We start from the raw sequence: 72089 nt of genomic DNA, 5'->3' as shown, positions 1-72089 counted from the left end.
AGGGTCTCCAACTCTATTAAGGCCAGAGATCCTGTCCCAGACTCAGCCAAGAGGAGGCACTCTCAGGGGTCTAAGAACGATGAGGTACTTGGGGACTTCTCAGTGAAAGGCACGATGGGCTACCCGAGACCGTTGGTGCAAGCAATGTGTGATATACGAGATTCTTGGTGTGACATACTTGTGAGATATCCAAATCCTCTGCTTTCAAGAAGTTCATTTTTAGCTTGGATGACAAGACAGAAAAAAAAATTTAACAATACCAAGTTGCACAAATTTAGTGCTAAATGAGTATTTTAGACAACAGGCGTTCCAGAAGTCCAGAGTGACCAGAGGGGGTCAGTGGTTAAATTTGAATGTGTAAACAAGAATTTACTTTTGATTCTGTCATGTGCTGCCTCTGTGCAGGACTGGGATGAGAAACACTTGGAAAGGGACTTTGTGGAAGGCAGTGTGGGAGGCTCTCAAATGCCACACAGATGCATTAGGGTGTTATTCTGCAGAGATCAGTTATCTATTAACAGATCTCGAGCAAGGCAGCAAGATGTCAGAAACAGTGTCTGGGGGAGGAGATTAACCCGACCACAGTATAAAGAATGGATTGGAAAAGGGAAGATTTAGTGGCAGGTGAATCAGTAAGCCTTTATCTAATGAGAAATCCCAAATACAAGGTGAGAAAGGCCCCACCGGGTTTTCTCCAGGGGTGGCCCGAGGAGTGGCCACATCAGGACCAGCATGAGGCTATAAATGTAGATCCCCGGGTCACACAAGAGACCTCTGTTGAACCAGAATCTTCAAACTTACATTTTAAACATGCTCTCCAGGTAATTCTTATGCACATTAAATGATTTCGATAATTACAATATAAAAAAAGAAGATCACCTAAATCAGGAATCAGCAAACTTTTGCTATAAAGAGCCAGACAGTATTTTTGGCTTTTCAGGCCACATAGTCTCTGTCACCTGGACCAGCTGCGTGATTTGTGGGGCCCCATGAAAGATGAAAATGCAGGGTCCCTTGTTTAAACATTATTAGTAACTTCAAGCTGGCTTCAGCAGAATATTACACCAAGAACCGGACTCTTCTAAACCTGGGACTTTCTACACCTGCTCACATCACACGCGCATGAAGCTAGTCCTGTCTGCCGCAACTATTCAGCTCAGCAAACACACTTGACCCTTGAACAGCATGGGTTTGAAATGCATGGTCCACTTACTCATGGATTTTTTTTGCCAATAAATATGCACTACAGTATATATGATCTTCAGCTGGTTGAATCTGAGGACATAGCACCCAAGATATTGAGAACCAATTATGAGACTTGAGCATCTGTGGATTTTGATATCATGATGGGTCCTGGAAACAATCCTTGCAGATACCAAGGGACGACTGTATTTGTCTCTGCCTTTGTAACACAGAAGCGGCCATAGACAACAAGTCAACAAATGGACAGGGGGTGGCAGGATTTGTCCAAGGGCTGTAATCTGCCAATCGGTGAGCTTGATCACCTTTTTTGCACGTCAGCATGCTTACTAATGTTCACAAAGCTAATGAAAAGCTAATTAAAATAGAAAAAAATGAAATGAAATTACGCATTTATTGAATAAGCACAGTTTCGTCTTGGGGTTAGTTTAGCTAGGTAAATCATCATGTGAATTTTATTTGTATTGATATTCTTACTTAATGCAAAAGAATGAACAGGTTGCATTGAATGGAGTAAGAAACAGGGGTGCTTAGACATCAAAAGAACATCCTGCAGTTTTGAACTTCTCTGACACAAGCCTTGTTCCTGGTTTATCATCTCTACATCATAATTCAGCTAAAATCTACTCCAAAGAAATCTGTTAAATTATACAAGATTATCCAAAAAGTAAAGACAGTTCTTGTATTTGTGTCAGAAATCAGACTACAGATTACAGCAATAGGGGCTTTTCTATCAAAGTAACCTGAGAACAATTTAGAACTCAGTTGAAACTGGGAAAAGAAATAGCAACTTTCAACCGGCAACATCTAATCAGCTTTTTCCTGGATGTAAGAGTCCAAGGACCTATTGTATAGCGCAGAGAACAATATTCAATTCCTTATAATGAACTGTAATGGAAAAGAATCTGAAGAAAAAATATATATGTGTGTGTGTGTGTGTGTGTGTGTGTGTGTATAACTGAATCATGTTGCTGTACACCTGAAACTAACATTGTAAATCAACTATACTTTAATGAAAAATAAGAATTAAAAGAAAAAACAGTCCAACTGTAGCATTTTACGTGTCCTACTTGTCTGGCTTCATGTTACTGGCTCCTACCATGCAGCATTTCAGAACTTAGCCTCTCTCTATACTAATAAAATTAGAACCAATCTTAAAAACCAACATGGTATATCTAGGTGGGATAACATTTATGAAAAGCAACTAGCTCAGGTACATAGTAGATGCTCACAAAATGTTGGCTGTCCTTTAATGATAAAACCATACAAAACCAAGAAACAAATGAAAAACATTACCAGTTCATCAGAAGAGGGGGAAAGAAGTGCTGGCATTTTTTCCTGTCTTAATTGTTCCGGTGCCTGTAGCCATGACTGTTTTAGGAAAACATATGCTGCACAGCTGCAGATGCAAACCTGATTACCTCTAAATTAATAACATGTAGGAGGCAACATTTGCAGCTGTGACAGAGAGCGAGCCAAAGAGAACCCCAGTGCAACACAATCCCGCTCACATTTGTAACTGTTCATTTTATCATAAATATCTTTAAGTAATCATAATGAAAATCCAATCCCTGGAGGGGAGGGAAGCACAACAAAGGCAATCAAGCTCACCACTGCAGGGGCGGGGGCGGGCGGTAAAGCGTGTGCTTAGTATGCATGAGGTCCTGAGTTCAGTCCCCAGCACCTCTATTTAAATAAATAAATGCTTAATTACCTCCCCCTGCCAAAAAAAGTTTTTAAATAAAGTAAAAAAATTAAAAACTTTGAACAAACTCACCGCTGCCATTTCTCTGCTCTCGACCTGCCACTTGGGGTCATTGGCATCTGAGTCCCAGCTGGTTTTCTGTCTTGAGCCTCTGGTTCTGAGGACATGGAATCTTCCAGCCGCTAAAGGGATCACAAAGGAGACTGCAAGCACCTTTCGGTGGTCAAGGAGCTGGCATTTCCAGTGTACACACCTCACGTCAAACACGGGAAGTTGAGAAGAAAAAAATCACAGCTGGGATTTTCTGCTTCAAGTTAATTTTTCAAGAGCAACACTCATGTAGCATGTGATGGGAGGACTGGGGAAGAAGGGCTGGGAAAGCTTTGGGTAAAGTACACATCCCCTTCATCAAGACACAGCATTTCTCTCACGTGAACCAAGCAGAAGAAAAAGGAGAAAGTTTCTAGGTAATTTAGGGTCTGAATAATCGTGGGTTTGGTCTGAGTAAAGGCTAACACCTAAGCTATAAAGATCAATCAGTAAATTCATCAATAAGAGTTTTGTAATCCTGACTTTCCCCACTCTGTGTAAGAACCATCAAGAGTCTGAAAAACACAGAATCCCCATGCTTGACCTGGAAGCTTTAACTCTGTTTTTACTGGGGAAGCAAGATGTGTTCTTAATCAGGGAGGACTGAGGACTAACTGATTTGGTAAATAATCTAAATGCTGCAGGATTGGAAGAAAGAGGACAGTAGTGGGCAAGTTATGACTTCATCTTTCTGAGTTCAGATTCTTCATCCATAAAATGGATATAGTAATGTTCGCTGCATAGGGTTGTAAGTGTGACTGTAGAAACGCCTGGCACACAGTAGACCCATGAGCATCATTTGAATCTGAATCTGAAGCCAACGTATGGAGAGTCTGGTAGGGAAGAACCTGAATCTGTGAACATGACACATGTAGCAAGGAAACTGGGCCAAAAAAACAGCAAATGATCTGTGTTGGGCTGTACCCTCAGGGTCCAAGGCAGTAGTGATTGTGGAGCCAGGTGGAGGGCTCTTTAGATGATCATGAGGGCTGTAGAACTCCTCTTGGTGTCTGAGCTGGTGTGGGAGAGGCTGCCAGGTCTTCTCCCAACTTCACGATCTCCTCGTCTCCCTGGGCACAGGTAGACCACCTTTCCAGACTCCCTTGAAGCTGTGTGACCATGCAGTGGAGCACCAACCAACAAAACGTGGGTGGAAATAACGTGTCCCACTTCAAGAGCTAGCCCATAAAGAGCTTTTACAGCTATTCTTCCTTGCACTTTTCCTCTTCCAGCTGACTTGGACAGCACCCCCAGGGGAACCTTGAAAGTTCTGTGTCAGAGATGCCAGATCTCTCAGTGACTTTGTGAAGCAGAGCTCCACCTCCAATCTGCAAGCATCCTGGACTGTTACCAAAAATAAAGCTCTTTTTCATTGTCCTGATATGTTTAGCTCTTTGTGTTACTATGAAGTAACGATCCTAGCTGGTCTAGCTAGAGAGCTGCAGGATGAAAGCTGTGCTTTAACAAAACGGAATACTGGGATTAAGGGGGGAATAATCAAATAAGAACTACCATTTATTGAGTACCTAGTGAATGCTTTGTATGATAACAATGATGATGATAACAACCTATAATGTTTAATCTGTGCCAGTAACTGTTCTAAGCACTTTATGCATATTATGTACATTAATTAGTTTTAATTCTCTGAACTCTCTTGGACACCACTACTATCCACATTATCCACTTTCCACAGATGGATAAGCTGAGGCATACAGTACTTAAATAAATCGCCCAAGATCAGACAGGTGTAAATGAGATCTCATTTGGTTCTTCTGACAACTAACCCTCTAAGGTAAGTATTATCATCCCCACTTTGCAGATGAGAAAACTGAGACTGAGGAAACCAAAGTACATTCGAGAACACACTGCCAGACAGTTGGAGATGCTATGCTTGGCACCCACGAACTGCCCGAGCCCATGTTTTTTCACCCCGCCACTCTCCCCCAGAGTCTAGAACTCAGAAAACAGCTTGGCATCTTCTTGGGGACCGAAGAGGCTGGAGGGAAGACTTTATTTACATTTTATTGTCAGACCTAATTATTCAGTGGGTTAATCTACCGCTCAGTCTTTCATTAGACTCAGTACTGCTTTTCAGTAAAATAAATAACAAGCTTGAATTTCTCCAATCAGTGCAAATCCCATACGTGTTACATTTCCTGAGGGGAGCCGAGGGTTCTCTTAGCTTTCTTGTCTGAGAATGGCTGTGACTAAGGCTGAGAGGAGGGGTGGGGGGAGGAGAGGGGGACTCCTCAGGCAAAGAATTAATAGAGTGATGGGTTGATTAACAAATCCTTTACATTGTAAAATGATTATAAATCAATAAAAAATGTTAAAAAAAAAAACCAAATCCTTTAGAAGCTACTTTATAGTAAATTGCACTTGTTTTAATTTGAAAGGAAATCTATGTCAGCACCAAAAAAGGATATTGCAACCAAGCAGGATAAAAACATTCCCCAGCAGCCGCCCTTCCAAGGGTGAACAGAGTCAGTACAGGGCCCCGGGAGCTTTGTCCTCCACTCCAGCCTCCTTTCTGTTCCTGCAGCTGCCCTCCCCTCCCCTCCCCTCCCCTCCCATCCCCTCCCCTCCCCTCCGGCAGTCATCACTCTCCACCTGTATCCCTGCCCCAGGTACTGTATTTACATTTCAGTCACGCTGATTGAGTACACAGGAACCTGAGTGCATTTCAACCCTTTACTTCAACAACATCTGTATTTCATAGAGGGTTCATCTATTTCTAAGTTAGGGTCAAAATCCATGGTTTGCGATAAACTGAATTCTCGTCTTCAGACAGGTAGAGAGCTGGTGATCTGAAAAGTCTCCATCAGACCCTTCAAGTGGCATTTATCTGCTAGTGAGTTCATTCAGTTTATACTCACTCAAGTTTTTATCACAAACCTTATCAAAGTTCCTGACAAACAGGAAATATTCAATAAACGTTTGTTGAATACACAGAACAATGAAATATTGAATAATATTTATTCAATATGCATTGAATGAATATGTGAAAAATGAATAAATGAAAGGAGAGAGAGATGATGGACTAGAAACACACAACAGTTGTTTTCTGACCCTCACGTACTCGCAAACATACACACACACACACACACACACACACACACACAAACACTCCACCACCATCAACACCCACACACATAGTTTCCTCAGGACTCGGGATTGGCTCAGGATAGCTGCAGGAGACCACTGCTTGGGGTAACTGTGACAAGAGCCACTAGTTTTTGTCACTAAATTTTTTCAGAGGCAGCCAGATTAGGAATCCTCTCATCTTCGCCTCTCCCTGATTGGGGCAGAGGAGGGCTTTTTCCGGCATCTCCCTGAGCCTCAAGTCAGCTCCAGCTCTCCTGTCCCTCAAGATTCTCAGGCATAGATTTTGTGTTTTTACTGCATTTAAATTCCCTCCAGTTAGTACAGAAAGTCTGGCTAGTCCTTACTTCTGTCATCCTAAATTAGCATCCTAAATGCTACCTTCTCTCCTCCTCACTTCTGGTAACGTAGTCTCTAACAAGATGTTGTGGAAAACCACAGTGTAATTAACAGAAGAATGGTGGTAACCTTTACAATGAAACTAATGACATCCCACATAAATTACAGTAGTGAGAGCACAGGTGGTTTGCTTTAAGCCATTACTAGCTGCTAAGGTTTTATGTGCACCTCCTTGTTCAACCCTCCCAACAACCATTTGACGTAGGTATTATTAATTATTGTTATCCTTTTTTAATAGATGAGAAACTGAATCTTAGAGGCACTGAATTGCCCACAGTCACACGACGGGGAAGCGGGGACTAAAATCCATGAAATCTGACAACAAAGTAAATGTTTTTACTATTGATAAACCAGTTATTCTGTATATGCCATCATCTGAGATAGCAGAGTGAATATTGGGGAAAAAACCTGGTTAGAATCCTGATTGTGCCGCTGCGTGCTTCAGGCAAGTTCCTTGACCTCTCTGTTTCTTTAACTTTAAAGTTCAGATAACAACAACTAATTACGTGGGAAGTAGAAGAGGGAAAACACATGAAGCCTCTTACCATAGGAATAAAAATCTTCATTTTTTCCCACCCCACTGTTTGTAGCCCCTACCCAATGACTAGAAGTCAAAGATGCGTTAAATTCTGTCATATCCCAAGAAAAGATCACCTCAACCTGCGAGCCAGATTGAATGATTTAAAAACAAAAACAAATGTTTCTATTGCAGGGGAAGCACAGTGTCTTTACCAGACACCCTGCAGAAAAGCAGGATGAGAGCTGTGGTGTCTGCCCTGCACAGACCACCCCCCATGCTGGTGAGCGACACCCTACTTAAAGGTTTTATTCAGCTGGGCCCTCTCACCCTTCTCAGTGGTTGAGGCACTCTGTGTGGCAATCATCAAAGCTACTGATTCCCCCAAGGAAATGTCTTGGCGCACGATGTAGCAAAAGATAATGATTTTAGACTCCTTACAGATATGGTCTGGAACACAGTCTGTTTCTTTCGTTTATCAAAGAGCCCAGAAATTTTGGTTAATAAGGTGCCATAAAAGAGTGGCATCTGTGTAGAAGCAGAGTCGAGAAAGATTATGTAAGATAGTAAAATAATTTAAACAGCTGACACCCAATACTTGGGTTTCAATTACTTGACTAGTTTACATAAAAGTATGGTTTGTTCTGTTTTGTTTACCTTTTTTTTTTAATAATTTTTTCTTTCTTTTTTAAGCCCAGTATTTTATCCTTGTGTGTGTGTGTGTTTTGTGGTGGGGGGGACTGTAATTAGATTTATTTCTTTACTTACTTAGTATTATTACTTTTTAATGGCAGTATTGGGGGTTGAACCCAGGATGTGGTTCATGCTACGCACACACTCCACCACCGAGATATACCCTCCTCCGTGTTTATCTCTTGACCCCTAGGTTTTTAATCTAGTCCCCAGAACCAACTGTCCCAACTCTTAATATCCATATAGAAGTTAAGCAACAGTCAAGATTAACACTTGCCGAAATACAATATTGTTTCCTGGCTCGAGTACAGATTGCTTGTGAAATATGAGTAAATTTCAGGTGAGCAAATGCAAACAGAAATGTCAGTCTAGTCAAACCTCCCTTCCTTGGCTGATATTCTTATTTAACTAAATTGATAAATAGCAGAGCAGACTCCACTGTATTAAAAATTATCCGGATTTTTTAAAAAGTTTTATGATAGAAGTGGTGACCACAAAATGTATGTATTCACAGTATTTAACCCGATACCCAGTATAGTAAGCACTCACTAACGAATCACGACTTTATGAAACCTGCAGAAGTCCTGGAAGCAGCAGTAATAATGGTATTACCTATCTCCTATGTGCCAGGAGCTGAAATATATTTGTTTCTGTACATTTATAGTTTCAAAATAAGGCCTGTCCATGAATCAGGAATCTTCATTCCCATTTTACAGATGAGAAAACAGTTTCAGTAAAGGATCAAGTCTACTGAGTGGGTAGATTTGAGTTTGGGCTCTGGGATTGTCTGATTCCAAAGCCCACGCATGCCTTGCTCTGCGGGGCCAGACTGCGCTGAGCAGGATTTGCTGGGAAATCAGCAAACAAGATCGTGACCAGCAGAAGTCCACCGTGGGTGGACATCAGAAGGCATCCAGTAACCCAGCCATCTAGGCCCCGTCCCCTCTCTTCCTTCCTCTTCCTTCCAACCTCAGGGAAATCTGGCGGAGAGATGGAACGCAGGAGGGAGGGGTGTTTTGGAGGCTGGAGGTGGGGTTCAGACATGGACCTGGGCAGCAGAACAGAGACATTTTCTTGGTTAAAGTCGAAATGCCCCGGCGTGAGGGGTGCTTCAAGGTGCTGTCTGTAGACTGCTATTCTTTGATGCTCTTCTGCTTTGTTTACAGTTGTGCCCTAATCATTAGCCAACAGGGACTTTGGGAGGAGAGTGTTCTGGGAATACTTCCTGTCAGGTTTTTCCCAGCCTCTCTTTGGAATGCCTCTGCAATCCACTTTGTAACTCTGGGGGTGGTCCAATGTGCCCAGAGGGACTCTGCCTTGTGTTGCTCAAAAGGGTTCCCAGCGCTCAGCCTCAAAAATAGCTCAGGGCCTGCGCAGACCTCGACAAAATGTTTTTGCTGAAAAACACAGTCTGGCCTAGTCTCTCCACGTCGCTCATAAAGAAATATTTTGCTACTTTCAAAATCGTGTGTCACTTTAAGGTATTAATCTGTGTGCTTATTTTGGAGATTCTGAGGAATGGGACAGGCTACTGGGATTCCTCTGTCTGTGTGAAGAGCCCCGAGGCCTCCCAGAAGCAGCAAAGGGACTTTGATCTTGATAGTCAGACATCTGGGAAACTGGGATTAACCCTCCTGAGCAAAGAGGGGAAGCCAATGCTGCTCCAGTTTCTGGGGAGAGCAGAGGACAAGGAAAGAAAGATGGACTGATTGTCAGGGGGGAAGGCAGCTCAGGGCAGGTCCTGTGTGGGGACCTCTACTGACGGACACCTCAATATCACACCTCTGTCAAACGCCATCTCTCCTCGCCCGGGGAGCCTTTCTAAGTCCCTCAATGGATGACTCAACTCCAGGGATCTCAAAAGGCCCTGGTGGCCACTAGAGGGACAAACCAATATGGAGGTGACAGAGGACATGGCAGCAGACGTGCTGATAATGGCTTTGACTGAAGGGTCAATACCAAGCATCCAATGAGCCGTCCAGAACGTCTAGGAAAGGAGACGAGGAGGCAGAGGTAAGTGGTTGGGTGGGTGGGGGTCAAACCAAATGCCACCATTGCCCAAGCCAAAGTTCCCTCTGTGGTGGGGGGATCTGGGGATATTCGGAATTCTGAACAATATCATGACATGAATGAGGACTAGAGCAGCTCCTTTCCCTTTCCTGCCACCTGTGCTGACTCTCCCCTGCAGTTTCCCATCAGGCCCCAGTCTTTTCTCAGCCATTTGTGACTCAGATTCTCCACGGAACCTCATTTCCACCCCCCACTTCTTTCCTTTGCTGGTACTGGGCTATGACACACTCTGTCTATCCATGCTCACTGCCCAGGAAACCGGAGCTGCTCTGTTCCCGGAATCCTGACCCTCTCAAGCCCCAGGCATTCTATGAGAGAAGCCTCCTTCTGGAAAGTGCCGTGAGCACCCTCATGTCAAGTAGTCAGACATGCGCTAAGAGTTGACGGGCACAGACGGTGAGCAGGAGTCAGAGACAAAGGTCCTCATCCACACAGGAGGCAGATGGTCCAGACGTCAAGGGTGAGGGCCCTGGAGAGATGAGGTTGCAGGTAGACCAACACTGGGGTGGAGCAAGGAGCACAGAAAAAGCTCTGGGACAGATGCTCGCCGCTGGGCAATAACATCCCCTACTCAGGAAGGCACAGGTAGAACCAGGCACAAATGTGAACATCTCCCCACAATCCTGCTAGGCTATTCCTTAATCTCTTTGTGAGAGCTGCGTTTGCATCTGCACTCAAAAAGCTCTCCCCTTTCTGCTTCCTGGCAAAGCCTACCTTGCTTTTCACATCTCTGACCTTTCTATAACTTCTACATTACTAAGAAAATTCATCCTCCCAGGAAAATGCCTTCCTCATCCCCAGCCTCTTCCCAGTGGGAGACAGAGGGTCCCTATGAGAAGGAGGGGCTTCTCGCATTTTAGGAGCAACCTGGATTCCAAAGTCTTTCCTACGCCTCCAGCCCGCAGATGGAGGAGCAGCTCCATTCCAGGGCTCCACAGAGTCTCTAAAGACAAATGAGACACAGAGCTGCGAGGAGACGGTCTGTGCTCCCACACAGAGTCTCCACAACCCTCCTGGCCGGGGTGAGGGGGCAGCACTGCCTTCGCTTCCTCGGGCCCTGAGGATTAGGCCTGAACCCAGTCATGGTCCAGGAATGATGAAGGAGCTGGAGGAAACCACGTGGGGGGTCTCATAGTGACATCACTGCGGCCAGAGCACCCACACTCGAGTGGGCTGCTGCCAGATGAGAGCCAGGGTAGGAGGCGCTGCAGGCGAGTGTCAGGACAGTGTCACCTCTGTGATGCCACAAAGACCCTCAAAATGCTTATTTATTTTTAAGGGGAGAAGTTAGAGGACCAGAGTGGGGTTTGATAAGTTACTAAAAAAAAGGCTAATAAGGGGTGGTGAGAAGTGGGTGAAGGCTGAATGCTGAGTGGACCAGCTCCTGAGTCCGCATCCCCCTGCTTCAATTTCAGCTCCTTTCTGCTTGGGTCCCGTGCAGGTGCCTCACCCTACTGGCTGGGCAGGCCTCCGCTCAGCCTTCCCATTCACCGTGACTCATGTGTTTTCTTCAGAAAAGGCCCACGGTTGAGCCTTGGCAAGGTGGGCGGTCTCTGGGATGACAAGATGTTCTCATTAATTCCCCAGGAAGGGACACATGTCGTGGCAGTTGGAAGACAAGGCTTCCATTCCATTCCTTATAAAGGCATGTATTTCTCTTGAATAAATGCTAAATGAAACTAGTCTTTATGTGTTTTCCCCCTTGGTCCATAACCCTATCACTCCATAAATAAAATGAGGTCTTCAGAGCACACAGACTGCTTTGCAGGGTGGTCTGGGGAGGGACTCTGCAAACCACGGGATGGCCAAAGACAAGGCACTGTTCTCTGCGAAGTCACACTGGCCATGTGGCTGCCCTCTGCCAGGCCGTGTTCCCCCCAGAGAAACGTGAACCCAGCAGTGCTGGGATCCCCCCATTTCCCAACTCTGCCGGGCTGGAGGTCAGCCTCCAGAGTCTCCCAGGGCTGCATAACTGCCTTCTGATCTTGCAGACTTACTGAACTTCTGTCAGCTTCTGTTCCCTTATCAGTAAAAGGGCGATAACAATACCTACCTCACAGCACTGTTTTGATAGAGGACCTGCCATAAAGTAAATGCTCAGAAATTAGTAACTATTACTCTTCCCTTTGGATTATTTCCTCAATCTTTATTCTCCCTGATGACATTATTGAAGAAAAACACAGCTCATTAGCATGTTCAAGGTAACAGAGGATTCATCTTAACTACATTTTCTGCCTAAATCAAGTCTTACAGAAGCACCCATTTTCATTCCAGGCCACGGTGTGGAAAAGAATTCTAGATCAGGTGAGAATACATTCCAACCTGAGCGAGTGATCAGGCGGTTGGATCATTTAGCATCTGTCATCACTCTGATCAGTAGATCTCATTGTACCGTTGGGTTTTCCATGGATGGAGTCAGAGGAGGTTGAGTTGAAGGCATATTGGGCTGTCAAGACGACAAAAACAAAGACAAAACCCTACAAAGTAGCAGGCTTTGTTGTAGTTTTCTTCTTTTTCCTAAAGGAGGCCAGTAAAGCACAGAAATAAAAACAAATGGCTTTGCAAGTTGATGGAGATTTTTGCCGTCTGTGTCTCCAGTGGCTTGAAATGAAGAGGTCATGAGGTGGGGGTGCCCTTTAGCAGAACTGAAGACCAGCTCTTCCTGGATGTTTTGCCTGAATAGACACAAACTGAGTGGCAGGGAAAGAGGTCTTCAGAGATGTATCTAAACTCACTAGATGAACTGAAGAGAGTGCTTTTTGATCTGTGGGTATAAACTATAAACGTCTTCCTTCCTCATCTCTCCCAATGCAGAGAGGACATAAAAACTCTACATCTCTCTCCCTCTCCCTTATTTTGGTTTTAAGTAGATATTAAGCATTAAGTACTTAAAAGAAAGAGCCAGGATAGGTTAACGATATATTTATTGATCACGTTTACCAATCATCTGCTCCTCTGCAAAGTACTTTGATGAATATTATTTATTTCAATCGTCACCATAGCTCAGTGGGATAGGTTTCATTATTCTTCATTTTACAGGTGAGGAAGTTGAAGCTCAAAAACGTTAGGTGACTTGTGCAAAGTCGCACAGCTTATGAGGGGCCGAGCTAAGAGTCAAATACACATCCTCCAAATTCAACGTCTATACTCTTTCCAAAGAAGGCAATGGAGGTTAGAGATAACTAATAATTGTAAATTATTGTAGTTGAAAAGGAGCAACTGAAGACATATTTAAAAAAAATAAAGACAAGGAAACTAAAGTCCAGAGAGGCAAAGTCATCTCTTAGGATCTCACATCGCTCCATAGCAACAAAGCCAAGTCTAGAACCCAGGATTCTGTCTGCTACTCTTTGCTGTCCCTTGAAGGAACTCCGTAAAGAATAAGAAGTTCTCAGGGTAGAATAAACACTAAGGTGCTCCTCCTGTTGAGCATGAATGAAAAGCATCCATTTCTTCTCCTGTTTCCCTGATCTGGATCTTGTCATGGAGTCTATGAATGGGGATGGACATGAGGTGCTGTAAAAGCACCAAGCACCACCGAGGGAGACTCTGGCTTTCGTGCTCAAGATTCCTCTGAGAACCTTAGATCTTTCTTCTCTCCTACGTCAGTATGACTGAGACATGAAGGCATGGAAAGCAGCTACATATTTCTGCTATATAAATCAGTGGTGTTCTATTTAAATTGTTCAAGTGTAAAAGGAATCAACTTAAAAAAATAGAGCCAATTGAACATCATTACAGCAGTACCATATTTGAAAGGAAAACGTAAGACCTTAGGAAGAATCATGAAAATACGTAAAAGACTCTAAGCTAATGTTTCTAAGCATCTCCCCATCTCTGTGAGAGGTCTGTCTTCTATTTCCACACCAACACGTGGGCACAGTTTGCATACAGGTCAAACATAAAGGCAGCGGAGTGAGATGCCTGGATGACAATCCTGGACCCATCTTTAGCAGGCAAATTTCTTCAACTCTTCATCCTCAATTTCTTATCTACTAACCAGAGGGTGGTAAGAACCATGGCAGAGACTGCTAGTTTCCTTCCCAATAATCATTTTCCTCTTCTTCTTTGCTAACAGAACTTTGATTTTATGTGGAATGGCATTGTGCCCAGTTGAAGGAATAATACATTTCTGGCTTTCCTTGCAACTTTGGATAGAAAATAAGCTGTAAGTGGAAGTCATCATATGGGGGTTCCAAAATTTGTCTAAAAAGAATTACTTATCTGGAAGGTGTTTCCTGTTGCTCTACCCCTAATTCCTCTTTCTTCCTGTTTAGATCTCAGAGAAGGTGTCTGGAACTCCAGCAGCCATCTTGGATCATGAGGATGTAAATAAGTCCTGTATCAAGGGTGGAGGAAGAGAAAGATAAAAGAGCCTAAGTAAAAAATGACCCAAAGGTCACCATACTGGCTCCAAGCCACCTGTCTCTGACTTCTTTTACATAAAAGAGAAATAAATCTTTATCTTAATACACTTTTTTGGAATTACCTGTTATATACAGTCAAATCTAATGCTGGTCTTTATAATAAGTAAATAAAATAAGCCATATAAAACATGTGGTATAGGACCTGGCAGTTCGTAAGTACTAGATAAATGTTAGTTGCTGCTACTACTATTACTAATACTCTGTGAGGTACTATGATTAGTACTGCCCCCCCCCAACAGGATTATATCTTATCTTCCCCACACTTCAGATGTAAGTTCTTGGAAAGCAAATCACATTTTACACTTATTGTACCCCTGCAGGCCTGCCACTGTGCCCTGCACGTAAGTTTTAAAAGGCATCTTATACTTACAGAAAATATAGTTTTAAATTTATTTTTTATTTAAATCTGCTGAGTGGAATCAGGCTTATCAATAATCAATAAAACCTGAGGAAATAGTTCCAATTTTTACGTGGATGTATTTCCTAATTTGTATTTAAAAGTCTGTGTTGTTTTATTTATATCTGAATTAGCAACCAGTTTTGTTATGGTGTGTTATTAATACAACATTATCATTTTTGCAGAAAAAGAAAGTGCAAAAAAAAAGTGGAAAGTCTGGCATCCAGACTGGAAAATTGTCTTCTGTGTCCCATTACACGCCTCTAGCCGTTCCACTGTTGTTAGCGTAACCATCCTTTGTGGAGCACTTGCTATGAACTTGGCACTGGTCTAAGCACTTTATGTACCTTGAATTAACTGCTAATGTCAGCCCTGTGGGAGAGGGATGATTGCCTCCGTGTCTTACACTCCTCATTTTAGGGTTAGGATCTAGGGAGAAATAGTCTGATGAATGTTAACTTTTCAAACTCAAGTCAAATTACAGAAAGTATTTCCTAGGAGATCTGAGCCTATAGAAAACTCACAGAAGTTCCACTTTATTCTGTGTTTATTTCCTTTTCCAGAGACTCATTTAGGGGAGAAACAAAGCCTTCAGAAGAGAGAAGAAAGCTTAATTCTTCCCTCCTCTTTTCCTCTAAAATAATTTCCATTAAAAAAAAAAAAGTGGTGTTCTTAATTACTTGTTAGAAACCAACTAAAGCTTTAAAGGTCCTTAGGAGTTTTACACGCTGAGAAAAAGGGAAACTTTCATTGATATTTGGGGAAGGCATGAATTAAAGGAGTCTTTGGAAAAAATACCTTCCTTTCCCATCCAATTTCTTGCAAGATCTCTTCCCTTCCCAGGCCTGCCTGGACCACCCTTTGCTTTGCCCAACAGGAGGGTGGAAGCCTCTCGTTCATCCTTACAACTCACACCCTTCCAATTCATACCTGCTTCTATCCATGTTTCGAATTCACAGACACTCTAGACCTCTGTTCTATATGTCCATTTCTGTGCAATAAGTTTGAAGTAAGGATTTTGATTTTACGTGTCAAATTAAATGCATACCAATAAGTGGGTACCCTGATTATGACACGCACATTTTCATGAATTTGTCTAGGGGCTAATCCCACAAAAGCTGCTCTGTGGACCTATTTTACACAGTCATTTGGCTCAACTGGATATTGTTTGTTAAAAGCCACATTGAAATCAAAGTGTTTTCCCAGGCTCTTGGAGCGCCCGGGTCAGGAATGCTGACAATCTGCAGCCGAGAGAGGCTGTCAGCATCACCCCCTATCAAGCCCTCCCCGTCATCACTCCCATAAGAACAAGCAGGCAACCCGCTGCCTTGTGACAAATGCTGTGACTCCGGGAGGAAGCCAAGTGCTATGAATGAAGCCCTGTCAAAGGTCATTTTATGTAAGAGGAAATAATGGCGTCACCTGGGGCGCATACCTAATTTTGAATTAAAAACCTGCTTCTAGGATGCTGGGGTACATACACTTATTAGGGATCCTTCTCCTTTTTTCCTCCCTGTCATCTCATTAAAAGGTACGAATGCTGAACTCTGCTCCAGGTTGTCTAGTTTGGGGTATTTTGAGTCCTAGGGAGGTCATAAACTGTTATTTGTGATTGAATTTTGGGCTTTGTGAATTAAATTCACCTAATTCCCTGGCAGGGCAGCAACACAGCAAACCTCCCCACCTATTAGCATTTCTTGGATGCTTATGGATCTACTACCCGCTACAAAACCTTTTTTCAGGGAGTATCTCTCCTGACACTTACTCAGAGAGGCTAGAAAAGTCAGTCAGCTATTCCCTCAAGTAACTGTTTAAACAGTCAAATCATTTCAACATTTTTCAGCTCCAGAGATAATTTCAAGAGTTGGGGAGGGTGGAGGGGGAGAGCCCTGACTAGTAACACTAAAAAACACTGGAAACATTCCATGAATATTTTAGGAGCCAGGTGATAAAATAAATTCCAAACAATTTTTTAACCCAGTTTCTAAATAAATGATTTTCAATACATTTTTGAAAAAGAATATAGTCTAACAACTGTATTTTAAATATGTCCATTTTGAAATATATATCTGTTTTCTTTCATGAATTTTCTTCTTGCTTAAGATTTCTGTTAACCCACACAAATTATATTTGGAAGGTCTAAGTCACAAATCACTCTTTAAAACAGTTGAGTTAAATAATTTATTTTCAATATCTGTAAACCCCGTAAGATGGTTTATATAATTTAAGTAAAAATTTATATTGGGCTGGGGAGATGTGATGTCTGAATATTTCAAGTGATTATTTGCAAGAATGACAACATCTTGAATTTACATAACTTTTCTTAAAGTGGTGTCACAGTGAAAACAGCATTAATTAAGAACCAAGGGAGCTGGCATTCAGTTTCTAATCCTGTATTTGACTTTCGTTGGCTATATGACCCTGGGGAAGGCTACTGGCCCCTCTAGCTTTACTTTTTCTCTCTGTAAAAAGAGGAAGGTTAAATGAGACCTTGTCTAAACTCCTAAAATTCTATTTATTTTCAGCTCTGATCTCCACTCACCATTTGTACAGAAGTAGAGAAAAGGGATTATTGCCTACCATAGTAGAGAAAGCAGGGTCCACAAGCTGTTGAGACCGCCACACAGGTCAGTAGGCACTTTTTCCAGGTATCTGGGATTTTAATTAGAACCCCTGACAATAATTACAATTACTTTACAATGAGCCAGTGCATTGTGGCAAGTCTCAGATTCACTCTCACACCTAGAAACACAACTCATACACTGTTATCTACCTTAAGAGTCTCCTTTACTGTAAAGAAACTAAAGAGTAAGTTCCTGAATTGTTCTCCCACTGAGACTGGAGCCATTCCCTCCAGGGGTGGTGCTGAAACTGGGTGACTGGAAATTATAAAGGGGATCTGGCACCACCGCAGACCACTGCTTTGTAATAGAGGTGTAGGCAGGGTGGGGCAGGACTGACCCTCAAAGCAGGCTGCTCAAAGCTCTGGGGCAGCCAGCTCTGCTCAGTGAAGTTTTGAATCCTTCGACATCAAGCTCCACAACAACAACAAAAAAGGACCAACCCACCTTCGTGAGCCATGTATATGCATATATATGTATATATACATGTAGATGTCTGCTCACATGGATCTATGTATACTTGGGGTTACTCGGAAGCATCTTTAAAGGCAACTTTAAAATATATGTTTAAAAATACATGTTTAAAAACCTCAGCCAAGCTTTGTAGAAATGCGCATCTCTTCAGCAGCTAAAAACTAGAAAGAGAATATGCCTAAAACTGTTACGCGTTTGGCCTCTTTGACTGTGATGACTCACAAAGCCAGTCTGCTCTTTTGAGGTGATGAGTCAGCCCTGACAGAGTAAGCCGCACCACTCAGTAGAATTTGCTACAGCAAAGTTCAAAATACTTGCAAAATAAATGAACTGTCAGCTTCAGTAGGAACTGAACTGTATGAACTACCAGCTTCAGGACAGTGACATAATTAAAACTTTGAATCTCCTCCAGAGTCATTTCCTGTTCCCTTCTGTATAATAGTTGAACACTTACTTATCAGTGGCTTCGGAAGCACAGGATGTCTGGTCTTAAAGCACTCCATCAGAAATGACTTTGGCAGGGTTGGAGAGTTTGCAACACAACTACGTCGACTAATTTTTCAAGTTCTCACTTCCGGCGTCTAACTAATCCTCCAATGCTTTAGGTGAATGTCTGGCAGAGAGCAAATCACTCCCATGACAACTCTGTCTCAGAGCAGTCAACTGGGACTCTGTATCAAGGGGTAAAAAAGTGGTCCTCTCTGTCCTCAGGTTCTAACAATCCCTTCAAAATAAAATCAGATTCAGAACAACCCTCAGACCAAGAAGACCTGCCTACATCAACAGCCCACCCCAGATCACCTAAATCTCCAAAGTCCTCTGGCCCCAACCTGCTCCATCTTTGATAACTTAACTTCACTTTGTAGGCAAGTAGGTGCAGGGGTCGAGGACACCCACACCATGACATGTATTGCCTTTCTGTGTGTTGAGTGCTTCCAACAGGATCTTTGAGAAGGAAACAAAGCAAGAAAGAACGCCTTGCTGAGTAGATTTATATGGCCAGTGAGTCTGTCACTCAGGTTTTTCTGTGTCAATAATTCTAGACAGTTGCAATATTGTGTTCATATGATTCCTTCCACTTAAATATGAATATAAAGTTGGCTCAAGTTCTCCAAAAAACTAGAGATTACTTGATTCTATTTTTCTAGTTGTGATCACATCCTATTTTTTAAGACCAAATTATTTGGATTGGAAAATGGATATGTGTATTAGATGCACATAGATCTATATCGATATACAGATACATAGGTACAATAAATATATAGATATAATATCTAACCCCTCTTAAAATGGTATCCAGATAATAATGTTTTCATTTGCATAAGGCTTCACTGTAAGTCCAGTGGTTAAATGGTGGATCTAGGACTTGAACTCATGTAGATTTCGCTGCCACTTCAGTGTGCGTATGTCTACAATAGCTCCTTGAGGGCAGGGCAGCTGTTCCCACTTACAAATGCGCAGACTAGGTCTCAGAGATCAAGTGAGCTGCCTAATGTCGCAAGACCAAGCAGAGTCAGAATTAGAATCCAAGTCCATGCTCTTCTTGATATGATGTATGCATGAAGATACGTATGGCAGGAGGACTGATAACAGCAACAAGACAGACACTCACTAGATGACAACAGGCAAATGAATGAAACAGTACATCCACTCAGTGGGATAATACACTCTCATTAAAATTATGACTTTAAATAATAATAGTGACAGTGATAGCCACCATGGACTGAATGCTTAATTTGTGACAGGAACAGCGACATAGCTCATTATGTGAACTAATTTGGGGTTCACAACTCCATGAGACAGGTACAATCATCACCTGCATTTCACACATGAAAACCAAGGCTAAAATAAACTAAATCACTTTCCCAATGGAACTCAGTAAGATAAAGACTTTCTGACTCTAAAGCAGGATTTCTCAACCATCCACTATTAACATTTGGGGCTGGATAATTCTTTGTTATGGAGGACTGTCCTGTGCACTGCAGATGTTTAGAAGCATCCCGGACCTTTACCACCAGTTGTGAAAACCGAAAATGTCTCCAAACATTGTCAAATGTCTCCTGAGAGGGGAAATTGGTCCAGGTTGAGAGCAACTACTCTAAAGCATAAGCTTATTCATTTTGTTATAGGTCCCCCTTCCAACATCACCAGCCTTCCTACAGAAACGTGGCGGTAGAAACACACACACACACACACACACACACACACATACACACAAACACACACACACACACACACAGGGTTGTAGACAAGATTCCCTGAGAAACAGGTTCTGAGACTCTGAGATTTGACTGCAGGAGGTTTGGAGGGGAGGAAGGGGAATCGTTCTTGGGAACCTCTCCCGTGAAGGAGCGAAGGAAACAGGACTGGGGGAGAAGGAGAGTTGAACTACACAGCCAACTCACTGTTGAGACGGGCCTCAGCCAATTCTACATGGAATGCTGGAGCTGGGGTGGCCCTTTACGTTGTCCTGACTGGAGATAACAGAGCCTGGTCTTTATCCACTTCCCACAGACCAATCACTGGATGAGAGCCACCTCCAAGGAGGGGCTGTGTCCTAGGGCAAGGGGACTCTCCCTGAGACAAAGCCGAGGACAATTCCAAGGACAGGGCTCACTGACAGTACAACCGCTGCCAACAGTCCCATACCTGGGGACTGAGTACCCTCTCTGTCCTGAAGTGGCAATCTGGGCGGAGCACCACAGCATCCTCTACAGACACAGATATGAGCATTTCAAGTGTAACTCACTTAAAATGCATAAGCCTGTGAACCAAGACTGAAAAGTGACAAGCAAATGAAAATAGTAATGTTATAAATAATGGCTTTTTTAAAAAAAACAAGGATGTTGCCACCAGACCGTTCTTACCATTTAAAAGAAGTGCTGAGGTCTCAGAAAATACAATTCATAGCTTTAAAACACCATATGTTATATATTCATATAGTTACAATGATTTCCAAACCTGCTTATCTGCCTTAACTCATGGGAGTTTCCTGTCATAGTAATCTCAGGTCCTGTTCTAAGCACTTTTACGTGCACTAACTTATTAAATCTTCTCAATAACCAGAAGGTGGGTACCTTTATTAACTCTCTTTGACAGAGAAGGAAATTGATTTTCCAAGAGCTTAAATTACTCAAAGTCTACACAGCCTGTAAGTGGTGGAACTGGGACTTGAACCCATGTACACACAAATGCTCACAAATCCTGGCTATTTCCAACCCTACCTTTCCACCTACCCATATATTTATTTCACACTGTTCCTCTGAAGTTCCCTCACAATGGCACTAGTTTGTCTTCTCAAATTTCATTTCTTCTTTCAAAACAAAGCAAAAAATGGTGGAGGAATAAAATGTCAATGTAAGACTAGGCTGAGATAAAAACTGCCTATTTTAAAGTCTTCTGAGATTTAAAGACTTTTCGATGCCCGTGGAGAGCAAAGTCATGCTATTTTCCTTTAAAGAATCAAGTCTCCTGCTCTCGACAAAAAACAGGAAGCTTTTTAGACACCTGTTTGGAAGATGATTCTCTTACAGTTAAGGCTTCACCCTCTCAAGGGACCAAGGAAGGCTCGCAGCCCTCTGGGACTCAAGAGGGAATTGCTCCAAGCTAACTCACTAGGGACCAGTCCTTGTCCTCTGGGCACTATGGAAAAATTCAACTCAAATTCATTAGCATTCCAGAAACAATAATTATTTCACCAAAAACACTGAGTGAACTTCTATGTCCTATATTCAGAATGCCCAGGTAATTTTTTAAAATGAATTTCCAACGTCAAAAAATGGTCTTTTTCTTCCCAGAATGGTCATGGCCTTTATAATGGCCAAGCTCTTTTGAACCCTTTTCCCACAGGAACACACAGTGTACGTGCCAGGGGAACAGGGCCTTCACCAGGTCCACAGGTCAGTCATCTCCATAGATACTTTATTTGAAATGGAATGCATTTTGAAAATGTGAAAAATAAATCACATCTCTCCAGAATCATTTAAGAGACATATTTACACAAATTATGACCACACCGTTAAGTTCACCAACATGATAATTTGCAAAGCATTCGGTACATGGTGATGCTAGCTTTTCAAAGCTGGCGTTTGCATATTCTGAAACTCTAAGCAGAAGGCGGACAGGCGAATGTAACAAACAATCATTTTATCTTTCTTCTCAAAATAAATACAGTGATCTGGAAGGACCACCTGTTGTTAAAATCTGCTTCCCTACCACCCAGCTGATCACCAGCAGGCCAGCTTCAGAGCAAGTAGGAGTTTTCATGCAACTTTTAGGCAGGTGCTTCTAATGGTCCGGAGTCCTCTGCTTCCTTCACTGGACAATAAGGTCCTTTCTAAGAAACTCTGAATTCTATACTTCATTTGGCAGACATCCTGCCAACAAAGTCGCAATCACATTGTCATCCAATCTTACATAAATCTAGATTGGCTGTTCAGCACTGCAGATCAAAATTCCCCCTTTAAACTGTGTCAAGAATTTACAAAATAGTTCCTAAAAACCCATCCAAAGCGATTCCACAATTAACACATCTTCGGTTACTTTAGGTAAGCAGGTGTATTTCTCTTGAAAGAATCACTGATGGATTAAATATCAAGCTCTATAATTACCAAATTTAAGTTTTCTTCTGCTGAGGGCATTTTATTGGTAAAGCAAAAAACCAATGCATTTGACCTTTCCAAAAAAAAAAAGAGAAGAATGAATGCTCACAGGCCCATCCTCCTCCAGTTGAATTCAAGTCTTAGAGCTTCTCTTCCAAATCTGCCACTGAACATGACATTGTACACACCTCGATCCAAGCTAAAGCCAAGTCACCTTCCCTGGGGACAGTAAACAAGTGATGTGTTTGAACTCCCACACTGGCAACAAATTCATATAGTGTCGAATTTAAAATAAGGAGCCTATAAAAAGAAAGAAATAGAGTGTTTGGTATATAAGAGCAAAAAAAATTAAAACAGATCTCTCAACTTAATCCGGAGTTCCTAACAGTGTTTACGTGTAAGAGGAACTCTTTTCAGCAAAGAGTTGGCTTTTTTTTTTCTTTTTGCCTCCGTTGAAAAAAATATGTGAAAAGAAATACAAAGTCGGTTTGATTTCTGCATGATGAGAGAATCCCTGTTCCTCTATGAGGGACATGTTCATTTTGAAAGGGCCCTTTATCACCACTTACTCTCTGACCTCAGCACTCCCTGTAGGGCATACGCAGATCTGCGTGGATTTCTGCTAAGGAAGTTTATGTCCAAGGAATTTCGTCACGATGCACAGCCTGTCCCAGGATTAGCTGTTCTCAAGGAAAGGCATGAGAGCCAGTAAAGGAAGCACTGTGTGAGGCAAGAGAAACCACCTCCTGGGTGCTGGGAGTTAGACATTTTTTCCTTCTTTCATTCATTCGTCTCAACAAATACTTATTGAGCTGTGTATGAGGCTTGGTGCCAACACAAGTTCAAAGACAAAATGTTCCGTTTCCAGATGGGACATTCATTTTCCCACTTTTTCCATTTGATGTTTACTTAAGGGGTGGGTTTTCCATTGGACCTGCCCTTTCCCTCTTCTCTTTCTTGGGCTGAAAGAAGTATTTTTACCTTTCTCCATGAAGGTGAGTTGTCAGGCCTCATAACACCTTAGGTGGTTTGTATCATTTTCTTACAGGTAAAATCAAGCCACCGACACATTAAATGGTTTGCTTTTGTGTTTCTGTTGAGTAGTGTTAAGCATGCTCATTTTTTGTTGTTGTTCTGGAAAAATTATTAAACTATAATAAGTGTTAAACAACAAAAACCATCCTGCTCCTCTCCTTTCTAAATTCTGAGGTTTCACTGTCGGATTCTAAAAAGGGTTCAGACTATTGAGCCAGGAAGACGGTCAATTCAATGTAAATATCACAGCAGAGCAAGGATAAGGGCTGTGGAAAGATGAGATAAGGAACCATGATTCTGGTGGCCATTAAGACCCATGGCCATTGTGAGAAATAAAAAATTCCAGCAGCCAGGCGGGAGCCTGGGCGTATATATATGTATTTTATATGTGTATATATATATAATATATATATATATTTTTTTTGGACAATGCTACCTAGACTGTATGTAAGATAACAACATACAAATGCCTTTAAAAGCATCCATGAATCTTAATTTTAAAAGTATTTGGTATGGATTTTACTTTCTTTATCACTCAAGAATTTGAAAGAAAAATCCTTCCATCTGGAAAAAAAAAGCTGTGGTTTAGTTGGGGTTATATGACCCACAGATATTAAAACAACAGTACAAAGAGGCACTATTACTAAGTACAGCTGTGCTTCCAAAGAAGTCAAACCAAACTTGACTTAAGAACTCCTGCCCTATATACACATATATGCATATATATGTAACTGCAAGTCAGCCTCTGAAAGTGGGAGTCCACTGAAGACTTGCTTGCCATTTGCCTGAATTTTATTTTCCTCTGCCACTTTTTGGATTCAAGTTATGATCTCAAATTATCATTTAAATACTGCACTGAAAAGTTAATTTGACCTTGAAACTCCTTTTTAGATGGAAGGTGAATAAAGACATCTCTAGCATGAAATTCTATTTTCATTTCTCAACTGTAGAACTTAGCAATGGCTTCATACTGACCATTCCGATTTGGAAGCTGGAAAAATAGTGATCAAGACTTTGCGAAGAAGATAATGGAAGACAGAGAAACCCGTTAGTCAAGCTGTGCAGATAGGAAGTGATTTTCAGCCCCAAGAGGATTTGGTAGCATCCACGGCTCTTTTTAAACTTAAGTAGCATCTGCCTTTGTGGATTTTGACCATCCTTTTGATTTAGCACAGAAGAGGGTTTGTTCTACCTTTAAAAGCACATCCTCTTCTCCCCCACCCCACCCGCTCCCCGCAACCTCCCCAGACTCCTGAACAAGTAGCTGCTAAAACAAGACTGGGGTTGTTTTCTTACTGCAAATCCACTGTTTATCCAGTCCTTCCTTTTTCAATTTCCGAGTTTAGCTAACCTAACAACAAAACATATAACCCTTGGATTTCTCAAAGAGCAATAAAAAGCAAAACCATTGGTGTCTCTGATCAATGTTGATCTCAGGATAAAAACAAAAAGCTATGACTTCTAGTCCTTTGAAAGATTTACAAACTGTATTTCAATCTATGAGATTCTAGAATATGCTTCTAGAACAAAGTACAAGGATCAGAAAATGTGGTTCACAGCAAATGCACAAAGCTCTTGAAGAAGGGTCATCACCGTTGTGGATAAGAGCACAAATGTTCTCTCAGTATTTGCAGTAATTCTTTCCCCCCCACTATGTTTTTTGAAATGAAACTCCTGATGCATTTATACTCAGAAATCACTGAAAACTCCTTATTAAACCCTTCCCACACAGATGAGCTAAGCAAGGCCTTTCCCACAGCAGACCTAACCCTCCCATATATTCAGGATATGATCATTTTGCCATCAGTTGGGTTATGTTTTAAATATTTGAATTAGATATCATTACTACTGATTTCCTTTCAGAAAAACAATTAGATTTTTATAATTACACAATTCTGAACGTTTAGGTTCTTTAAGCTTCTATTCTACACAAAATATATGTCTAAGAAAAAAATCTCAAAAAAAAAAGTAATATCACAGAGTTTAATTTCAATCACCTGGTACAACAATGAAGTGTCAGACCTTCTGAAAATGCCCTAGGAATCATGAATAGATTCTTAATGTATTCCCCTCCACCGCCCTTTTACTTCCTTCTTTTCCAAGATTAGAACTTACTACGGAATAGGTTTTTGAAAATAAAGTTTCTTTTTTGGAAAATGGCCTACATTCAGAAATGTCTTAGAATAAGCATTTAAAAAAAACTAATAAATAATCATAAATCAAAATACATTAAAATAAAATTACAGTACATGATCGCTCCTAGAAGGTCCACCATACTGGAAGATCCTTTCAAAGGTTCATAAATAAAGCCTTCTGGACTCGAAATCATTTCCTGCATTGTGATGAAGAAAGAGAATGCAGAAAACGAAGCGGAATCTCAAGTTATCAGTCGGTTTATGTCCAAACTACTTGATCTGGTGCGGGGCGGGGAGACTTTTCTCAATCCAAGTGAAGACAATAGAAGGGTGATCGTCCCACTTCCTCAAGTCCTCAAAACCTGGAAAGAAATGACATGGATTGAAGTAAGTGGCTCACAATCCTCCAAGACCCAGTTGTCTTTGGGCCTGTCCGGCGGACAAAGAGCGCTTAGAAAGACACCTGGGTGGCTCCCCCGAGTGCCCAGACACAGTCAAGTGGCGCTGGTGACACTTACAGGGCCAGCGGCGTCGCTGGGGTGCGCACCGCTGAACACGCGCGGGTCGGCGTGGGCGGGCGGGCGATCCCCAGGCGTCCCCTCCACCCTCCTCTCTCTGCCCGGCCTCTCCGGGTTCCAGCTTGCTTCACTTCTTCCTATCTCCCAGAAACTCAGATTAACGTCTTACTTTTTCCACCCAAGAGCCGAACTCGTGAACCGGCCTCCTACTCCTAACACTCCCCGCCACCCCGCCCCGCGAGCCCCACTCCTCCGAACGGCCCTCGGTAGCCGAGTTGCCGGGACCTTACCTCGGCTGGCCCGGGTGCTGCCCTCTTCAGGCAGAGTTGGAGGTGCTGCGGAGAAGCCGGTGGCCGTGGGGCTGCGAGAGCGGTGGTTGGTGGGTGCGAGTGCGGGTGCGAGTGCGGGTGCGAGTGCGGGTGCGAGTGAGGATGCGGGTGCGGATACGGGTGGAGCGGCTGCGGCTGGGGCTGGGGCTGGGGCTTGGGTTGGGGCTGCGGCTTGGTTTGAGGCTGCGGCTGGGCTTGGGACGGGGGCTGAGGCTGAGGCTGGGTTTGGTGTGGAGGCTGAAGTTGCGGCTGCGGGGGCTGCTGCTGGACCAGGTGCTGCTGCTTCTGCCGCGTGGACTTGACCGCCAGGATGGCCTGCCGGTTCTTGTACTGCACCATCTGCAGCGTGATCTCCGCGTTCCAGCCCTGGTCCTGCGGACACCGAAAGTCGATCTCCTTGCCCTCGGCCATCACTACAGTGAAGTACATGTACTTGCCCTTGCGTTCCACGCAGTCCACGGTCTTCATGTTGGAAAAGTGCAGTTCCTTGAGCTTGACCGGCGGCTCGAGGCTGGCCACAGCGGGGCCTCCAGGTTGGGGAGGCTCGACCGGACCCTGCCCGGGCTGCTGCTGCTGCTGCTGCTGCTGCTGTTGCTGCTGCTGCTGCTGCTGCTGCTGCTGCTGCAGCTGCTTGGGCGGGATGAGCAGCAGCCCTTCCTCAGTGAGGATGCAGCACTTTTTCTTCCAGAGCTGCAGCAACCCGTCGCTGCGCTTCTCCAACACACCCTCCTTCAGCGCCTTGCAGCCGCTGCTCTCCAACATCCTCCCGGCATAGGGGGGGCCGCCGCTCGGCTCGGCCTCTCCACTTCCAGCCGCCCGGGCCGGGGGCAGCAGCAGCAGCCGCGCGCCGTCCTCGCCCCAGCGGCTCCCGAGGCCGCCCGGCCGGAGCGCGCAGAAGAGGCTAACGCGCAGGAAGCACAGCGCGGCGGCTCGGGGTCCCGGCAGCAGGGCAGCCGCGTCCTGATGCGCCACAAGGTCCCGGAGCTGCGAGACGCCGGGCCTCTGCCGTCCTCTTGCGAGCGCTCACTGAAGGGCACTGGCCGGGCCCCCTCGCGGCGCTTTTGAATGGGCCATCCTCCCCACCCCCGAGTGACACCCAGCGGAAAAGGCGGCTCCTGGCGCCCGCGCCGCGGGGGAAAGCCCAGCTCCGAAAGGCGCTCTGCCGCCGGCGCACGCCTCATTAACTTGGGGCCTTTCCAAAGCCGGCTGCGTCCACGCCCCCCGCGGCCCTTGCTCCGCCTCTCGCCGCCCACTCGCTTCCGCGCCTCCCCGGCCGGGATGGCTTCGGGGACCGGAGCCCCGGAAACTCCTCTCCTCCGCCCGGGGCCACAGCGGAGGGCGCCCCAACTGCCCGGCGAAGAGTGCCGACGCGCAGAGGGCGCCGAGAGGCCATCCCCAGCCGTCCCGCCTCTCTGGCCCGGCGGGGCTTTCTGCTGACAGCCTCAGAAAGTGATGGGGCTGCGAGGGTGGGTACGGCTACCGGGCACTGCCTGGAACGCCGAGCTGTCTCTCTGGCCTCGGGAACCAGCCCTGGGGATTCGCACTGGGCTCCCCGACCCCGCAGAGCCCGCGTCCTGGCCTGGGCGCGCCAGGAGGCTGGGGGCGAGGCTCGCGAGCCGCGGAGTCCCGCGGAAGTGCCTCCCCCGGACCCTACGTAAACATCTCAGTGCCCAAAGGCCCAGAGGACACGGTATCTTTACACTCACGTTTGCTTACAGTCACTAACTAGCTTTTCTTGGAGCAGAGAGGACGATTTGTCTAAGCAAGGGCGCTACCGTCTGTCCGGTCTGTCCTGTCAGGAAGGGGTAGAGGAAGATGACCCACTTCAGATGTGGCATCTTGCCTTCCTTTTCTCGAGCCAGAAGCGCAAGCACTAACCTATCTGCACTCGGGACACAAGCTCTCTGGCTTCCGTCTTGACCTATCCGTACAGTCTGCAATAGCTCACAACAGTAACTCAACTCTACAAATTTGGGGAACGTCCGGTGCTGAGAACTCACACTTCAAGGCAGAGTTTAGCCCTCCTAACAGCAGGCTGGCCTCCGAGGGTCCCTCTCTTTGCAAACGCCTAACGGACCCAATCTCTTGTAATCTCATTTATCTGTAACCGGGGGGAGGTAATGCTCTACTCTACTGAGCTCCCTCCTACTACATTGAAATAATTTCTGTAGAAATTCCGGTAAACAAAGCAGAATAAAGAGAAAAAACTGAAACCAAACCTCTTGGGGGAAAATGTATTAAGTAAACAGAGAACCCCAACTGTGTTCCGACCCTGAAAATACGAAGAACCACACAAAGAAAGAAATCAGGGGTGGACAAGTCAGAGTCGGTCAAGATAGGAGGAAAGGCTGCTGCTTGAGCTCAAGAAGGAAGAAGTGAGTGCTTAGCTCATTTGTAGTTTCATGTGGTTGAAACAAAGAATTCAAAGGGGAAGAGTGAGAGATGAGCTTGGGGAGCCCAGCAAGAGTCAAATCCTTTGTGTGTCATGCTTAAGAAGTTTGAACTTAATCCCAAGGTAATCGAGAACAAAGGATAAACACGAGAGGGTCCTGAATCTTAATCTAAGGAACCATGATTTAGCAAATGGGGCAATTCCAGCACAATCCTGAGACCCACTGAATTGCACCTAGTGTGTTCTCAGCGCCTTCACGTTGTTGACAGATTAGCAGTCTTTTAAGAAGAAAGGCAATTAATTATTAAAGGTATATAAGGATTCTAGTAAGATTACTAGAACTAAAGAGAAGAAAAAAAATTCATATACCAGTGGCACTCACTATACTAACATCTCAGTTCTTTCCCTGCCTTTGTAGGACAAGTGAGCATTCCAGAGAATTTCTGCATGACCAGCTGTTCATCTTTTTAACAGAATGCCATTCTTCAGCTCATTAAGAAAGGATACTTCCTTTAAATGTGTAATTCAGAGTCTCTGAGGGCAGGTGTAGTTGGGAAAGACATTTCATATGGAAAAATGATACAATGCAAACTTGACTGGGTGAAAAAATAACAATGTATTCTGGAAGTCCAAGCCATTTTCTTAAGAGAATCTCAGTGTCTGGTGTTATTTAACCTTCCACAGTTTATCAGGATACAAAGATGCATTCTGTGTAAATTACTTCAAAATGTCTGAACAACCAGCACATTTTCAAAAGCACCGATTTTGTTATAACTAGAGACTTTAAAACTCAGAATTTCCAGTTGGGTACTTCACAACTTAGTGACTTTGTGAGCAGCTCAGAAGTGTCCAATTTGCCTTCTCCAACCACAGTGCAATTGATTATTGGAAATCTCAGTAGTATAGGAATCTTGTAGATTGGTGACTTCACTTTTAATGTCACCAGTCACTGCTAACCCACAAAAATGGCCAGATTGCCATTTTCTAAAAAGATAAATTCACAGAAAATGAGTAACCCCCACCCAATAACACAATTTCAGTTGTAGATAATGAAAACCTACAAATGGCACTTCAAAATTACTTAAGTTTAGAAAGCTACCTAACAAGTCATTGCTTTGGTAAACAAATCTGAAAAGGCCAGTTCAAAGTGCGAATAATGGCTGGCTGCATCCACGTGTCCATCAGCAGCATCAGACAGAGTTGATCATTTTCTCCTCTTGTATACAATTCTTCACTGGCTTCAAGGACATGACTTAGTTTTCCTCTGGCCTCCCTGGTCACTGTCTTGTCTCCTTTCCAGGTTCCTCCTCTTCCCAATCTTAAAATATTTTGGTGCCCAGAGCTCAGTCCTTGGTTCTCTTCTGTATCTACACTCACTCCCTTGTTTATCTCATGCAATCTTATTTCCAATAACATCTATATGCCCAAGACTCCCGAATTTATATTCCACTGCTTGTTGCCAAGGAATAAAACAAAGACTACCAAAGGTAAGACATAATAATACTAACATGCCAGGCAAGGGAACACATACCGATGGAGACATTCACCGAGTAATTCCACTAGAGGGAAAAGTCTGAGGGGATTTTCCATCATAGAAATTCTAGCAGGATTCATAGAGCTTTAGCTTAAAAAAAAAAAAAAAGCATGCCAGATAGGACAGAATCCCAGAATCCATAGGCTTATATGCAATTGGTTAAAACAAATTTCTGGATGGAACTGGTTCAGTAAGGGTCTGGAGTCACTTAAAGTTCATGCTTTTCAAAGAGCCTTAGCTGGTTAGAATGGTTACAGTGAAAAATAGCCTTCAGTTTTGATACACTCCAGACCATTGTTACTATAAATTGAAAATTTTCCTTTTCACTTTCTCTACAGTACTATTTGGGTGTCTAATAGAGAACAAAAATATAAGTACTCCCAAACATCTCCTCCCTCTGACCCATTCTGCCGTCTGCAGTCCCCTTCTCAGTTGATGGCAATTCTATCCACAGTTGCTCAGGCCAAAGACCTTGGAGCAGCACTGCCCTTCAAACAAGCCAAAGAGGCGCTGAGCTTTAGAAGAGCCAAAATTACATGTCTATCTGGAACTCATACTCATCTGAGACTAGCTGCCAGGTACTCAGGATTCCAAATACCCTGCCTAAATGGCCTCAACTGTTTCCAAGTGTATTATCTCACCATTGTGTGCAGTGGGGTGTAAGGAGGCGGACGGATTTTGAATATGCAGGCTTGGGTGTCCACACAAACATGCAGGAGGCCCTTCGCTATACAATTCAGAGGCAGGGATGGGAAGAGAAGGAAGGTGGGACACAGGCAGAGAATCGGCCTGCTTGCAAGAAAGGTTCTGGCACTGGCCTTGAAGGGCCTGAAATTCAAACCTGGCCTTCCAAATACTTCTGAAGGTTTATTTGTCAAGACAGTAGCACTGGATGTATTTTCATTTAACAAAACTTTTTAACCCCTAGTGTCGCCACAGTACTCTTGCCCCAGGACTGCGACTGTTCAGAAGCATCCCTGCCATGCCATAATCCTTTATATTCACTTCTCAGAACCAATCCACAAATTGAGTCAAGAAATCCCATCAGCTATACCTTCAAACTACATCTATATCCTGTCCACTTCTCTCTGCTCCCTTCACTGCAACCCTGATTCAGGTCATCATCTCCCCTCTGGATTACTGCCGTGGCTTCCTAACTTTCCTCCCTGCTTCCACCCTTGTTGTTTCTATTATAACCCATTTAAGTCATCCCAACCACTTTCCTCAAGTCTTTCCTCAAACATCATCCCAGTGAGGCCTCTCCTAGTCACTTTAAAATTGCAACCACCCAATGTCCCTTAATTTTTCCTATAGCATGTAGTACCTAACATGCTGAATAACTTACTTTGCCTATTGCTTATCTCTGTTCCCATTCCCATAGAATGTAAGCTCTTCAAGATGGCAAAGATCACAGTTTAGCTGTGTCCCAATCATCTAATACAATTCTTGGCACATGGTAGGGGCTCAACAAATGTAGAATTTTTGAATTGACTCAAAAGTCCGTATCTGTCATAAAAAGAAAATCAACATCTCCAAATGCTTGACAGATTTTTCATAATGCATCCTACTTTTCAAAATCTCCAAACTGTAACAAGACTTTATGAAAAACCTTCTGAAGTGTGCCATACCAATATATATACTTAAAGTTTAAAAAAATGGATTAACTACTCTGAGGCCTCTCTGAATCTTAAATGCAATTATTCTGTAAATGCTATCTAAAATAAGTCCTACAGACCTTTCCCTTTCTGAACGACATGCAATTTAATATTGAGATGTATTCAAATACCATCCTATTGGTTGCTAGTAAGAGTAATAAAAAAGATGAGAAATGCAGCAATGGAACTGAACTGGTAGCAGTTTCTCTTAGTTGGCAGTTAGTCAACACTTGCTTAGATATCCATTCATCAATGCTGGCTTAAAGACATTTAACAGAACTCAAGTTATAAAGTGTTTACTTTCATCTCCAACTTGATTACAAGACTGTACGATTTTTAATCTATAAACTTCCCAATTCGCAATATACAGTAGGAAGAATTATTATTAAAGATTTGGATAAAGTTCTAATATCTTTCAAGAGGTAGTTAAAAGCCAAATAGTCCATGAAAATGTCAGGTCACTCATCAGTGCATAAAGGTCCACGTCCAGCCTATAATTTAGACTTAAACTTTTTTAACTTAAATTTAAAAAAATTAAATACTATTTAGTAAAAATATTTTATTAAGATTCTAAGTTCCAAAATGCCTAACTGAAAAGGTTAATAACTCTATTCAACTGAATACTTAACTATCCAGTTTTCACAGATGTGTTCCTCATCTACTTTCCTTTCCGCCTTAAATGTTGATGAACTGTGCCTCCTAGTGGGCAATCCGTATAGCACAGCTTAGAGCAATTCAGAATAGTAAAGTGCTCTATTCAAGTGTTTAAGTTATCACAACCCATTTCACAGCGCTGCCAATTAGCCCTCTATCCCTTCTGTCCTGCCAATAACCTAATTTAGGTTTTCATTTCTGTTACCCGCGGCCCAATCTCTTGAATGGATACCACCCACCACACTGCATTGCTATCACTTCTACTCCCAAAATAAGACAGAAAAAGTACCTCCTATTACATGTGAGAGAACACCCCAACTCCTTACCCTGGCATGGAAAGCCCTCCACAGAACTGCAAAGCCCTACTTGCTTTTACAATTTAGACTCTTCTTCCACTCAACCCTAAGTGAGCTCATCACTTTACCTACTTGTGCTGCCTTTGCTATTCCAAATCCTCTGTAACCTTTCATTTCTCAAAGTCCAATTCAAATCCCACCTCTCAGCTTCCTTCTGGCTGAGTTAATTCCCTCCTAAACATATTGTATTACTTCCAATCTGGTCAGTAGTTAGTATCTCAGTTTAGTGTCTTCGTCATCGTCACCTAGTAGCAGTGGATCAAGGTGGAGACTGCTGATTAAGTGCTAACTGACAGCACTTAAACTGAAGGAGACTGAATGTTAGTTCTGGCAGGAGATACTCAGTCGAAACAGGGAAGGCAGGCTAAAATTTACTGAAGGTGTTCACCAAGAAACTGAATTCAGGAGAAACTGGTGATGCATTAAAGATACTAGGGTAATATTAGTTTTGAAATGATGACAATGGAAATACGAGATGGTGGATGAGATAGAGCAGGGCTTCAGCTCTTCTTTTGGTCCTAAATTCAGAACATGAGACACTACATTTGTGCAGGCAATGTTGTATTGATACTCTTGACTTCTGGGTCCTCAGGGGTGGCAGTAGAGAAGCGCTAGGTGACTGAGAGTGGCAGCACAAGTTTACTTTGAGGGCTGCCCTGGCTGACCAGCAGCCAAGCCTCTGCCCTCCATTAAGAGCTCATGAACACCTAGTACCTTTCCAGTCCACTTCTACTCAAAACTAGGTAAGTGCTCTTGTTGTTTGCAACTCTGATGGATAGCCAGTGGGCATATACCTCCATTTAAAGGACTAGATTACACGGATGACACCCTCTTTTGCAGCCTAGTACAAAATGGCAGTCTGAGAAAAGACTTCAGTTTGATCATAATTGATACCTGTTTAAAAAAAACTGAGCAAAGGCCTTTTTTAGGCATTACAGGAGAAGTAGATGCAGTGAGTGTAGGTAATTCTTTCTGAAAATTCAAGGATGAAGGAAAACAAAGTGTGGTAAACTTGCTTGGGTGCAAGGTTAGTTCAGAATGAGGAACTCAGATCTGTAGACGAAGGATTGGAAAGGGTGTCATAGGTGACAGGGTCACTGAGAGAGAACCCAAGAGCAAAAAAAAGGTGGAATAAAAGAATTCTGTGAGGTAGGCAGGCCCAGAAAGACAGAGGAATACTTTTTACCAAAGGCAGAACCCAGGAAATCTTTTTATGGCAAGCTTCTACGTTGCCACGAAGCCTATCAAGAAAAGTAAATCCCACGGAGTCAACAAAATCACCACACAATCCATTACCACAAACTATTTAACAACGAGCATCCTTTAACAGGTCAGAAACTAGAACTAACAGTTCTTGTTTCCAATAAAAGTCCACTTACACTTTTGCTGAAGACACTGTCTCAACCTCACTTGTGTATGCAGGGGTTCTGGGAAAGATATGTAAAATGAAGCAATGAGCCCTGGATGATGGATAAGAAAGACTCCAGGCATTACTCATCCTCAGGGCTGTATCCCTAAATTACCTTTCTGGAACCGGTTTACTTATTTCTGAAATGCAGCTATTTGCCTCACGTGTTCCAGTACATCCTCCATCCTTTTCTAAACCCAAAGCTGTTCAGCACACACGGCACTGTTGCTGTCATCCCAACCGCTGTTCTCCTAACTCCTAACAAACTCAGCTTCAGCTCCAGATGTGCACGTCTACTACATTTTCCAGCCTCCCTTTGATGCAGGAAGCATAAACCACAGTCTCTTCTCTAAAGACGGCTGGATGCCGGGAGTCTTCTAACTCCTTCAGCCCCACCTGCTGCCTAAAACCTGGATAAGATGGGTAAGAGTGGCTGCAGCCATTTCAGACAAAAAGGGAACTCTAAAATTGGAAACCATATGCCAAGGACAGCAAAACAGAGGACGAAGCTCTCAGAGCAGGTGGGAGCACAGGCAGAGGCCAAAAAAGAGGACATATACTGTGTGGCCTTATTAACTTCTATCCTTACATATAGAGAAGGAATAATTATCATCCTCAAACAAGTATGAAGATTAAATAAAGCATTATTTCTACTATCTTGAATGGTTAAATATTCATTTGGTTTTTTAAAAATGCCGATTTAGATTTATAATGCAAAAGAGCAAAGTCCTAGTTTATAATACAAACAGTACAGCAATGAGGCTTTTCTCTGAACCCCTAAATGTATTATTATACACTGTCTTTGAAAAGAAATATGTACTTAATGGTCATCTTATACTTACCATGTTTCCTTTATTAATCAAGCTTGACATTTTTATGGTTCAGAATGTGTACATTTGGTAACCTCAACTGTCCAGATAAATTCAAATAATAAAAGATTCCAGTATGATAAAGTAAAACATTCCTTTTCCACAAACAGGCATACAATATATAATTTAAGCTTCCTTGATGTTTCAGTACATTTTGGGAAACTGTTGTAGCCAACTGTCCTTTTCCAACAATAGTTCCTCACTTACCCCAAATCTTATCATTCCTTTGGCAAGATATATAGAGCCCTCTTCCATTAAATCTGGGTGGGTTGACTCTGTAGCCAGTAGAGATAGGTCATAAAAAGGATAAAATTTCTGCCTAACTCTTGGAACCCAGCCACCATACTGTGAAGCAAAGCCTAGGTAGAGTTCTGGCCACATCCCAGCTGGTCTCATCCACATAGACCACTTGTGCATGAAGAAACTTCAGATGATTCTAGTCCCTAATCCTTCAGGGCTGCCCCTAATGATGCCCAGTAGAGCAGAAATGAACTGCCCAAGCAGTCAGCAAAATAAATCTTGTCGGTTTTAAGTTTAGGGAGTGGTTTTGTTAGGCAGTACTAGGTAACTGCACCAACCACTGATACAACTCTCCACGTTCTTAGTCCCACTGAGTTTACAGAATATAAACACCCTAGCTTTATTGTTTTATTGGTTTTCTCAATATAAACACCCCAGTATATAGAAATGTGACAACTACAAAGGATCTTGGAGCACCTTGGCTGACTAATGAGACTGGACTAATGAGAATCAATCACTTACATGGCCCCATACACTATTATGGCTGGTAAACTGGAAGGAGTCCAGATAAACCCTAATTGATCTACACATTTGTTGTACAAAAACTTGCTGTACACCTACAATCTTCCTGGCTGAGCACTGGAAATTAAGAAATCCAATAGTGGACACGCACTCCTGGAATACTTCCTGAACCGGCAAAACCAGTTCAGAACTGAAGAACCAAAAAAGCAAGCGTTAACTCAATGGAAAAGATTCTGTGTTGAACTAGTAAGTGCACAAAAGATCCCGACAGGAAGGAAGTGAAAGAAAAGGTAGCCAAGCAGAGCTGAAACAGTATAAACGCAGGTTAGACAGGCTAGGGTGTTGATGTCCAAGCTGCTCTGCGGGTCCACCCACCAAGCCAAATGAAAAGCAAAGACAACTAGCCTCTTGTTGAAATTGGCCTAATTCAAGTCTAAAATCACTTCTCATCTCAATACTGATACATGGCCCATTGTCCACCCAGAGTCCATGGAAATGGGTAAATAAATGTTTAGGGATGGAGAGGGATAGGCTGAGTAATGACAACTGAGATAACCAAATACAGTCAAACCTCACTGTTTTACCCTGGATGGTTTCTGGATTTAGCAAAAGAAATCAGCGTTTTGGGGTTTGTTTGTTTGTTTAATGAGTAAGATTTTTTTTAAACTGACTTTAGGTAAGGTCAATAAATATTTTCTTCTACTTTTCTTACCCTTTTACAATAAAGATCAGAATCCTTCAAAATGGGGGCACAGTCTATATTCATTATCAGGTCTTACTCTCAGGGGTCTTTTGTCCACCAACCTGGGAGCATCTCCTAGCCACGAGCCATTTTGCCTCTTAAACCAACAACAAAAACACAATGAAAAGCCCCAACTAATTCTGAAATTAACTGCCAAAGTCAATTTAAAAGGTTGAGTCCAACCACAAACTCTAGGTTTTCTTATGTTTAGGAAGCACATACACTGAACACTCATTATGTATCAGGTTCTAAGTACGCTCTAACTATTCCAGGAACTACTAGTGTCCTCTTCATTAGTGTTCACATTTATCACAAGCCATCAAAAACATGAGACTGAATGAACAAGTGGTAGATGAACTCCAAAGCTTACGTTTAACCATTATCAACTACTTTATTCCCATATTCATTAAAAGTGATAGGTAAGGTCATTTTATTTAGGGCTACAAGGTTTTTAGTCTAAAATATTTTCCACTTTTAATCATGGTTTCTTATTCCTATAGAGCAACCTCACCTACAAGTCCCATTTGGATCAGCTACTACTAACCCCACCTGTCTGAAGACAGTTACAAACATGGACTGGGGTGAGGCTGGCAAAAAACCCTCTTATGCTGGATTAAATTTGAAGCATTCAACGTGTATTCAGTTTTGAATTCATTTCCTAAGTCTGTCACCTGGAAAGTCCTAGAAACAAGAACATCCCAGGAACCTAGACTTGGCTTCTAAGGACCACCCCCATTAAAGGAGACCAGGGACGCTTGGAGAAAATAGCCAGTTTCAGGAATGGGACAAAAAAGCCTAAGATGAGCCCAGAAAACCTTTTGATTCGTAACGTATGCAAGTGCTCAAATGATGCAGGACACATCAAAAGCACATAGAAGCCAGCTTTGAAAGGATACTATGGATCAATTCTGTGATGATTTAAGGATCAGAATGAACTGACTGAATAGAAAAATTTCCTGATTTTGATTAAGTGTACTGTCATTCTGTAAGAAATGTCTTCACGTTGAGAAAACACAGCATTTAGAGGGTAAAAAGGCACGTCTTCAATTCTGTCAATTAGTTTAGAAAAAGAACATATGCGTGAGCATAGAATTACGTAGCAAAATCAAATGGTAATTTAAGTGAATATACAGCTATTCCTTTTTAAACTATTTTTAGAGTTATTTAAAGTTGCAGTATTGATTAAAGATCCTTGCCTCTCCAAAAAAAAAGCCCTGAAATATGACTTTAAGAGGTTTCATTAAAGGTAACAAAGAATCCTTTTTTTTTTTTTAATTCACCGCTTACTTTTACAGGCTACCCTACTTTAGACCTAGCCTGTAACCAGCCCCAAATGTTTTACCTACAAAATGGCTGGCTTTGGTCTATCATGTCTTTCTTTAAAATTATCTTCATAGAAAGGCCATCGTCACTTGAAATACTCTACACAGCTGTTTTTCAGTGCTTTAACCCCTTTGATAGGACCTCTATAGCTAAGCCTCCGTGGCTTGGCCCCTTGTGTCTCCTGTTCTTCCACTGCCTTGAATGTGCCCTGGATTGTCCTACTTTAGGAACTTTGAGGGGTGTTTCCTCTAGTACCCTACCTTTACCTGAACTGCTCTCTGCTCAGAGGCTCCATCCCTCTCTACAAAAATTCCTACTCTTCGTTGAAATCCCCGGCCTACGGCTCCCATACACGTTATGACTATTCTGGCCAAAACTTTTACCACTCCATGAGAGTCTATCAGAGCCACAACTGCCTAACTTCATTGTAAATGAAAAAAATTATGAATACTGACACCATTAACTCTTGATATGAGATCTGTCAACTTCTGGCACTTGCATTTATCATCACTTATCCCCAGTTGCTTCTTGTCTTTTAAGTTTAAATATGTGGAGAACTAAAAAGTACTGCTTTTAAGTAACATTTTATCCTGAGTTTCAAAGTAAAACTCAAAATAATTCAGCCATCCACAAAAGCTACAAACTCTCAATTTCTAATATGAAAATTAAACGATTGGATTAACTTATTTCCTGCTAGCAATTTATTATAACTAAATTGTGATGCTGCATTTCTCATTTACTTTATACTTCAGAAAATTGATACCATGACTTTTTTAAACTGAAAAACCTAAAAGTACAGTATGTCAAAAGAAGAAACACAAGATACAGAGTATATCGTACTTTTTGAAAATATTAACTGAATACATCAATTAAGTTTTCTCATGGATAAACATTTATCCTTAATAAAGTAATTCCACACTCTAACAAAAACATTGCCATTTCTCTGAAGTCAGTTAAATGATCCTTAATCAGTCCAAGAACTTGGCTTTTTATTGAAGTTATACTTTTTAATATCTGGATTTTTAAGCCAGTATACAAAATCATCACTATATATCTATAAGTTAATCTCAGTTAATTTCACTAGTATCATTTACATTTATTTTTCAGCTATTAGACTTAGTGCTTTAAGTAGCAAATTACCTAGATTTAAACACATATTTTCAAAATAAAATCCAGTTAACAATTACCAAGTATATATACAGTGCAGAAGATTAAAAACTACATTAGCATATGATTTCTCCTTTCTAAGGTTCCTATAAAGAACATATGCTTCTTCTGAACTACCCATTAATTCTGTACATTTAAAATAACATTCAACTTGATTTAAACAGTGAAAAATATAAAGGCTAAAATTTTTATAAGACTAACCCATAAAAATGGACTCATTCTAAATCAAGCCCTAAAACCAAGCATTCAAAGAATATTTGAATATTAAATAGTTTGATATTTCTGCATGGTATGATGAGGTTTTCACAAATAATTCAAAGTTTTATTTATATTTGCAATAATGGGAATGGCCTACAACTCAGATAACCCACAAATTCATACTGTCTTACAAGCAGCAGTATTATAAACGGTTAAATCAGTTATCTTAAGGGCTTTGTCATACACCAGTTAATACCATTAACCTTTCACAGAATTAACCGGTTCACAGAATAATTAAATATTTTTGTCAAAGCTAATGTCTCCTTTTAAGGTTTATGCGTTGTTATTAAATGAGTTTAAAAGGAAACAGAGGTAGAATCCCATTTTTTTCTTAAGTACTGTTCTGTAAGCCAATTCCACACAATCAAGACATTTTTATATCACATAAATACTAATACTGCTTCAGTGAACTAGATAAAGTAACTTTCAGAGATCCGTGGTAAACTAAACCCAATCAATTTACAAACTGCTGTTACCTGCTTACTTATTACCATATTTCTACCATAAAAAGGTAGAAAAAATTCTACTTTATAGGTGATCACATGGGATTTTACCCTTTCCAGAGAAAAAAAAGAACTTGGTCAGTCACTCCCTAGACTAGAGAAAACTACAAACTGAAAACATAAAGACAAACCGAAGAGTCTCTAAAACACCTGTAGTTAACTCAGGATAATCTGTAAAACTGGAATTCCTTCCTTTCTAGTCTTCCAGTAAGAAACTCCATTTACGCAGGGCTTGGAAAGCTGCTCTTAAAATTACACAAATTTATAGGCCATCGTGGCCTAAGCACAGAATAACCTACTCAAAACATCTCTACTCTCCACTCTTCCAAAAAAAAGTATAAACTCATATTCTTTTTAAAATAACACCCAAAATATCACCAGTACATTTTATAAAATTAAATGCAAATTTTATTAAGGATTTCAAATTACATATTTCCAATTTCTAGAATGGAGAACCACTTTGGAACTGGAGAGATGGCATAAGTGAACACTGATATCCCTTGAAACTCCAACTTTATTAAGAAAACAATTCCGCTGCAAGCCACATCCCACCTTATGTAACAAGACGAAATAGTATCTACCTCTTCACTTTGGCAATAGCTATTTTCTAAAGGAATGAAAAAAAAGTAGTGATTTTGCTACTTCTTTAAGTTCATTAAAAATGGGATTCTATCTTTAAAATTTTTTAAGTTCAGAAAAAGCTGTGTTCAGATGAGCTATAGGTAGGTATAAGAAAAAAAAAAAAATCAGCACAGAATGACTTATCCAAACAACCAAAATCATTACGAAAATAAAAGGGAAAAACATAAAGTGTTTTCATGGCATTTGTTCCCTACAAACTATTGCAACTGGTTAAGGATTTCCAGTAGTTAATTAAAATCTCAGAAAAGGAATGGACAGAATGGACAATACTACACAAATAACAAAATGTGTTTATATTCTGAGACCCTGATACTAAATTTTTAAAACAGAAGCTCTATCACCATTAAAAATTGAACCCAATGTATTTTTATTAAGAGCAGGAACTCTAGGTCTCCCTGTAATTACAATCCAATTAGTCCACCCTCACTGTTAAAAGCTTCTTCTAAGTTCATCCCCAAAAGTAACAGTAATTAGCCTGAGGTATTTTAAATGTGGCCCTGCAGTCTCTAACTGAATGGTATTTTTCCCTCTAAAAATGGTCTTATACTACTTTAGACCCATGATGTCTACAGTATACTACAATGTGGTCATAATTAAAATGGCTGAAAAAAAATCTCACTGAAACAGTTGCTCACCCATGCACTTCTACTGAAACAGGAGCCACACAAAGATCTGCAAGGGTTGCCTGATCAGATCCAGAATAAAGGTACTTAGCCTTTGTTTTCCAGTTTAATTACCAAAACTCGGTATAAATAAAATGACGAATATCCTATACTTGTGGTACAAACAGGTCCAAATTTTTGAGCTTTTAATGAGACTAAGAAACATTTCATAAAATTTAACTTAATATGCCTTAACACATTTGTGAGGTAGTTAAGTAACAGTACTACCCATTTTAATATACAGTAAAACGAAAGGCGTGGGTAAATGACATGCTCAGACTCTACGCGATAAGAATTGGAATTAACTGGAGCGGCTCTGAACCTTCTCCCTAGTTCTAACCAAAAGAAATGAAATTTAATCCTTTAATCTTTCTATTAAAAACATTAAATCATTTATGAATTGCCTTTTTTTCACACGTTCTTATTAGTAGATGAAGTACCTCTTCCAAAAGCTGACACCCTTTTCCTTCAATTAAAAGGTAAACGAGGTACATCACTTACTTCAAAGCTAGGCCTCTGCTTCTACCTGCATTAGTACAAAATTAAGACATTTTCTTGTGAGAACTAAAATTATATTTGACATTTTTATTTTAGGCTGCAAAAACAAAAACAAGCAAACAAACAAACAACAAAAAAACTTGAAATAGGCTTGTCAAATGATGTAAATTCATCCTTTCCACGGAAGCAGAAGGTAGACCCTACCACAAAGAAAAGATGCTGTTAATGGAGGTTAAATTTTGAACTACAGTTAAAATAATGAGGTTTAATATCTGAAAATACTAGGTTTTATTCACCTCCCTGTGGTAAACAATAACCACCTATGAGTTGATAAGGTTTCTTTATAGTAACTATGTCACCTACAATACAAAAATCCAGTAACAATCTAAGTTATCAGGTATGGTCTTACTGGAAATTCTTAACCATATACTTGTCTTGACAAGTTCTGTTTTTTAAATGATGAATTGTCTTGGTATAAGTCACCGTATTATAATGAAAGGCACAGCTAGTGCAAGCCAACTTAAACCCATTCAACTACCAGCTGAAAAAATACTTTGGTTCTTCAGAGAAAAATTTAGCAAAACAAAAACTCAGTTTCATTTCACAGTTCTGTTCATTTTCATAGCTGGAATTTAATAGCTACAGGATAAAAATACTCCGAGAAGAACCAAACTATGTAGTGATGAACAAACATGCGTGAGAATTTGTGCATTCAATATATCTGGCAGAAAAACTAGTTAAAATGCTAAGTAGAACAAATTGGTCTTTAAAATATTCGTTCCCTTCCCTTAAAAAAAATCTGAGTCTACCAAGAAAATACAAAAACATAAGGCTGTAAGTAAATAATAGTTGTGTTTAGGCTATTACAGTGCAGGTTATCCTCAAGGCCACATACATCCTGCTTCACTGCTGCTTGCACTCTGCTGGGTTTTGATCCTTCTGTTAAAGGAAAACAACAAGTCAATCTAACTTTTTCTACCTATTCAATTAAGTTCTCAATAGTAATTAACTATTTTAAATTATCACATTATCTTACCGTTCTCTCAAAATGTTTGCCAAATTAGAGAAATGGTATAGCAAGATGGCAATTTATTCAAATATTACCAAGTCACAAAAATGCTAAAATAAAGCCCCAACTTTATACTGTAGAATGAACTCTATAAATGAAACACAGTAAGCCATAATCTTAAAAAATAAAATAGCGCAGCAATTTATGTTAGTCGGATTACCAGTTATTTTTGTGTTTTTAATAGATGTTATTCAAAAATGCTAATTCCATTCATATTTAGCTGTTAAGACTAATTCATACCTGTTAGAATATTGGATTTTTAACTACCCTCTCTTACCTGCTCACTAGGTTAAAATATCTTCTGGATATATTACAGCAATTAGCAAATGAATGAATATACTGAAGAGAAACCAGACGTTTCAAATGAATCTTGGTAACATACTACACATTCTGTGGGAGATAATGGCCTTTACTAACCCTGATATGATGAATTCCCAGGAATAAGAGCCCGGGAGAAAACAGGTGGTTGGGAGAATCTGACAAACAGCATCATTTCCCTATTTCTGAGCACTCCTGCATTCAAATGATTTATAAACTGACCTTTGTTTATAAGCTTTCCTTTGCAGAAAAAAATCCAACAACCCTAAGAACACTAAAATAAAAGTTTCTTAGGAAAGATGCATTGAAATTACATGTACTAGTAAAATGCCAGTGAGGAGATACATATATATATCTCCAGTCAGTGGGCTTTTAAGGACTTTAATGGACAAAAATACACTTTATATTCAGAAACATTAACTCATATTTAACCTGCCTTAAATTTAACAGAAAGCAGCACTAATTTTGCTCACCTTTGGGTCATAGTCTGGATCATTTTCCTCATCTCCTTCTTCTTCCCCTTCCTATATTAAAGTTCAAAATGCATCCATGAAGTAGGTACACAGTAGGAAGAAATGGCTCATAATGTAGGGAGAATTTAATACAAATTACTCTATAGGACAACAGATTTTCATGATTACAGAGTTTGGTGACAATGCAATTTAATTTGAAAGCTTCTAATATAAAAAATTTCCCAACACAACGTGAGACATCCAGACAGGTTTTATTGAAAAGATTTACTGCAGCCAATGTTGAAAAAGTTTACTGCAGCTTTTGACTTCTTCAAAGAGCTGATAACCCTGCAGCAGAACAGAATTATTCGAAATAAAAAAAATGTTCTGAGTTTTGCAATTTATTTATTGAAACCTCATACATACATTGTTTGGCTGTAGAATTCTAAAATCAAATTTTTTCCAAAAATGTTTTTATCCCAGATCACAGAATAATGATTATATAGCAAAGGAATACATAAGTCACTCAATTTGCTTCTCAATCTGTTAAACAGAGAATTATTTGCTCATTTGGTAAACATTACCTCATCCGCTTCTTCACCTTCTTCATCATACTAAAAAAGGGAAAAAAGGATGATGTTTGAATGAAGCCTACAATCGTTTGAGAATAGCATTTGTCAGTATCTACCACTGCATCCACTAATATCTAAGAAAAGAAAAAGTATTTTCCCCAAAGGTGACTGGTTATAGATTAAAACAAGGGTAATAGCTGCACAAATCACCCAGCTCAATGCCATTATCTAAACCTGACAACTTAAAAAATTGAAATAAATAACACAGATAAAGTATGATCAGATAAACTATGACCATACACTTGCCTGTATCTTATGGAACTCACCACACACAAAAAACCTAAAACCTACCTGAATGATTATCATTTAGCAATAAAGATGTCCAAAACAGCCTAATTTTGCCTTAATAGTTACTTAATATTATCATGGATAAAAATTCCACTATTCCTAATAAAGACTTTTATCAGCCCCTTAAAGAACGTCCTAGGTTATGTTTTGTTTGGTCAAAGATACGTAACAGAGCTACAACACTAACCCAACATAGTTAAGTTTTCCTATTTCAGAGTAGTCTTCCTAATCGCAGGAAAGTAACAACTACAATAAATGGACCCAAGGATCCTGGAAAACCTAATTTTGAATTAGTCCGTCTTGCTTTTAAAAAAATTACATCTATTCATTAAACCTCTCACCAATCCTGCCTATCACGCCCTCACCAAATGACGTCACTGCAGGATTCAGATTGACTCACATCATCATCATCATCTTCGATGGCTTCTCCAGTGAAGTACAACACTGATCTTGGAATTATGCGCTCACGTAAAAAGTGACCGATTTCAAAGTCTGCGGCAAGAATAGCTTCAGCATCGTCATCCTGTTAAAGAAATGCAAACAATTTAGTAACACTGTTTCTTAACTCGGCGTATGTGGGACTGCTAGGTTTAAATCATTTAGGAAGAAACTTCCCACTTCACTTTTAACTTTCCAACATTTTATAATTAGCCTACATAGACGTGATCAAGTAGCCACCTACATAGGCTCCACGTTCATAGGTTTAAAAAAAAAAAAAGTTAGTAGGCTATTGTACATACTCAGAGAAATTTGCAAAATAAAAAATTAGAACTGGTTATTGCTTAGTTCTTTTTTCAAAAAAAGTACAAAAGCAATTTTGTCATACAACTGCAGTTTTTCTTTTAAAATATTAATTACTGAAAATACCAAGTAGAATAAAAGACCACAGAGGATCACTTCAAACTTCCTAGAAGACAATATCCAAGCAGCCGTGTGATGCCAAATGAGACAAAGTCCTACTTGATAAAGACTAAGTCAACTAGGATTTCTACTTAATGCAAAGTACAGCACAGAAATGCTGCTGACATTATTCAAAATTAAAATGATCCCATTTAAGTTCTATGATACTAAACAATGAGTAAATATTCTGTGAATTTATGGATATTTATTTTGATTCACCAACATAATCCACTCATAGCAACAAAACACAAAAAAGGGGCAGATTTTGAAGGAAAGAATTCTAATCACAGGCAGAGACATTCTATCCATAACTACTCAAGATTGTTTTATTACCATCACTATTTGGTAACAGACTTAAACCAAATTCAGAGCATATCTAGCTGACCCTGCCGGTAAAGAGTTCTTTAAGGCTGCTCCTCATTTCAGGCTGTATGCCAGGCACATCTCATAGTTTCCGGCTGTAAGACCACATACATAAAACCACATTTCCACTGCAATATAAATACAGAAAGAGTTTTAACCGAAATGTGGTTAGAGTTTAGTAATGACTTAATACATTCTAGTTTCAGTAAGGAAGAAAATTATAGTCTTAAAAACTTGAATCCCTCACAGAAGTATCTGCAACTCAAGAAAATGTTAGCCTTTCAGCATTCCTCAGCAGAAGCACTATGTGTATTTTAAATGGAATAATTTTTCAGATGAGTAAAGGTCTCCCTCCGTGCTTTGCAAGCCTCAGAACACAATGCTAGTACCAACAATCCCGCTGCCTACATTTAAAGGACAGCCCTTTAATTTCATATCAACAAATCAACAAGTAACAATTCAGCTTACCAGATCTCCACTCTCAGGAACTGCAAAATTGAAAAGAGAAATTCAAGTGAGTACAAAGTTAAGCAAAGTCTATAATAACTGAAAAAATATATATATATCGAAAGTAATATACTATTTACCTTCAGGGGGGGCAAAAAAATTAAAGAAAGAGTCGTTAGAGACTGTTTTGGTCACAGTACGAACTGTCCCACGTCCCTTGTGTTTCTGCTTCTTCTTAATGGTTTTCAAAGTAACATTCTTCCCTTTTTTCCAATCTATCTGGCACCTTCCAAAACAAAGGGAAAAAAATCATCTATCATAATTAACACATTACTTTCAATTGCTAGGAGAATTGAGACTTTTCTAATTAAATGTCTTATTTAATTTAAAATTTTAGAGGGCAAAACTGGTTTAAATGCTTTCTGTAGCTGTACAAAGAGAAAATTTTTATTTCTAAACAAATTTTTTCAATAAATTTATTTATAATTACCATAAACTCACAATAAATTTAAATGTGCACTCCTTCGGAAAAATATCTGTAGTAGTCTACGGAGAATTCTAGGAAAAGGGATAATCCCTTCTCAGAAAATGTTTTACTGAAATGTTTGGAGAAAAATTATGTACGTATATAACAAGCACACTAAGGAATACCAAGCACCACAAATCGTAAGTAAAAACCAGATATAACATTCTGTTAAAGTAGTAAAATTAAACTCACCCTGTACAGCCCATAATTTCTGGTCCATCAAAAGAAAAGGGATCAGAATCATCTGGTTCTGACCTCATTCTGTATGTCTTTGTCAACACTTCATTTGTGAAATATTCATTGGGTTCAAAGTGAAATTCTAAGACAAAACTCTTTAAAAAAAAAAAAGTATAAAAACTAATTACATTCCTACATGATAAATAGCAATGCTTTAGTAAATAAGCTTAATCTGTGATTTTTATAAACATAAAATTTTAAGTGATAATGTTTTTTTTTACTTCAGGAAAGGGTCAGATAAATCCCAAATAATATTAAAAGCAAAATGATGCACAAAATAAACTGAATAAAATTTAGTTCAGCCTACAACTATTTAGTAGTATGTTTAAGAAATGGGTTAGGTACAGCTGAATAAAATGACTAAGTCCCCCTTCCTCCATCCACAAAGAGGACTTTAAACCTTAGAGGAGAACCTGAGCTTGACAGAGAAAAGCCCAACCTTATCACATGTTCATGCAAGAATCAGTAGCCTGTGGCACCTTTGCCCATGCTTTACATAATACTGATGGTTTTGGGAAGAAGCTATTGGCTGATCTTTCATAATAGGGAAGTGGGGGCCCTCTCACATACTGTTTTGGGTAATTCTCAGCCACATGCCTTTTAATACAGAATAAGTAGTTTCTTATTCATATTCCTTTGCTAGTATTTTTAATTCAGGATCAAGGACCGACTATATTTCAAAAGTAGTTTATGTTCAGAGGGAGGAAAAGGAATAAATACTGCAACACAATTATCAACATCCAAACATTTATTTCCTACCAACAATTAAGTGTACCAAGTATCAGCTTTAACTTCTTCTCACTCCCATGTCCAACCCTTCAATGTCATCTCTTTTTAGAAAGTTACATTCATCTACCTGCAAACATTTAATCCTACAAAATTGAAAATATTTCAAAAATTCCTTTACCATAGGCTGGCCAGCATCAGAGAACTTCACTTTAATATCTTTCAAGTGCTTCAGAATAGGTTCATCATGTTCCTTCAAATTAAAAACATATTAAAATGAGTCTTTAAATGGCATTTTAAGAGTATTGTTTTGCTACTGGACAATAAGCACTTGGCCGACTGAGACATTTTATAGTTAAGTTTTATGCACAATTATGAACCAGGAGATAGATGTACTCTCCAGGTTATGGCTTACACAGAAGCTAGTTTACTTAGTTCTACCTCTTTCTATTGCCACTGGCTGAAAAAAGGTGACTAAACAGAGAACCACATTACTATACATCTGAATGGGCTGAAAGTTCAAAACCAAGTCTAAATAGGGCAAGTGTGTTTTAAAAACGTTTCCTGATCCTATTTGCTGCTTTTTCCAGGTGCTTCTTGTTCCTTTCCTACTTTGCTAAAGTAGAAATGCAGCAAGTAGTCATTGTTCTGAGATAATCTTTTTTCTTGACGTTAATTTCTAACAATCACAATACAAGGCTAGTACTACAATGCAGATGACAGCGGCTCCAGAAATGCTTCTGATTAGGAGAGGCCAAGTTTCCCAGATGTGACATCTGCACTGGTTTCCCAGAAAAAGAGACAGTTGCTAAAATAGTTAAAAGATTTTTACAGTATTCTTTTAAAATGCAAGCATCCCTTGGAATAGTGATTTCAGACTGAAAAGGTCGCTGGGATAAGAAAACTGAAACTCCTGAGTCTCTCCCACCTTACCTCCACCTCCACATAGAAAAACGGATGGCACAGGCCTATTAGAAAGCATCAGACAACAATGAGCAAATCTCAAAGGGGTGATTTCATTATCTAAGTTTTGAAAATGGATTATAATTGATTAATCAAAGCTATGATTTTCCTTCTGTAGATAACAGCTGTTTTGAAAGAAAGCAATTACTTTATAAAGGTCAACAATAAAGAGACTAGTAGTCGTCACAGCCATTTAAATTTCAAAGGTTTACCCTGGGAGGTAAACTGGTGTTTTTATGAATAAAATTACCTGAACCATATCACTGAGCAAGTCAACATTCTTAAAAACAGTCAACCAAAATTCAGGAATTCCCTTGGGGTCTTCTTTTTCTTCATCTTTTTTCTCATCTTCAATCTTGGCCTTTTCTTTCAGCTCCTCCTTGATAAAAGACAGCATTCATTACTCAATACCTAGATTAGACATCCTGATAAATCCTTTTTATATCTCCTTAACTTACATGCAGTGGCAGAGTTTAGAAATCAGCAAACCCTCACCGACTAATTTTAACTATTAGTTAAAGAAGATCTAGTCTAATTGTGTAAACACCGCTGTTACCCATACCAAACCTTACATCTATAAATACTGTTATCACTATGTCCCTCCAAAGATAAAGCCACTAGGACCATGAGCTATAGGGAAAAACTTTCTTACTTTCATGAGGAGGGGAGGGGAGAAGAATTTTAAGCATAGTAAACAAGAAAAGCAAAAGAAATGCAAACCTTGTCCATTGCCTCCCCCCTTAGTGTTCTTAATCAAAATATAGTCTCTCCATCAACCAACACGAAAATGTCAATGCCAGAGAAACAGGGTCATATAATAGAGCACTGGGTTTCTGTCATAGCTCTGCCATCTATTAGTTGTGGGCAAGTTACTTAGAAGCCTCCATCTCCACTTGAAAAATGGAAAATCCTTTGTATGTCATCGTGAAGTTCAAAGGAAAAGTCTATATGAATCTATAAATGTTAAATACTGTAAAAATGTGAGGAAAAAGTGAATTTGGGTACAGATGGTGCCAAGATAAGCAGTGGCTTATCTGTACCTAACCATCTTACAATAAAGAAAATGTTTCCGAGTTATTAAAAACAGTAAATTGAAGTTAGTACCAACCGAAATCTCATCTTCCTCATCTGGTTTCCATTCACATTCTTCTTCCGTAGGCTCATAAATTGCATTAATAATCTCAAATCGCTAGAACGATTAAAAAAATCTGGCATTAAAAACACTGGCATCCAAACTAAAAACTAGCTGTTTTTAAAGAATGCTTACAGATTTAATTAATGCATCCTACAACATGAATTGCTATTATTGATAATTCTCCCAAATACCTCTAAAAACAATTTTAAAATATTGAGAGGTTTAAAGAAAGTTTGTATTTCCAAAGAAACTTCAATTTTAGATAAAACAAAGTAGTAGAAAGCATTACCTTATCAAATAGAGGCTGATAGAGGACAGCATACTTTCTTTCAAGATCATGAACTTCCTCATAAAATTTGGCTTCTATCTGTGCACATTTAACTTGAAGGTTTTTGAGAGCATTCACCCGTCTTTTAACTACCCTAGGCAAGCTGAAAGGTTAGAGAGCACTCGTTACATAGCATCACAGTAAAACCCAAGTCACACTTCTTTCATCTTATTGAAATCAAAGCATAAAAATTACTGAATGACAGGTTTCCTACTTGAAACAAACAGTACATTCAAAGTAATTTCAATTCAAGATATAAATACATGAACCTCTTGACCAAAAACATTTCAGAAGCAGAAATTTAACCAGGTACAGTAAGTTGATAAGAAAATGTAAATCCTATCATCAACCTGAAATCTTTCACTGTAATCAAGTTCAGACAGAGGTGGACTTGTCAGTGCTGGCATCTCAGCTGTAAAATGAGTCTATCTTACAAAGTTAAAAAGTCAGACTGACCATCCTATTTCTAAGAATAAGAATGATAACCTGAATTATTTAATATGTACAGATGACCCTTGAATAACATGGGTTTGAACTGCCTCAGTCCACTCATATGCAGATATTTTTCAACAGTAAATACCACAGCACTCCATGGTCTGTGGTTGGTCGAATCCACAGCTGTGAAGGAACTGCAGATTGAGGGCTATAAGGGACCGGAAGTTGTACGCAGATTAACCCCTGCGTTGTTCAAAAGGGTCAACTGCACATCTCACCTGTATCAATACTATGAGGAGAAAGGAGGGGAGCATTATGTATTTTGTGGAAAAGAACGGTATCCTATACCATTATTTTCTACTTAGGCCTCCATATTTAATTTGGAATCTGAAGTTAAATAAGTATGTAATAGTTTATGAAGAGGGGAGATGGATTTTTTAAATAACAATTTTATTGAGATTAATTTATATACAATTCACTGTGGGGCACAGACTTTTCAAATGTTATATACATCTGGTCTGTGAACCCCTTGAAAAATGATTAAACTTATGAAGGCTTCTACCATCCCCAAAAATGTTCACACCCAAAAGTTCCTAAGTTCAGGGGATTTGATCCAAAATCCAGGCTAGACAGATTGTTGTCAATCAAATAATTCTCTTACTTAACCACTACTTTAGTTAGAAGTAAAACTAGTAACTAAACTATCAACTTTTTATTTCTTACAATTAAAAGTAAAAATTTTAATGTTCTGTCAAGGTGGTGAAAGAGCATGGTTGGCTAGACTCCCTCCATTTACACAACTCAAAAAAATCAACCCTAGAACTTTAGAACTAGGAAGGAAACAACTACTTCACACACACACACACACACACACACACACACACACACACACACAGAGCCCACAAGCGAATTCTGAGTGGAGGCTGTCTTCAACTGGTACAGACAGGGTGAGCTACAACTTAGAAAGAAAGCTAGGGGGAGGGGTGGGGCGGGACCAGAGTGAGTACCAGTGAGGACAAGTTGGAAGAAAGCTTTTTTGCAAGTCTTTTAATTCTATGCTTGCGTTCCACATTTACTGCCTGCCCCCTTCACCTTCCGCAGAGCCCAGTGCCAGTGCTCCTAGGATAACACGCAGAGCTGATGAAAGCTGCACTGGTTCAGGGCCCCGAAGCACTCTTCTACCCTCTCCACCCAGGAACAATGGATTATAACCAGAGGAGACTGCCTCCTCCCAAAACAGCCTGGACCTGTCAACCAACTCGGGGTCTGAGGTGACTGGATTCTCCTTATTATGTTCATGCCCCACCCCCTCCTTCTCTTTAAACTGCATGCGCTTGTCACAGACCAAAGTCTGACTCCTCCCTCAACACTCATTACTGGAGTAACTGATCTCAGCCAGTGTGTCTGAGCTGTAAGGCCAACTAGACCCTTGCGGAGTACAATGAAAGAATGAAATCATTTATTTTCCGAAGCATTACAGACATACTGAGAATTTAAACAGGCATATAAACATACTTCAAGAGATAAAGGAAGATAGATACTAACCATGAAACAAGACCAAGAAATCCAAAACAAGGTGGGAATATTAAATATGAAAAATACAATAACTAAAATAACCAACAAATAAATAAACAAGATAGGTTCAAAGGAAGAAAAAAAATCCACGAGGTTGAAAAGTTCTTTAGAGAGGCAGCAGGAAAGACAGAAAAGCTATGATATGGAGACATGAACGACAAATGTAACAGCAGCTGAAAAATAGAGAAGGGAATTGAGTATCTGAAAAAATGAGAGTAATAAATTTCTCAGAGTTAAAGCAGTATGAACATCCTTACTCAAATCACTAGACATGCCGATGAGATTCATGACTATCAAAGACAAAAGAAAATTCTAAAGGTATTCAATGAAAAAAGCAAATAACCTACAAAGGAAATCAGACTGACATCAGGTTTCAAAGAGAACACTGGATATAAAAAATGGAGTGAAATTTTAAGATGTTTAAGAACTTCGAACTTAAAATTTTATAGCCAAACTATTTCAGATATGACGGTAAAATAAAAATGGTATGAGGTATATGAGGCCTTAATAAGTAAGTCACAGATATTACATTCACTAAAAATAACTTTTGAGGAAGTAAAAATATATCCTGTAGATGATATATAAGGTATGGGTGAGTCAAAAATATCTTGGTAAATTTTATTTGTTGCCTTGATGGAAAAACAGGCCTATAAGTACATTATGGGTAAATTTAGAGATTAATAGGGGTAATTAAAGTTAGGTATTAGGTCATGAGTCACTTTACCGTAATAACAAAAAATAGAATGCATTAACTTTGAAACCAACAGAAGACAATTTGATCTATTCAATGAAAAAGGAGAATAAAAGAAAGTATCATAAATTAAAAAGAAAGGAAAGAGGATAGTAATTAAGTCCAAAACCAATTAACACTTCTAAGAAATGTAAAGAGTTTGAAATTACTAAGAAACAATTACATGAAAGTAAGATTGCAAGGATGGAAAAAGACATGCCAGATAAATAAAAACCAAAAGAAAGCTAAAACAGGTATCTTAGAATCAGACAAAATAATCTATGGTATAACGCACAACTGACAGAATTACAGGAAGAGAAAGTACACATCCTTCCCAGAAACTGTTAGATCAAGTAGTCAATCAATAAGGCAGAAATAAAGACAACCTGAACAATACCATTAATATGCCTGAGTTACTGATTTCAGCATGTAGACCTTCACACTTAACATTCACAGAACATACAGCCTTTAAAGAGACTGATTAATTTTTTAATTAAATGAACTAAGCAGTCAATTAAAGAAACTGGAAGAGTAAACCCAAATAAGAAGGAAATAACATTAAAGCCCCCAAAAAGAGAATTGATATAACAAATAAGTATGCAAATGGAAAAATCAAAGGCTGTCCTAGAGAACATTAAGATTGAGAAAACTGGCAAAATTAATGAAGATGCAAAATGGAGAATACAGAATATTAAAGGGAATAATCAGTTTTTCAAATGTCATGAATTATGTAATAATCTATTTGAAACCTAAAATGCATACATTTTTAGAAGAATATAAAACTCCAAAATTGGCACAAGAGAACTTGAAGAGGTTAGTATGTTCAAAAAGAAAAAAAGAGAAAAAAAAAAAGAGGAAAAATTCCCCAGGACCTCAAGTTTCCAAATCCCAAAGGCCTAAGTCAATTTTCAGAAGAGTTCTACCAACTACTCAAGGAACTCTTATCGTATACAAGTTATTTCAAAACACAGGGGAAAAAATACAAGCAATCCTGTTCACTTCTAGGCAGTTGAAATCTTGACTCTGAAACCAGGGGACAGAATTATCATCCCCTGAAAGATTTTTTATTGTACATACATATATATACATATACATGCACATATATGCACACACAAAACTCTTTTCACTAATGAATAAGGAACCTAAATAAAATATTAACCAGCCAACTCATATTTCTAAAAATATATACTTAACAGATTCAAAGCAAAAGTCAAAAGACCATTTGAAGGAAAAAAGGTCATAAAGTCATAAATGACACCAAATTAATGAAGAGATTATATATCTATTCTCAATTAACACTAGAAATAAGACAAAGATGCCCATTTTTAATGCTAATGTTTAACACAGTACTGAAAGCCCCGACCAATGTTACAAAGGAAGAAAAATGAACGTGGTGTGGTGTAATATGGAAGATCAGAGCTAAAACTGCCATTATTTATTTGCAGTTAAGACCCTTTGGGCTAAGGAGAAGAAAAGAGAATAAATTATTATACAATAAGTGTAGCAACTTAAAAAAAAAAATAATCAACAGCACTCCTTTACCAAGAACAGCCAACCAGAAAACACTAAAAAAGTAGGTATTATTCATAGCAACACACAGCATACAGGAATTAAACAAGAAGAAAAGTTTGTATGAAAGACACAGAATATGATCTGAATAAATACAAGGATATGGATGCGATAATTTACTATCAAAAAGATGGTGGAATTCCTATCAAATTTTAGTTATTTTTCTGTTTGCTTGTTTTTTGAGCGAACCCTGATATACGTATGCTCAACCATACATGGGATAAAGGCCTAGAGACTGTAAGGTCAACCTTAAAAACATGTTTCCATGGTGGCTGAGGAGTGGCAGAGGAAAGCAACTCACCCTGCCAGATACTAAGACATCCTATAAAGCCATAGGGACTTTTAAGTGGGACAATGACAAAAAACCGGCCAAAAAGATCACTGAAGAGTGTTGCTCAAAGACAAAGGCGCTGATAATTAGAATTTGATATGTAATAAAGGTGGTAACGCAAATAAATGGGGGAAGAGTGAACTGTTTAGTGAAGCGTTATAAAAGCTAGCTCACCAAAAAGGCAAAAAAAAAAGGAACTGGATGCCTATTTAATACTAAATATAAAGGTGATCTCTAGATGGATTAAAGAACTAAAGGTGAAAGGTAAAAGGTAAAACTAGTCAACAGGAAATGCAGAAGAAACGAGGAAAGATTTATCTTCAAAAGAACAAGCCATAGGTCCAAAAACTTAACAAACATAAAAATTAAGGATTTCTATTTAATGGAGGACACTACTGACAAAATAGGAATGACACAGTAGATTATTTACGAAGTCTAAAACTGAAAACTTAGGATACATAAGAACTCCTACAAAACAAGAAAGACAGTGAACTCCAAAACGTGAATGGGAGAAAAAAGGGTACAAATGAGCGACCTAAAAGGCTCAGTCACAATTATTATGAAAAGACACTCAGAACTCATTAGCAATCAGAATTTACCACCTCTCAGACTGATAAAAACAAAACTATAAAGCTGAATGATGCCAACAGTTGGCAAGACACCAGGATAAAGCAATTTTCACGTATTAGATACACTCATTGCAGAAAGCAAGCTGGAAGTACTTGAGGCTTGCAAGCCCCGTAACTATCAATCCCCTTGGTAAGTACATATCCTACAGAAATTCTCACACAGTTCCTTAAGAGGACATGAACAAGGATTACCATTACAATGGAATTTGTGTTGATGGAGTTTGGAGGCAATCTAGAGGTCCATCAAAGAAAAAGCATAGAAGAAAGCATGGTGGACACACATCACAGAGAACTACGCAACACTTAGAAGCTAGAAACTACTGACTAGAGATATACATAGATAGCAATGTGGATGGATCCTAAAATCATAGAGCTCTGTAAAAAATTATAAGCATAAGAAGATATTTGGGCTATTATTAATGATTTAAATCATCAATGAAATAAATAAGCAATTTGTATTTCTTCTAATTCTGTGCATTTCTAACAAATCTCAGAAATGGTTAAGATCAGTATAATTCCTATAGAGATGAACCAAAATAAATTTTAAAAGACCAGCTCTGAATTGGTACTTAGCAAAATTTTAAACTCCCAATAATCCTATACTCGGTACTAACAAAACATTAGCTTCCCACTGAGACATACGTAAGTCGTAGATGCCCTTAAAAAGATACACCTGCAATGTTGATTATAGAAAGATAAAGACCATGAAAAAGAACTTGTACCTTTCAATGTATCCTGTTGGTGTTTCTACCAGACCATCAAGTCTTTCTTGAAGAGCTGCAAGAATCTGAGGATTTTGCATCATCTGAACAGTCAGTTGACGCGCTTTAAAAAAAAGGGGAGGGCATCGAAAGAAGGATTTTATGAAAATGTATTATGCTATTTTAATAGGACAATCCAATCATGAAGTTTTCCTGATTAGCCCATAAATCACTAGTCTGAGCAGAGACGAGCAGCAAGCTAAAGAAAATTCACTCTAGGAAAACCCAACATACAGAAGAAGTTCAGACTCCAAGTTACGTCTAGTGCACACCATTTCTCAAGGCCACTACTACAACTGCTATTAACAGTATCCTTTCTCTCCCTTCCATCTGTGTTTTACCCACTTCTGATGGGCATCTGTGCTCACTGTCCTCACTTACTACCATTCCGTCTCCATCTCCCTCTTCCCCTCTTCCCTCCCTTACTCTCCCCAAACCCAAACGTACATTCACACATAAAACTCTTACTGTATGGTATGGGCCAGTCAGTAAAGTGGACAAGAATCGAGAAAGAATGGTATTTATTACTACCCTTTAGAAGACACGCGCCAGCAATCACTGGCTCCTAAAATAATTTAAAATAATACCTTTGATTTTTGTTTCTTCACCAGTTTCTTCCTCTTCTACTTCTTCAACATCATCCAAATCTTGATCAAGTTCAGACTGTTCTTTGCTACAATATCATAGTATCACACCAAGGTTCAAATGTACCAATTATCAAAAAAAAATTATAGAAAATTTCAATTCATTTTCTAGGTTAATATATCTCTTTCAGAAGTATGAAATAGGAAATCCAAAAGGTAATTCAGTTTTCTAACTTCATATGTACAAACAAGTACAAATTGGAAGTACTCAAAATTTCATTTAAAAACATTTGGTCAAATACAAAGTGTATACTTCAGGCTTTAAGAATGTGATTTGATAGGTTTTGGTTCAGAGAATGTAATGTCAGGAAGTATGTGCTCTCTACCCACTATCTACTGATTTCACTCTTCCTAGTAAAAGCATTCTGATTTTATATGAGATGGCTATAATACCAAGCTAAGAAGTCTATGTGTCTCAGCCTACCTTTTAGCTAGAGTGGCTATATAGTCATATTTTGGCAGTGAGATTAAGAAAATACATAGTGTAGAACATATACATATATATCCTCCTTAATAAGATGGTAAACAGCTGGAAGCCTTTTTGATGTTGCTCCCTCCCTGGAACAGGGATATGATGGCTAGAGCTTCCGCAGCCATGCTGGACCATGAGGCATCCTACAGAATGAAAGTCACCAGCTAAGAATAAAGGAGTCTAGAAAAACAGTCTAGAAAAACAGAAGGATTCCGGGTCCCTGATGGCTGGGGAACAACCACATCTGCCTGTACTTACTATCTTTGGATTTTCCTTTTTCTTTACTTCATAGAGGAGATGGGGAAGAATAGTAAAAGACTTCAGTCTACTTCATGCTTAAGAGTTAAGCCAGGAGGATGGCACCATTAAAAGAGAAGGTAAAAAGTAAAAACGTTCTTCCTACTTCATCTTAAAAATCTAGTTTTGGAACATGAGATTAAAATCAGCATTAAAATGGAGAGTTAGGATATCGAAGTCATCATTGTACAATTCCTCATGTAATTTTACATTTTAATACTTGGTTTAGAGAATTAGTTGCTTTCATGTCTAGAAACAGCATTTGAAAAATTAACTTTCATACAGGAACAAATACTCTCTAATTTTCATATGGGGACACATACAGAAGTACCGTATTCTGCTAGAAAAATTTATGTTTCTGTCAACCAAGAAAAAAAAAGCTTTCCCAACAGAAACAGACTATTTTGTTAGAAAAAGGTATCTTTCACTTAGTATAAAGTTAGGTATATTTAGAATTAAGGGTCACTAACTGAAGATAACATGGAACAGCTCTTCCTCCAGTGTCATCTCATTTAATTATTTATTGAACATCTAAATCTTAAAGCTTTAAAACAGGAGTCTACAAACTGTCACGTGGCCAAATCCAATCCACTCCTATTTTTATAAATAAAGTTTTACTGCAAGACAGCCGCATTGATTTGTCTATGGCTGCTCTCACAGTACAACAGCAGCGCTGAACAGTTGCAACAAGAGACCACATGGCCCAAAATGCCTAAAATATTTACGATCAGGTCCTTTACGGAGAAAGTTTGCTGACTTCTGCTTTAAAGAACAAGGATCTTCCTCTTCCTCCCACCCTCCCAGGGCTCACAGGCATCCAACAGTAAATAATTGGGGGGGGGGGGATCAAGCTCTCACAACCAATTTATTCTTTTTTTTCAGAATTTAAGACAAAATGAAGGTTCGATGGCAGACTGCATGTACTCATCTGATCTTAATCCTTCCAAAAGTCCCACTAAAATTATGACAAAAGGGTTTTTAAATGAACACTGAAGGATTAGGAGACAAGAGCAGCAACTTCACTGAGAAATGAAATCTAAGTCAGCAGCGGTAGAGCTGAGAACCGGCCTAAACACAGAATCCTTCTAGAGCTAAGGCTTAGGGGTGAGCGTGGGTAAAACAGGGAGGACTAAGCAAAAACTGTAAGAGTTAAATCCTTAGTTCCTCCCTCGCTCTAGCAGAAGTGTAACAGCTTCTTCTCTGGAAAGGGAGCTGAGAGCTCAGACTAGAGGCTCACAGACCCAGGACAATATCCCGACTAGAACGCTGAATGCAGAGCCCCCTCCCTAGCTGCTTTCTCCTCACTCAGTTCCCAGAACACTGGAAGCCAGATCTTTACCCAAACACTCTTTACTGGGGTATCTGACCAGCTCAGAAAAAATGGCATTCTGACACTGGGGGTTCTCACAACAAATACCCACCCTGCTGAGTCCACATTAAAATCCTAAACTAACAAGCCCTCCTTTCCCCTAAAACTCTAAATTCTCCAATTAGCTTAAAAAAAAAATCCTTCAACTACCCCTTCCCCCACTCCAATTTTAATGAGCAGACAACCAAGTATTATCTTCTCCTATATGAGGAAAGCCATTGAGACCAGAAAAGAAAGAAAATTTTAAGACCAGACTACACAGGGGAAAGTACATCCAAAGAAAAGATATTACAAACAATGAAGTAAGAACAAGATGCTATAAAAACAGGAACAGAGAGCAAAGGAACACCTGAAAACTAAAACAACAGAAATTTAGAAACTCAATGTAAGAGTTGAAAGATAAAGTTTCTACTTCACCAAGAAAGAAGAGCAAAGAGACAAAGATGGAAACTAGGACAAAAGGTAATTAGAAGAACCAGTCCAACATATAAAAGGAACTCCAGAAAGAGAAAATGGGAACAAGACAGTCAACAAAATAAGTCAATAATATTCCCCAGAATTGAGAGCTACCACACTGCCATATTGAAAGGGTCTACCACTGAATGCCTAACAGAAGAAATAAAACACAGACCTGACAGTGTAAAAATTTCTGAACTCTGAAGCCAGAGGAGCTTTCAGAAACAGATATATATGCCTGCTTTTTAAAAAGTGCCACGTATAAATGATCAAGAATTACAATGACTTTGAACTTCAACACAGCAACACTAGAAGCAAAGTGACAACGGAGCAACGCCTTCAAAATTCCGAAGAAAACATGATTCCCAAATTATAATTCCACACCCAAACTATCAAGCACAAGGGTAAAATAGTCATCTCCAGACGTGCCATCTCAAAATAATTTACTTCCTTTGTACTCTTCCAAGCAGGTACTAAACCAACGAACCAAAAAAAGGACACAAATCCTATTGGCCTATTGGCCAACAGCAAACCTAATAGGAGAAACAAAAGGAAACCCTAGGAAGATAATATAAATCTAAAATGACAGCTGTGTAACCAAGGTTAAGTAATCCGCACTGGAGCGGCATGATTCAGAAGACAATCACTTTGAGAGTCATTATCACTAAAATGCCTGCTGCCACTCTTCTTTTTACGCTGAAGACAGGGTACATGGGAGAACTGGCTAGAAATCTTACCAGTATTTCAATGTGTTGCCCTCATGATAAGTGATAAGGTTTCCAGCCCTCCCAACTCCACGCTCTGCTGCCTACAACAGCCGTGGCTAGTCATGTCATAACCCCTCCCTCCTGAATTGTTTTTTTTTTAATCTCCTTCTCTGAGTTGGCACTCCTGTGAAAAGACAAGCAGCAAATAGTATAGCTCAACCCATTCTCCTTGACACACTTCTACAAGACATCCATCCACACAAGAACCCTGCAAGATGCCAATTTCAATAAACCTATGTTTCCAGGATGCATGACCTTGCCCAACGGCTTCTCCAAAATAAGACCTTGCAGAGACTCAGGAAAGCTGAAGCCAGACCATGACCCAGTCTCTTTTGCTTTTTGTTCTCCTACCTTGGACCCCTCAATTAATATTGGTAACACTGTGTTTCTCTTTACACAGCTAAGTGTGTGACTACCATTCAGATTTTCAAAAGTAAACACTGATTAAGAATTTGTAGGTGGTAAAACTCCAAAGAAAAACAAAGAAAGGAATTAGACAAAGATCAAGATAATATTGATACCTCTGGAGAGGAAAGGTGAAGGATGAAATTGAGAGACACACAGGGCTTCCTACAGTGATCTTCCATTTTCAAAAACTTGAACACAATTGTCCCGTTATTCTTTAAACTCCACACATACATCTTACAATATTTTTATCTTGTATTTATGATACATTACAATGCAAGTAGTAAAATCTTTGGGAAATGGTAGAAAATGAATTCTTCAAATATTTATGACTCATTATTGTGCTCAGCACTTTCCTAAGAATAAATACTGACAAATGGTTTACTATATTTATGATGGTAATTCTGTATACTATATTCTGTCTTGGATACACTGTACCCAACTTTGAAAACAGCAGGTACTAAGCATTAGTCATCACCATACATTTTCATAATACATAGTCAGTACTGCTGCTAACTACATTACACTGTTCAAAATGATGCCAAATCCCTGAAAAAAGAACCAACTATCTGCCACTTACTTGTCGATGTCTGCCATGTTGTATGACGACCAAGTACCTATGGAGAGAAACATCAATGTTAAATAAAAAAAAAAGCATATGACTCATTTAAAATCAGTAACAACATTTGATGCCAAAAACCCTTTAAATCAATATACCACGTTGAAAACTATCCCGAGAAAAAATGTATACTCTCATTAAAAAAGCATCAGTGTTGAGAAAAACCATGGAACACAAATCACTAAAGTAATTTTTCACAGGATACTGTTTAAAACAAGCTGCTACTCTGCATTCACATGGCCAATAGCACAGTTGGTTAGAAGAATCTGATGTATGCTAGAATCACAGAAAAGGAACAATAAAATGGGTCTTTATTCAAATTCCTTTAACAACCATGAATGGTCATTTTTGGCTTAAATTTTTGACCTGCTAAGGACCTCACAGAGCAAAGCCACTTGATTTTTAACAGTATTAATTTTTATCATTCATGTTAAAAAGCCAAAATGTACCACCTCAGTACTCTATGCCCCCTTCCCCATGAATAAAGTTTAATAATTCTTGTTATCAAATGTCATCCCTTTAAACTATTTAATGACAGTTACAGAGCTCTGGGTCCCAACTTATGTCAAGTAAACCTTCCCTGTCTCTTCAAACACACCCCACGTCACACCACTGAATACCACGATGCCCCTAGCCTATGCTGGATATGGTGACACATTGTCCATAATGTTCTTGGTTATCAGACAGAAATACTGTTAGGACTGATTAGAGCATATCTGAAGTTCTTTCTCACTATAAGAGTAGTATTAATTTAGAGAATACTGCTTTTAGAAAACCAAAACTCAAGATAAAACATGTTACATTCACCCAAAAAAAAGGCTGAATGCCATAAGTAATGCAGATTTTGAAGAAAAACAAAATCAAGCTTAGAATCCCACATTAAAATTAAGTCTTTAATCTTTTAAAAATTAAAACCTTCATCTTTAACTCACAAAATGCTACAAGATGTGATTCCTCATACCAACATGCTTAATATGCTTTTTACCTAAACAGCTAAGAGTTACTGATTTTAGCAGTCAAGTGCTAATATTTGGAATATTACTGATCCAACTTCCACCCTTTAGACAATTATAAAGGAAATATTTCTTCCTCATGTATCCTACACTATTTTTAAATATTTTCTATTTGCTATAAATAATTTCTAGTAGCACTGACAGATTTCTCTAGTAGTGCTGGGTAATTAGCCAGCATTAACAAGACATTTAGCAAAAAAGTCACATAGAAATAATTCAAAATTATGAAAAATACTGAGTCAAAGAAACACAAGTGGAATTCTAATTTTTCTTTTAATGCTGGGGAAATTATGGTGAATATGCATTCTTAAATACAGCTAGTGTTCCTATAAACTATTATCGTTCTGGAGAGCAATTTGGCCACAAAGTATGAAAAGCCTTAAATAGGTCCATTCCAGCCTTGGTTATTCACTTATAGGATTTAAGGGCCTGTGCACACTTCATGTTCACCCAACAGGTTAAGAAGTCCTGCACATACTTTGGCTCTCAGCTCAAAGCTTTACTTCTTCAAGGCAGAGTAAGTTGGCATTTACTTCTTCAGAGATGCCTTCTCCAACTTGTACTTCCTAAGATTTCTTGGTTGTACACACTCCTATAAAGCTCATTTTTTTCCATCATAAGATCTCATGTCTTCCATTATAAATTAGTGTGATTATTTAACCACGGTCTGTCTCCCAATTGACCAGGCCACAAGATTCATGATTACAGGGGTTATATATGTGTCTGTCAATCACTGCACCATATCCTTCAGTGCAGTATACGAAGTTTATATACACATATATATGGCGGCTACAATTACTTACGAAAAGTAAACTTAGTATTAGAGTGTAAGGTGCACACACTGGAATGTTTTGCAATAAAAAATGAAGCAGATCTGAGTTGACACAGAAAGAGCAGGAGTAAAGAAAGGATGTATGGCAAAGTCCAACCAGGACATACATGAATATGCATATTCATGCATGTACAGATTTCCTCATGAATAAAACATTTCTGGAAAGATTCACCAGAAACCTAACAGCAATTACCTATTAGAGGAAGTCTAAAGTAACTGACAACTTGTGTACCATTCTGCATTATTTGGTTTTCCCATTCAGATACTTTTTAATATTTTAGAATTTGCTGGGTTGAATATATAGTGTCTAGTAAATCTCAGCAATTATCAAAAATATGAAGCAAAAAACACCCAAAACTTTTGAATTCAAAATTTTTATGACATTTTAACATGTTCACAAAAGAATGGCTACACTGCTACCCTCAGTGTCCACTCTGTGGCATTACACTTAAAATTCACACTCTTATAATGAAATTCTTTTAATTCTTTATTAAAGAGGAGTCAAGATAGAACAGGATGGCTTTTATTTCTTCAGAGATGCCTTCTCCAATCTGCCCACTCTAGCTAAATTAGATTTCTTGGTGTATAGACTTCTGTTTTTTAAAGAAAAGCAGGTGTAATTTTGTAATCAGATCATTTAAGTTGACAGTGGCTTTGTAGTAATCCTGCTCAGGCAAACAACTTCTTATTATTTACAAAAAGTAGGGAAAAATTGTTTCCTCATTGGATTTCTTTTTAAGGAGTAAATTTATGTAAAAGATATTTGTCTGATCTTAGCATGTGCAATAAACATAAGCAAATGTTTCACTCTGTTCATTTTGAATTATCTCTAGCATGGGGTCGGTGTTTCTGTTAGGCAGTTAAGACAGAAATGAGCACTGGGCAGGGGGAGAGGAAGGCGAAAGGGATAACCCAGAAAATAACAGTATGTCTGCATTCAGGATAAGGGACTCCAGAAATTTTTACTTTCTCTAAATGAGGGCCAGCAAAAGAAGCCAGGTAAAATCAAAACGCTGCAGCTGCGTATAAGAGAAGGACCTGGTGTAACTCGACCCAATGCTCATTATAATGCAATTAACACTACAGTTTGAGCCCCATCCCGTAGGTTTCTCTGTGTTTCATGGATAAAAACCTGCCCAAAAGAGGACGGGAGTGCCAGAGCATAAGGAACCTGAGCTGTCAATCAACCTGAGCACAAGGAACCTGAGCTGTCAATCAGCTTGATCACTCAAGGAACCTGAGCCGTTAATCAATCAATCACAAAAGCAACCCTAAGCCAGGATATAAGACGGAAAAACAAAGCAGCAGCGCCATCTTTCCTCTCTTGGATTGGCCTGCTCCCAATTCTTGGGAGTGTACTATCTTTTACTACTGTTTTACTTTACTAATAAAAATCTTGCTTGTATCATGCTTTCTGTATCTTGTTAAAAATTCTTTTTTTTCGGGTGACTAAGAACTGGGGTAATTCTTACTTCCCTTTCCCCGGTAACATTTCTACAAAATAATTAGCCAGGATGATGGCTAAAAACAGTCTTTTGGTCTTGACAAATGTACAGACTGACCAATAAATGTAAATAAATGGTAATGTAAGATGTTAACATTAGAAGAAACTGGGTAAGGGACATGTGGGAACCTCGAACTAAATCTAAAATTATGAATAAGTTTATTAAAAAACAAAAGAGTGATTCCCATACCCAGATTCAAACCCCACAGGTCTGAGGGAGTGGTCTCAAAAATCCGCAGTCTAAACAAGAAACCCAGCTTCTGAGGCAAGTGGTCTCAGACAATCAGATCACACTGAGAAACATAACTTTAGGTTAACACTATATTAATTTTTAATTTTTTTACTGCAATCAACATTAGGTAAAATCAATGTGAAATAAAATTATCAGACATTAAGTTGCTTTCTAAGAGATCTGAACAATTTTCATTCCTGCTAGCGACAAGCTAGATTATGCAGACCAATTCTACTGATAAAAAGTTGAAAACATTTGTTAAAATCTTAAAAACATGGAAAATCCTAATAAGATAGTAAGAAATAACCCAAAGAAGTAACCCAAACTGAAGGCAAAACAGGAAACAAAAGAATAAGTAGAAGGAAGTTATTTTTGCTGTGAAGGCAACTGCCCAATTTGAACTACTGTGGGGTGAAACCTAAAGCCCTGGACCTATCTATCCAAGGTAGGGAATCCTTTGGCAACCTTCCCTAATTAAGCAGGAACCTCAAAGTGCTAATATTCTCAGAGATAATAAGCGAGTTCTCCTGGACAGAAGCCGAAATTCACCTCATCAGTGTTGCCCCCCCCAAAACCCTAAGCTGTGAGCTTCAAGTGGTCTCTAGGCACATGCATACCCAAATGTAAATGAAAGGTATCTTCACCTCAGACCTTCAATAAAACAATTTTCAAGAATAACAGGGGCAAAAGAAATGAATACAACACAAGCCAGTCCTACTAAAGACTTACATATCATTCGAAAGACCATAAACAAAATATAAACGTGGAAAAAAACACCATGCTTATTAAGTTTGAAATAGTGTCTGGAGCAGTATCTACAAGGAACGATCATTTATTAAAGATGATAGACCAAATCTGGCAAAGAACTAAACAGAATTTCTAGAAATAAAAATAACAGAAATCAAACTAAATGGGCAGGTTTAACAGTAAACCAAACACAGCTGGAGAATTAGGTGAGCTGGAAGCAAGCCTAGAATAAATTTTCCAAACTATGGCAGAAACTAGAGGATGAAAAATACTGAAAAGACACTTTAGGATGCAATAAAGTCTAACAAAGACTTAATACAAGTTCTAGGAGTATCACAGAGAGTGGGCAGAATATATGAAGAATAGCTGTGAATTTTCCAGAAGTAATGGAAGGCAGCCCTACAAATCCCAATCAGGACAAACAAAAAACCCACAGTTAGATGTGTCAGTGAAAAGGCAAGACAATAAAGACAGAGGTCACCTCAAAAGCACATCGAGAAAAGACAGATTAATTTCAAAAGCCCCCAAAGACGGATCGCTGTTTTCTCTTCAACAAACACCAGAAGACAACAGAATGTGCTGTGTGCTCGATGTGCTGAAAATAACTAAGAACCTTAGAATATAATCATCAACCAAAACAGCCCTTAAGAATGAAGGTGAAACAAGTACTTTCAGGGAAAAATATCTCCAGCACTCTCATTAATAAATTCTGTAAGTATATTCTTCAGGCAGAAGGCAAGTGATCCCAAACAGAAGGTCTAAAGATACAAGAAATGAGGGGCAAAAAAGGATATCTGCATACATCTAAATAAATATTTTAAAAGAAATAATATCATCATTGCATACTGTGTTAAATTTAAACTACCATACATTAAGACAGTGGTGAGGATACAGAGGAGAAAATAAGATTATTCTAATGTTAAGTAAGAATGTTATAATTTCTAACATGATCCCCAAAATTTCAGAAACAGAACATGTAACTTCCAAAGCAGAAGAAAAATCAAACAATATACAATCAGCTTTAAACCTAATCACTGTAATTACGTTACCCATAAATCAACTAGGTTCCCTTCAAAAATGGTCAGATTAAAGACTACATCCCATTTTGAAGAAACACACTTAGGATATAAAGAGTTTCACAGTAAAACACAATGCTTAACCAAAGAAAGATGCTGTCACTATACTAATGTTGGTAAAACCAGACTTTAAGGAAAAATTCCTAGAAATAAAAAGTTTATAATAACTCACTATCAAATATGTTACAGAAGATCTCAATGGAAAGACATGCTTCATAATAACATGACTGAAGGCTAATCTTAACCTAAAAACTTGAACACGAAGCGAAATCAAAAGATTAACAAGCGATTCAATCAGGCGGTCATCTGATTATTTTGTGGTCTTACAATAATAGCTCAACGTCCAGACAGGTACTATCAAATAACCTACCATTCCAGTAAACTTGATTCTGAATAAGTTCTCCTTACTTCAATGAGAAGGAAAGAAAGCTAACATTTATGGAGCCTATTCTGTAAGATTATAGGTGTTCCTCATATTTGCAGGTGAAATAGTAAGTAATTTGCTCAGCAACACACAAGTGAAAAAACTAGGACTTCCAAAACCCATGCCCACCCAGTTCACTATTCCAAAAGCCAAGGTGACTTCCCTATCAGCCTACAGCTACAAGATTATAGTCACCTATAATTACATCCCTTTACAGAAAATGATATAACAGCCAATCATTAAAAACTACCAATGTTTTAAAGCAAAAGAGTTCAAGGGAACCAGTAATATCTCAAGGATAAGATTTCCCTTTACCTCAGAGCTCATATCTCATTCCAAATGCATTTTAAACAAATCTGTATTTTGGACATTAACAAGTTCAGTGGTCCGAGGGCTCAGAACACCTCATTCTTTCTGCTCCCTTTTTAACCTCAGGGATATCAAGTCAACTTAGAACTGACTTTTGTATTAGAGTCTCAAGCCAAACGAACTCCTATGTGAGGACACTATCTTCTGTCCCAGGGATCTCATTATCTAAAGTATTATTTGATCCAACGGCAGAAAAACACACCTGAGCTGAACTGCTATTTGGTGAAAATCCACCCAGCGTTAACAAACAAAAGCAAGTGATTCCTGTGTCAGACACACGTTGGAAGACGACTTCATGACTCTAAGTACTAGAGCTTTTCCTTGAAGCACAGTGGAATCCAAACAAGAGTGCTTTTAAGTTCCACGCTGATGTATACAGTGTACCAGTTTAAGCCAAGGAACTCCCTTTAAACCATATAAAATTCTTATTATAAGTCATCATTGCTCAGTTATGTAACTTGGACAAATTCTTTAACTGCTCTGTACCAGTTTCCTCATTTAAAATATTGATGCTTACTATCTACCTCTAGGAGCATTAAATGAGTTAATACAGGTAGAATGACTTAAAGCATTGCCTGAATAATCATACAATAATTGCTGACTGTTACTTTACTCCTGTCATGCTCTTCTGTATCCTTTACCTTAGAAAATAATTCAAAGTAATTAATAAACTCTAAAAGTATAGCATCCTTTCTCAGTAAAAATCAAAACGTACAAAACTTCTGAACAAGGAAAAATATATCAAACTATGTAGTAGTAAAGGCAGAGCTGGTAACCGGAAGTACGGAGGCCACTTTGCACAGCAAGCCGGGTAATGGGATCCGGTGGTCGGAGTACTCAGCTTACAAGGATGAGTGAAAGCAACAGTGCTTGCCCTCAAATCCCTACTCTGCCCAACAACGACAGAACTTATTTAGACGAAATTAGGATGAAAAGGGATTTAATATTTCCATTTTAACAAATTCTTCCATATAAAGAATGTTATGAACGATTACTCTATCTCTCACTTCCCCCACATTCTTTTTCTTCGAATCACTCATCACAACTCAACGTTTTATATCAAGACAACCAATCTGCCTAGTTGGCTCATCAAATAAGATACGTGTCCAAATACGAGCTAAAATATTTACTCAAAGAATCAACTAAGAACACAATTGAAGGTTTGATTAGACTTGAGGATATGAGTATATTGATTAGTTTTCTAAATTGATCAAGATTCATTCCCTCTAATCCTATCTTTCATTAATATCTCAAATTTACAATCAAGCAGAAAATGATCAAAGTGAGTAAAGCAGTATTTTATTGACATCTTTTTAAGCTTGAAGTCAAATAGATTCTAACTTTTTTAGCCCCTTTTCTTACAAAAGAACTTGAATATATTGAATATATCTGGGGGTGTTTAGTATCAGTCATCTGGAGGCAATATGAGCAAGTTGAGTAGGAAAATGAGCAACAGCGCTGTGGATTAAATTAGTTCTGGTACAAGTGTTGGGTTTTCTGTCTTTTTTTTTTTAGTATCTAGAGAACAAGAACAACCATGTGTCACATTTAGTATTAGCTTAATAATTTCCCGTCAATGGGTCCAGTGTCAAAAATGGGTACTTTGCAACAGATAAAATTTTCAAAGATTTCAAACTGGTATGAAAGGACCAGTCTTCTTAAAAAGTAAATGGCACATTTTAGATTTGGGCCATTAATTTGAACTCAGACAACTTCAAACAAGCATGAGACTTTAGTCCCAGAAGATCACTGTAAACTTCACTTATCTCCAGTCAGCTTTAAATAAGTTATTTTAAATATAAGGTTTTCCCCTTATCCAATCAAAGGCAGTATGTATTACTTCCTAAGTAAAATAAGTGTAGTAGTAGTATTAATTAAAGCCGACAAGAATAAAGAGCCTAAATCTGACAACGTATTTTGATGCCATCTATTTTCAAAAATGACAGATTTCATTTTCCAGCTCAGCTCTCCTGAGATCAGGTAAGCAGTGTAAGTTGTGCGCTTTTAAAGTGCAATCCTTACAGACCTAACTAATCACACAGTGAAGAATACAACAGGGGCTCCTTAAGGACATCATGTGCCCAGTTCATCCTTCTCCTACTCTGAAAACCCAGCCTTCCCATACAGGACATCCTTCCCCGCCTCCCTTTACTGCCTCCTTTTTGAGGGCAAAGTGGGGACACTGACAAGGCAGCAGGCTACAAATTTGGCTCAATACATTTATATTAACGACTCACTGCACCCCATAATACCTCCTCCACCATAACTCCAGTCACCTTAAAAACAGAATAGCCAGTTAAGCATCTTATAGTGGGAACTCCAACAAAGGAACTAATTCGCAGGAAAGCAACTGAAGTCCTAGAATTAAAGACACTGCAGGCCAAATCCTTTACTTCTACCTTGGAACTGTTCAGGATTAGATTGATTAGGATCAATTCTCCCCAAATAAAAACCCTGGTCAAGACACCCATCCAAATTCTGGCTTGTACTTCAGCCACACAAGACTCTTGTTAACAGCAGCTAACGTAAGCGCTTTACACGTGGTACTTCTTTAAAACCCTAGAGTGGAGGAGGCCCTGCTTCATCATCCATCACCTATCAGTCACACCTTCCTCTGGGACCAGTGAAAAGATTAAGACCAAAGAGAAGCAGGGAAGAATTTGAAACCCAAGGGCTGGACTTTTCTGTTCACTATTCATTATCACATCCCACCATCTCCACAACTTTCAGTAAAGTAAGGACAACCAGACTGGGGTCTCCGATCAGGCCCAGGCGAAGGCCACGTGCCGAGGGAAGCCACCGGGGGGTTCCCCTCCCTGCCGGGTCGCCGCCTCCAGTGGGCGGGGAGCCCCGGAGCCTCGCCGCCTCCCCGCCCCCTCCCCGCCCCGGGGCCTCGTCCCCCTCACAGCCCCTCCCTCCCATCGGAATTCGCAGCCTCCGCGGTTCTTTCCATCCCCCAGCCACCTCCCTCCCAGAATTATTTTTGAGTAAGCGGGGGCGTCCAGGCGGCGGTGGGCCACGCACCCGGGCCAGGCCCGCATCCCGGACGCCTCCCGATCCCTAGCGGCGCGGCCGCTGCCTCGTCAGGGTGCCCCGGCGTCGCCGCGGCCTCGCTCCTGCCCGCGCGGAGAAGCCGGTGAGGCTCAGGGAACCGCGACGCAGACCAGCACGGCCCCCGACCCTCCAGGGCCGCACCGACCCCAACGGGTCTCCCGATCGGTTCCCGAATAAAGTGCCGGCTGACCCCGCGGGCCCTCTCCGGCTGCGGGGTCGAGACTCCGCGGACGGCTCCGGCTCTGGCCTCACAGGACAACCCGGGAGGCCCCGGGCGGCCAGCGGCCCGCCGCTCGCGGTTCCCCGTCCCTCCACCCCAGCCCCCGCGCAGGCCGCCAGGCCGCCTCTACGTCCCCCCGTTCCTTTCGGGTCCCCATCCATTACCGGTGGCGAGCACGGGGAGCCAGGCGGCCGGAGCTGCGCAGGCAGTGACTCAGGGCGGCGGCAGGAGGAGCAGGAGGCGGCGCCGCGAGCAGATGGCGCTAAAAAAGACCCGAGAGCCCGCCGCTCGCGCTCATATACAATTAGCGTCAGCACGTAGGGCCCGCTCCGCCGCCCTCCCCCCGGCCTCGCTGTCTCCTGGCAACACGAGCGGGAGGCGGGCCCAGGATGGGTTGCCCAGCAACAGAACCGTCCTTCTTCTCCACCCCCCACCCCCCGCGACCTCCAAACCCTCTGCGCGAGGCTTGGGTTACTCGGGTTCCCGCCTCCATCCCCTATTACGCCTCCCTCCGTCTCTTTTCTCCCTGCTTCTCCGGAAGGGAACTCAGCCGCTCCCGTTCCCGAGAAGGGCCGTGACCCGCACGCCTCGCTCCCGGCCCACCTCGCCCCCTAGGTCTTGTTGCCGGGAAGGGTGAGGACGCGGGGCCAGCCGCGAGGTGCGGCCTTGCGGCTTCGTGACGGCGAGCGCTCCTTAGTTCCCGGCCTAATTCCCCCAACTCCCCGGCCCCCGGTAACCATTTTCTCTCCCCGCCCATTTTTTCCCCCTAAGAACAACAGTTCTTTCCTCCCGACACCCCTGCGGCCGTCCTCTGCCGGTCTTGTTACTCCTCACTCAGTAGTTCTCCATGGCTTCCGGGGATGCTTCTCGTCCCTACCGCTCTTACGTCTTACCTGACTCACAATCCCTCTGTATGTTTTAGTTCTTTTGATGGATGAAAATAGCATGTTTATCTACTTTCTGGGTGCTTTATAATGAGGACATTTGTTTCATCTTTTTGAGAATGTAAATCCTCAGGGCCTGTGAAACCTCTGGCTATGTTTCAATTGAAGCTGGATTGACTAATACTAGCTCTTAAAAAAGTTCTCAAAGTGTGGTCCAAGGGTCCCCAGGCCCTTTCAAGGGGGAAGTCAAGTATTTACATAATAATGCTCAAATGTTATTTGGCTTGGTACGCTGATTCTCTCATAAGTGTCCAGTGGAGTTTTCCACAGACTAGGTGGCATGTGATACGGAAACATTCAAAACAGAAGCAAATATTAGAATCCAGTCATTTGCTGTTCAACCAGAGAGATTTGCAAAAACAAAACAATGCCACTCTACTCAATTTTTTTGTTTTGGAAAGTAATTACTTTTTATATAAAAGATTATTTGAACATTTAATTGGCTTGTTTAAAATGAAACAATGAATAATCATCTGTAATGCACATAAAAGTC

At 40.0% G+C, this 72089-nt stretch overlaps 2 protein-coding genes across 9 annotated transcripts; both read right to left on the bottom strand.

The window, feature by feature from the left end:
- Window positions 1-26278: 26278 nt before the first annotated feature.
- On the bottom strand, window positions 26279-27509 carry PHLDA1 (pleckstrin homology like domain family A member 1). The gene is given in 3 exon segments (XM_072973380.1): window positions 26279-26367; window positions 26369-27236; window positions 27239-27509. Coding segments are annotated over 3 exon segments (1191 nt in total). The 5' UTR covers window positions 27495-27509; the 3' UTR covers window positions 26279-26300.
- A 14301-nt stretch (window positions 27510-41810) lies between these two features.
- NAP1L1 (nucleosome assembly protein 1 like 1) lies at window positions 41811-70986 on the bottom strand. Of its 8 annotated transcripts, none has more exons than XM_006197842.4 (16): window positions 70817-70986; window positions 61143-61179; window positions 56740-56825; window positions 56114-56216; window positions 50084-50225; window positions 49768-49848; window positions 48910-49038; window positions 47878-47949; window positions 46926-47065; window positions 46348-46493; window positions 46229-46248; window positions 44898-45020; window positions 44162-44191; window positions 43599-43649; window positions 42606-42677; window positions 41811-41938 (listed from the first exon to the last, which is right to left on the bottom strand). In XM_006197842.4, the coding sequence occupies exons 2-15, from the start codon at window positions 61157-61159 to the stop codon at window positions 42642-42644; spliced, it is 1176 nt and encodes a 391-aa protein (XP_006197904.1). In that variant the 5' UTR covers window positions 61160-61179; window positions 70817-70986; the 3' UTR covers window positions 41811-41938; window positions 42606-42641. The 8 variants fall into 8 exon arrangements, with proteins under 8 accessions (XP_006197904.1, XP_015103386.1, XP_015103398.1 ...); XM_015247900.3 differs by having other exon boundaries at window positions 42634-42677; XM_072973377.1 differs by lacking the exon at window positions 41811-41938 and having other exon boundaries at window positions 42572-42677.
- Between the last annotated feature and the right edge of the window lie 1103 nt (window positions 70987-72089).

Source organism: Vicugna pacos, chromosome 12, assembly GCF_048564905.1.
Source record: "Vicugna pacos chromosome 12, VicPac4, whole genome shotgun sequence".
Taxonomy (NCBI): domain Eukaryota; kingdom Metazoa; phylum Chordata; class Mammalia; order Artiodactyla; family Camelidae; genus Vicugna; species Vicugna pacos.
Note: the sequence above shows the minus strand (reverse complement) of the source record. Positions and strands in the feature narration are given on the sequence as shown.

Bases quoted from the DNA above. Each gene is read 5' to 3' on its own strand.
- NAP1L1 (XM_006197842.4), bottom strand. The intron at 45,021-46,228 runs GTAAGCTGAATT...TTTCTTTAACAG, and splicing joins TTCCTGAGAGTGGAGATCTG to GATGACGATGCTGAAGCTAT. The intron at 43,650-44,161 runs GTAATGTTTACC...ACTTTAATATAG, and splicing joins AAGGTGAAGAAGCGGATGAG to GAAGGGGAAGAAGAAGGAGA.